The sequence below is a fragment of the Xenopus tropicalis genome, chromosome 1, assembly GCF_000004195.4.
Source record: "Xenopus tropicalis strain Nigerian chromosome 1, UCB_Xtro_10.0, whole genome shotgun sequence".
NCBI classification, from domain to species: domain Eukaryota; kingdom Metazoa; phylum Chordata; class Amphibia; order Anura; family Pipidae; genus Xenopus; species Xenopus tropicalis.
Window position 1 is genome coordinate 201,983,438 of NC_030677.2, and position 72,089 is coordinate 202,055,526.

Below are 72,089 nucleotides of genomic sequence, written 5' to 3' on the forward strand. Positions count from 1 at the left end.
ATCACAATGGCTCTGAGTCAGGAAGTGCCAAGTGTCAATAGCAACAGTAGCCATTGCTACGGCTATGAAAAGCACCACATAAAATAAGGATCATGTCTTTGATATTTATTCTTTTATTTATTTAATATGATTTGTGCCTCCCCCGGTGCATCCTGCTACTCTGACCCCAGACCCCTTAGGGCTGATTCACTAAAGGTCGTTAAAACGAGCGCTAAAATGTTATTATTAAAAATGTTATCGCGTCTAATTTTTCGTGTCTTAACGCACGATTCACTAAAAGCATACTTGCGTTAATTTCGACGCGATGCTGTTTGCGTTATTTTAGTCGTGAAGACTATTTTCGTGCGGTATTTGATGGAACGAGCGCTAATCAACGCACCGCGTACAAATATTTGCCGCGTGCGAAAACACGCACGCCATGTTAGTCATAGATGCCATTACTTTCGGAAAATTACTGTACTGAAAATGCCCATTTCCCTGCAAACTGGCGGCTGCATCACTCTGGGGCCAACACAGACTGAATAAATCCCACTGCAAAGTCCGTATTGTGTTGCCAAAAGCTCAGGAACTGTACTTTTCTATAATTACCGACTGCCCCAAGTAGGGGTTAATTTTTGCAAAGACTAATGCGATATTTAGCGCGTCTAAGTGTTTGTGAATCATGCATTAGTATTATTTTGGCGCGTACATTAACGCATGCGGTAATACTGTAGCGAATCGCGCATTAATTTTTGCGTCTATTTTAACACAAAAAAGCGTGCAATAAAACTTATCGACCTTTAGTGAATCAGCCCTCTTGTATTAGTGGTAAATATAAAGTTAGTTCATAAAGGGGATCTTGGGCCAGGGCAGTCAGGGGCGGTGGGATTGTAAACCCCAGGAGGGCAGAATGGGGACCATAGCTCAAAAGGGAGCAGACATCATGGGTCCTTACCCTAAATATATGCACGTATGCATACAGTGGGAGCTGCCATATTGCTCAAGTGCATTCTTCAACAAAACTAAAGCAATATATTTTTTGACCACAAGGAGTGCTGTTGTATTTACAATGAATGGTGAATGCATCTGCAGATGAAACAAACTTCCCACTTTACAGAGAGGGACAGCACTGTGTAGCAGGAGATTTAAGCTGACAATTAGCTACTATCTCCATTGTTTTTCATGGGGGGATAGAATGACTAAACTCTGTAAATAAATAAGGCACATTTTCCCTTTACACTGAATAGCAGGGCATTGGCTGTCCCTGTATCTAATCATGTGACTCCTGCATCCAACCAGTTGCCTTATATACGTGTGCTGCCCTGCAGGCAGGTGAGATTTACCCTTTAATTTGTTTGCCTGAAGTTCCTATTTGTCTCTCTTGTTCTTTATTTGCCTGAGCAGTTCTGTAACCTGAGCAGGTTCCTATAGCAGAGACAGGAGGGAGGGCTGATGGTGGCCCCTGGCTGAGGAGGTGATGGAGAGGGGAGGGTCTTACAGGACCCCAGCACTCACCTACAGGCCTTGCCCTTACCTGAGGTCACATGACCCCACACCCTGGCCCTCCCTGACTGCAGCCAGTTCATGCCTCATTTCCTCCCAGGGCTCAGAAGGGAGAACACACAGTGTGAGTGTTAATGTGTCTCAGCTCTGGGAGAACAACAGGCTGCCTGAAAGTTGACAAACTTGTTTGTTAGGTGTGACAACCCAGCGAGGGAGGAAGCCATTGGTGTGCATGGATTAGGTGTACAGAAACAGCTCTGCCATTGTCTCCTATGGAAGAAAATCAGGGGCCCCACTAGCTGGGTCCCAGAAAAGAAGGAGGAAGAAGAGGTAGTGGGGGAGGTACGACCGGCTCCTATCCCCTCTCAGGTAAGAACAGTTGTTTGTCTGTGGTTTTCCCCCAGTCTCAGAGCTGGAATGTAGGCAGCTCCCCTGGGCTCAGTGCTACTCATACTACCAACAGCCCCACTGTGCTTTGTGAAACCTACCCCTATCCCTAGGCTTACCCCTAGCCTAATTCCTATTCTTACCCCTATCCCTATCTCTACCCCTACCCCTAGCCTAATTCCTATTCTTACCCCTACCCCTAGCCCTATTCTTACCCCTAGCCTAATTCCTATTCTTACCCCTGTCCCTATCCCTACCCTAATTCCTATTCTTACCCTATTCTTAACTAGAAGTTAGGCAGGTTATATATAGGCATTAAGGTTGAACGTGATGGACGTATGTCTTTTTTCAACCCAACTTACTATGTTACCCCTATCCCTAGGCTTACCCCTAGCCTAATTCCTATTCTTACCCCTACACCTTTCACTATCCTTACCCCTACCCTTACCCCTGGCCTTACCCCTACCCCTATCCATATCCCTATCCCTGGCCCTATCCCTGGCCTTACCCCTACCCCTATCCCTAGTCTTACCCCTATCCCTAGTCTTACCCCTATCCCTAGTCTTACCCCTATCCCTAGTCTTACCCCTATCCCTAGTCTTACCCCTATCCCTAGTCTTACCCCTATCCCTAGTCTTACCCCTATCCCTAGTCTTACCCCTATCCCTAGTCTTACCCCTATCCCTAGTCTTACCCCTATCCCTAGTCTTACCCTATCCCTATCCCTAGTCTTACCCCTATCCCTATCCCTAGTCTTACCCCTATCCCTATCCCTAGTCTTACCCCTATCCCTATCCCTAGTCTTACCCCTATCCCTATCCCTAGTCTTACCCCTATCCCTATCCCTAGTCTTACCCCTATCCCTATCCCTAGTCTTACCCCTATCCCTATCCCTAGTCTTACCCCTATCCTATCCCTAGTCTTACCCCTATCCCTATCCCTAGTCTTACCCCTATCCCTATCCCTAGTCTTACCCCTATCCCTATCCCTAGTCTTACCCCTATCCCTATCCCTAGTCTTACCCCTATCCCTATCCCTAGTCTTACCCCTATCCCTATCCCTAGTCTTACCCCTATCCCTATCCCTAGTCTTACCCCTATCCCTATCCCTAGTCTTACCCCTATCCCTAACCTTACCCTTAGCCCTATCCCTAACCTTACCCTTAGCCCTACTCTTACCTCGATCCCTAGCCTTATTCCTATTCCTGTCCCTACCCTTATCTTTACCCCTATCATACACCTATCCCATCCTTACCATTCTCCCATCCCATCCTTACTTCCTCTCCTTATCCTTACCCCTATTCCTATACAAACCCATGCCCTTATCCTTACTCCTATACTTATCCTTACCTTTACCCCTATCCTTACCCCAATTCCTATACCAAACCCTACACCTATCCTTATCCCTCACACCTGCCTCTATTGCCTGCATAAGGGGACCTGCAAAAGCAATGCACTTCCCAGGTTGTACTAACAAGGCACTTTTAACCCTTTGTTTCCACCCAGTTTAAAAATCCACTGTACAGAACTACCCTTTTGTTCTATTCATTTACATGTGTGTTGGGGGGGGGTGAAATAATTCTAATTGTGGTAATTAATATTAACATGTACTGCTGACAAGGGCTCAGTTGATGGCATTCCAGACTACTAGCAGCTAGGATGTGGGAGTTGTAGTTTAACCCAAGACCTGTGGGGAAGCAGTTTGAAATAAACTCAAGGTTCAAATTTCGGGTTCAGTCAAAACAAAGTTTTGTTGTCAGTGACCAAAAAGTTCATTTTAGAAACCAAAAAGTTGACTTCAATCAATTGCCCTCATGTTTATGACTTTGCCCAAACCAGAACAAGAAAACGCAGAAATGTTCTGCTCCGTGTGAGAGAGACATGAAATTAAACAACATCATTGGGGCCAAATCCAAATATTCTTCCCCTGTTTGTGGCATTTTCAACATTCCCCATTGTGTCTGCTTAGGATTTTTACCCATTAATAGTTAATTATGTTAGATAATTAAGACTGGTTACCTATCCAAGCGCAGAGTGTAGGTACAATGGCATTTGTTTTGCTGGGCGAGCTAATAACATGGTGGTTAAAACTTTATTTTTATCATTATGAGGTATAAATTTTGTGGTCAATTTAAGGTGAGAATGTATCACAAATTTGACTGTTGTCATTCAGCTGTTGTTGAATTATAACCCCCAGTAAGCACCGCAGAAGGCTGTATATTACTGTAAATAGTATAACAACAACAATACAAGTATCACAGATTTGACAATGCAGAAGTTAAATGTTACATATATATTGTTATAGTATATACTATTCACAGAGGCTATTATCCCACTGCTACTATAGGCACCATCTCTCCCTACTATACCTGCTATCCCACAGCCCCAGTCCCTTCCCAGAGGCTATTATCCCACTGCTACTATAGGCACCATCTCTCCCTACTATACCTGCTATCCCACAGCCACAGTCCCTTCCCAGAGGCTATTATCCCACTGCTACTATAGGCACCATCTCTCCCTACTATACCTGCTATCCCACAGCCCCAGTCCCTTCCCAGAGGCTATTATCCACCCACTGCTACTATAGGCACCATCTCTCCCTACTATACCTGCTATCCCACAGCCCCAGTCCCTTCCCAGAGGCTATTATCCCCCCACTGCTACTATAGGCACCATCTCTCCCTACTATACCTGCTATCCCACAGCCCCAGTCCCTTCCCAGAGGCTATTATCCCCCCACTGCTACTATAGGCACTATCTCTCCCTACTATACCTGCTATCCCACAGCCCCAGTCCCCTCCCAGAGGCTATTATCCCCCCACTGCTACTATAGGCACCATCTCTCCCTACTATACCTGCTATCCCACAGCCCCAGTCCCTTCCCAGAGGCTATTATCCCCCCACTGCTACTATAGGTACCATCTCTCCCTACTATACCTGCTATCCCACAGCCCCAGTCCCTTCCCAGAGGCTATTATCCCACTGCTACTATAGGCACCATCTCTCCCTACTATACCTGCTATCCCACAGCCCCAGTCCCTTCCCAGAGGCTATTATCCCACTGCTACTATAGGCACCATCTCTCCCTACTATACCTGCTATCCCACAGCCACAGTCCCTTCCCAGAGACTGAATGCTAATCTTGCTTCATTGATAAGAATAATCAAAGAAGAAAATGGTAAGGGACAGACAGACAGACAGACACTGACACATAGCAGTTACATTAATCAAAAACTGTTTTAATCAGTGTATCCTGGAATGTTTATTTAAATTAATTAATAAGTTATTTAGCTATGCCAAAAACACACAAACCTTTGGGTGGGTGTCCCATGTAACCAAACTCAGAAGCCACTGTGCAAAACTGAATGTAGGCTCACACCACACCCTCCCATGTTTTAAAAGGATAAATCTGTTTGTAACACAAATAATGTGATGCAATGTCTGAAAACTTTTATATAGTGTGTGGCCCAACAGACCCAGTGTCTCGACTTGTTTACCATTTTTTGGCATAATGCCGTACACTTGATTTTCAGGCTCTGCTAGGACTTACTTTATTGGCCATATAGTGGAGATGGAGAAGCTACATTGTTTTAGTAGTCAGAACCAGCAGTGCAGAGAACAGAATGTGAAGGTGTGAATGAGAACACATTATAAATATGCCTTCCCTGCTGGGAAACAGAACATGCTCTCATTAATGATCCCGCCGCCCCTGTGGAAAGGAGAAATGAATGAATATCTTAATGACTTCTGTGCCATTGGGCAGCTGGCCCTGCGAGAGTACAGATTAAAACTGTAATGTAAAAGTGAATTTTGCTAATTGAAGGCTTGGTTGTGTCTGAAATCTATATATTTCCATGAGCCACACATACAGTAATGCCTGTATATAATGCCAGGTCAGTCGGTGGATTGGAGAACATGATTGGCTCATTTCTGAGTTATGCCATGCAGACATGGGGGGGATCACGCCTGTGCTGTGTGGGAGGTGCAGTTCAAGGTGTCAGGGCTGGGCTTCCTGATTGGCTGCTTGTGACTTGTAACATGTATGTAATAAAAGGCACTAAGTTTGCCCAGGAGCAGTAACCCATAAGATATTTGCTTTAAACTGGTGACCAGTAGATGCTACCTGCTCGTTGGTTGGTATGGGATACTGCTTTAATTTAGAGATGCACCGAATCCACTATTTTAGGATTCGGCCAAACCCTGAATCCTTTGTGAAAGATTTGGCTAAATATTGAACTGAATCTGAATCCTAACTTGCTTATGCCAATTGGGGTAAGGGAGGGATAAAGAGAAAATGTTTCAACTTCCATGTGACAAAAAGTCAATTTGGTTTGGCCAGGCATGTGGATTTGAGCAAATCTGAATCCTGCTGAAAAAGGCTGAATCTTGGCCGAATCCAAACTGTTCATCCCTTCTTTTTATTACATACACTAACCCCATAAATATCACAGGAAATACTGTGTTTTCTTTTCTTATACCCAAAATGTAGTGCTTTCCCAGGATTCCAGCATCATTGCGGGCAGGTAGCGAATAAAGCAACTTACACATGATGTACAAATGGAATTGTTGAGTAAAGCTTTTTGCTTCGGCAAATCGAGCACATTTTGCTTCACAAGTTTTAGATTGCGTAGCCTACTAGCCGCAGGGCACAAAGAGCTGATGCGGTCTACGATCTAACTAAATTTTTTAACCTACCCAATCGATATCTGCCCGATTTCAGGCCAGATATCGGTTGGGCAGGCCCGTCATTGCTGCCCCTACACGGGCCGATAAGCTGCCGAATCAGTCTAAGGGACCAATATCAGCAGCTACAATTGGCCCGTGTATGGGGCTTTTGGATAACGACTGCAGTTCTGTGGCTCCTCGCGGCACATCCCATTGATCTGACTCCCCTTTGAAACTGGGATATGTGAAATCCCAATCCTAACTGGCTATTCATTGAGATGTTACACTGTTTTTTAATAAATGTGAAAAATGTGTTGATTGAATATTAATAGGCTAATAGTTAACACCTGGTTAACTATATATTCAGCTTCTTATGTAACATGGGGAGCAATGTCACTGTATTTAACCCTTTCCCTGCTGATGGTCCGCTCTGCTCTGTACAGGCATGGGGGTGTTGAGGAGCAAACAGAGGCTTAAGCTGCTACTGGCTGGTATTTGGGACGAGGTGAGAGAGGCCGTTATACATAACTAGCAACATAACTACATAATACGCTCTGCTCTGTACATCGGGAAGTGCTAAAATCTGTTTGCAGGGAGGCATGGGCTGTGTTTATACTGATAACATTATCCAAATTCGACTCGACCAATCCTGCTGCACGCATTTGTCACCCAGTTCTACTGTGTAATGTGTAATATGTCCCAGTGCGACCTGTTTGTGTTGGATTAGTGACCCCAGCGGCACCAGTAGTCGGTTCATATGTGTATACAGTATATACAATGTGTATATATAGTGTATACATTTCATGCATTCAGTGCTCATTTTCTATATGTGGTGTATAGCTGGAAAACTCTGCGGTGAGTTGTTGGACATATTTCATAATCTGGAAAACTAAAGGAACAGTAACATTTAAAACTGAAAGTGATTAAATAGACGCCTGTTGATTTAACCCTTTAGGCGCTGTCCATAGCGAGTTTGCCCTGCCCTGTAGAGCTTACAATCTAAGTGGATGGGTAACATACAGGCATAAATAGGAGGGCAAAGTGCACAAAGGTTTGGCAGCCAAGACTGGACCAAATAATGTTCTAGGTGGGATCTAAGTTTGTTTTTGAAGAGGTGGAGAGAGTGTTCCCTACAGAGGAATTTAGTGATATTCAGAGTGAAAGAGAGAGAGGGCTCTGACAGGAGCGGATGTGTCCTGGAATGTACCGGGAAACAAGTGAAGAAATGTATTGAGCAACCCACTCACCCACCCGACTGCCCACTCGCGTCCCCCACTCCCTGTTTGTTCTCAGTTTTTTTGGTGTTATTGGTGCTTTTTAGTACCTGGAAATTGCAACCATTCATAGTGACTCTAAATTTTGATTGGCCTGGTATGAAAATCCTATAGGCCAATGATACATTAAAATAGGCAGTGGCTGTTAAAATTCCAGCCAAGTTGGTATTCTAGGTGTGTGGATAAACTGGCGACTGGATCCTGGCCATCAGCTGTAGAGTTTGTATTTACTGGGTAGGACCCATGAGATTTCCCCAGCTAATGGCTGTCAGGGGATGCTGCGAGAACAGCTAAAGGGCAGCAAGGTGTGAATCTTACAGTGTATGGCCACCATTTGTGGCCCATGTTGAGGTGGCCATACACATTCAATCATTTGGCAAGGTCCCCACCTTGGGTGCGCGATATCGTGCTAATGCAATCATTTGGTCCTAGAGCCAAAGGATCGCATTACAATGCAGGAGATATGAAAAGTCATAGCGAGGACTGCATCAATAAGCCTCAACAGAAAAATCAAGCCTGCCCAATTGACATCTGCCTGATTTTTGGCCAGATATCGGTCAGTGAAGCCTGTTGGAGGGCTCCGTACACAGGCAGATAAGCTGCTAAAACAGTCTAAAGGACCAAAATTGGCTGTTGAAATCTGCCAGTGTATGGCCACCTTAACTGAGATGAAGCATAGCTCTTTATAGTAAGCAAAATAAAATGCGAAGCCAAATAATAAACGTAGCTGATGTAGTTGTATCAAGAACGCTATAACCAGGAAAGGCGGCACAATGGCAGATAAAGGCGTGGCAAGGGCGGTCGGAATGCTTTGTTGATACTCCCTTCTATTTACTTGCTAATTGGGTCTTTTGTCACTGAATAGGCTGTGACACTGCTTGGTCATGTTGTAAATTGTACTTCCTTGGAAATCAATACAAACAGGAGTTGCTATCTACATAAAGATACCATAAAATACATCATTTTAGATCAGTGATCCCCAACCAGTGTTTCGTGAGCAACATGTTTCTGGCTTGGAAGCAAGTTTTGGTTGCATAAAACCCAGTGTAAAGCCAAACTATAGGCTACCAGTAGAGATGTAGCGAACTAATTCGCGCGAACATCAAGTGTTCGCGTTCGCGCAAATTCGCGGACTTTTGCCGATGTTCGCCACTTTGGGTTTGCCGCGTTTTTTTTTGGCGCCGCGTTTTTTCGCCTTGGTTTTTCCGCCGCGTTTTTTCGCTTCGTTTTATCACCTATGCATATACATAGGAATAGCTTGCGGTTTTTTTGGCGTTATTTTTTGGCGTTTTTTTTTTGGCGTTTTTTTTACAAAGTATTTTTCAGAGAAGTTTTTGCCCTTGATCCCCCTCCTGCATGTCACTGTCCAGGTCGTGGCACCCTTTAAACAACTTTAAAATCAGTTTTCTGGCCAGAAATGGCTTTTCTAGGTTTTAAAGTTCGCCTTCCCATTGAAGTCTATGGGGTTCGCAAAGTTCGCGAATATTCGCGAGTTTTGGTGAAAGTCAACATTTTCGGTGATGTTCGCTACATCACTAGCTACCAGTCCACATAGGGGCTACCAAATAGCCAATTATAGCTCTTATTTGCACCCCCAGGAACTTTTTCCATGCTTGTGTTGCTCTCCAACGCTTTTTCCATTTGAATGTGGCTCACGAGTTTAAGAGGTTGGGGATCCCTGATATAGATCATTCCATAGGATACATGTCTATGCACAACAAAGTCACACAAGGCCTGAGATGATCCCATTGCAAGTTCTCTTACTGGCACAACCACACTGTCCCTCTAAGAAGCTGTTCAGAATTGTCTGTGGTCTGGTAGATAATCTTGTTAGAATGATGTGAATTTTGGCTTACGTGCCAAAAAGGAGTTTTTCTTGTAGTAAAAATGGTAATGGAAAGGGTCTGTTATTCTCTGTAGCTCTGCACAAACATGGCAAAGTGTTGTGCCACTCAGATGCTCCGCATAGCTAGGGAATGGCATGATGGGACACGTATGTGCAGGTTAGCCGGTTGAAAAGGAACATGTGCCGACAGTCCCAGCGGAAGTCAAGGAAAGGCTATGCTTTATGTATATTTTAGGTGCAGTAGTAACAGATGGGTCACATTCTTTTGTTCTGGCATTCTTTACATTCTGCTTCTTTCTCTTCCTGCCTATTTGGCTCTAGGCAGAGTGTTCTTAGTGACCCCTCCCCGCAGCCATAGGAGTGTCTGTTCTGACTTGTGACAAAAAGAGCTCCCCTTGACTCCAACATAGAGTGATACTGATGTGCTCAAGTTGTGCTGCAGTAGGAATGCGGCCATCATGCCAGGCTGGAGGGCAGTACAAGCATGTGATTGGTCGGAGTACTGATGTACCTCCAGTCCACTGGATCTTTACATCCTCATCCTCCCCAGCCTAACATGAAGGCTCAATACTCAGTGTAGTGACTAAAGTAGAAGGATATTGTCCGGTAACTGTAGGGGGGTGGGGTAGGGGAAGTGGAAGGGCTAAAATTAACATAATATGGGTATGTTAGACATAAAGTGTTGTACCACTTAAACAAAAATGCACCCAGCCAATATTTCACCAGTCTCGCCAGTAAAATACCAGCCAGGGCCGGGGCCCCGTTAGTTTGTGAAAACTTGTCCTCCGCCTTCAATCCACCCCCAGCCTGGCTCCTATCCCCTCTCCAAGCTCCATTTCTACCATGCCCTACTCACTATTTCTGCTTGAATGTTGTCTTCCAACATTATGACAATCGCCATTTACATCATAGACCTGCCCCCCCACCTTGATTTGTGAATCAGGGCATCTTTTAGAAGATAATTGCAACTGCATCCTGTAGCCATGGCGACAGCATATAGATTGCCCTCTGTGACATCATTTCAAAGTTGGATTCTATTCTTTTCCCTGTGTGTTGGTGTGTAGTATAGCGACCAACTGTGAGGAGGTGGGGCTTTAGCCAAATGAGATTGTTTGCTGATTAGTTAATTGCTTGGTGACTGTGATTCAGAAGTCTGGAGAAATGGAGAAAGTGTTGGGAAGCTTTTCTTTGCTTATTCAGCATTTCCATTGGGGAATGGAAGCAGATATTTTTACACATTTTTCCATGTAGCCTTACACTTTGGGGAAAGGAGGCACTTTGCATTGCAATCAACTTCCTTCCCCCCCACAGTCCATGTGATTATTGTAGAAACTGCACTAAAGCACTTTAGTATATTGTAGAATAACTCCTCTTCTTACCATCTTGCTAAAAGTTCAGTTAATGTGACCTACCCCTTTAAACAGTAGCAGGTAGGTTGAGTGTTAGACATACAATTAGCAGGTTAATGTATCTCTACATTGTGACGTCACTGTGTTTGCTTTTCAAAACACTTGTTTGAAAATGAAGGCCGGATTGAGCTCAGCAGGTGTCAGGTGATTCTCCGGTGCCTGATTGTTTGGCCGTGTCATTGTTTGTCCATAACAGGGTTTCCATATTAATAATGGATTTGAGAAAAGTAGAAGCAAAGCACAGGAACATATAGAGGAAAAAAATTAAATCTGCTGCCAAACAAAGTTGAAAGGGAGGGTTGAGTCAAAATGACTTTAAATGACTTGTGTACCCTATGGATATAATAACTGTACCCCCTGATGACTGCTTAGTAGTTACCCCTCATAAGTACAGTGTAACTAGTGTGCTCTCTTTAAGTCTATTATGTTTTCCTTGCCACGTTATTGTCATACTCCCTCCAATCCCAGCCCAATATGCTTCTTCACACCCACTAAAAACTCATATACAATTTTGCGGTCTCCTTTTTTGGGGGCTATCCTGCTTAAAAGAAGAAAATAAGGAGGTACAATAGACGTGCACGTGGCCCGTCCTATTGTTTTTATGCGAGTTCTCTGTGGTGTTTTGGCCTCTTGAACCAACAGAAGCCCTAGACTTAACTCTTTGGTTGGTGGAAGCAGGGAATTAAAAACATAATATTTGGAGATTGGATATTGGGTGGATGGTAAAACTGTACTGACCTGGGAGAGTAGGAGCAGACCATTTGGTGTGATCACTTGGCAGAAGTGGCCAGCAACCAGTGGGCTATTAAACATTGGGTGTATCTAAGTGGGTTTTTTCTAATAGGGTGCATTAAAAGAGAATTGCCTGAGAGCTTTTTATTCGTTGCAGGCATTAGCCTTGAGCTGAAGTAATATTGTGAGAGCATGGGATGCCAGTGACGTGGCCTTGTGGCACACCCTTTCCCTGGGAGGTGTAAGATGCCCAGGTTGGAACAATCAGAACCAAGAATTTTACAGCTAATCCCAAATAAATATAAATGAAAACTGAAAAGTGTGCTTTTAAAACAAATAACTTTGCCATATGTTTAAAAACATTGCTTTGCCTATAGTAACAGAAATGACAAAACAATTGTCTGTGTATAGCATTGTGTAGGACAGTGCTGTCCAACTTCTGTGGTACCGAGGGCCGGAATTTTTCCAACCTACGTGGTGGAGGGCCGATAATGGAAGCCAGTTTTGACCACTCCCCTTTTTTAAACCGCACCCACTTGAAACCACACCCATGTTATCACATGACCATACCCATATTAATAGTTGTAGTAAAGCAAAAACCTGCCATACTCTGCCTGCCCTACCCTGCCTGTGTGTGCAATACTCTGCCTTCCCTACCCTGCCTGTGTGTGCCATACTCTGCCTTCCCTACCCTGCCTGTGTGTGCCATACTTTGCCTTCCCTACCCTGCCTGTGTGCCATACTCTGCCTTCCCTACCCTGCCTGCATGTGCCATACTTTCACTGTGTTTGCCATTCTTGGCTGGTTTGTGCCATACTTGGCCTGTGTGTGCCATACTCTGCCTGCCCTATGCTGCCTGTGTGCCATACTCTGCTTGCCCTACCCTGCCTGTGTGTGTATGGCACACACAGGCAGCCTACAGTGACACAATGCTGGCACTGCTCCTACAGTCTGCACAATAACTATATATTAAAAAACTTTTTAATTGTAGTACCACCTCAGTATATGTTCTTTTTGTAGAGTGCAGGGATTATTTGTGGGTTTCTACTGCTCCTGAGGTGTGAACAGGGGAACAATATGGGTGATTACAGCCTGAGCCTGAGGTGTGAACACTGCAGGGGGTGAACAATGCAGAGATTAAAAGGTGTGAACAACACAGGGGATTACATATTTAAACAATACAGCCTGATTACAGCCTGAATCTGAGGTGAGAACCATGCAGGGGGGGCAGTTAATCACAGTACGGATACCATTTAAAGCTTACACAAGAGTAAGCCATCAAAGCAGCCAGACAGGTGGGGGGCCACACAGAGGGTGGTCGCGGGCCGCCAGTTGGACAGCACTGGTGTAGGATATGGGTGCCAGATTTAGCAGCCAATCCCCTGTTATGTTTGTACATTACGTGTCACTGGTACGAGTTTATTTGCTCTTGGATGGAATCGGCTTTCTCCAACTCCTTTCATCTCGTCCTATGATGTCACTGGCTTTGTTCTGTCTTACGCGGCACCCAATGAGTGTTCTTACGCGGCACCCAATGAGTGTTCTTACGCGGCACCCAATGAGTGTTCTTACGCGGCACCCAATGAGTGTTCTTATGCGGCACCCAATGAAGGTTCTTATGCGGCACCCAATGAAGGTTCTTATGCGGCACCCAATGAAGGTTCTTATGCGGCACCCAATGAAGGTTCTTATGCGGCACCCAATGAGTGTTCTCTTGCAGGCACTTCAGGGACAATTTGGTTAAGTCATTATAAACCATTTAAAGGTCTGAGAGACAGGGTTCATGTCCTGTTTGCAGAATGACGTAACCCCCACAGGTGACATTTAAAAATTGGCTTTAAAATAACTCAGAGAAGCTTTTGAGTTTCTTCACTTAGGATTTATGCTCATTCCTTATTACCCAACTCGATGTCCTTATTTTTAGCTTTATCAACAAACTCCTGACCAAGTCTGATTATATATCAGTTGGAGAATAGTTATTTTGAACCCAAACATGGACCAATAAGCTGCAGACTTGGTTAGAAGTCAATTCAAAATTAGCTCTGGGGCCCTTCCTCTTGACCAGGCTCCACCATTGGTCTCAGGAAAGATTGTTCATACCCTCCACTCTACCCCTATCTGACGTACCCTACTATCTGACAATATCTGATGTACTCTCCACTCTACCCCTATCTGACGTACCCTACTATATGACAATATCTGATGTACTCTCCACTCTCGTCTATCTGACGATTCAGCCCTAAATGCTGAATGGTCGTTTTTGCTCAGGTGCTTAAACGGAGCCCAATCAAAATCCAAGGCTTTTGCGATATCGGTTGTCTTGTCGATCCACCATACACGCACCGAATATCGTACGAAACCTTGTTTAGTACAATAATATCAGTGCGTGTATGGCCAGCTTAAGCATATAGCTGTGAACTCTTCATCTCTGCAGGCTTGCAGTACTAAAGCCTGTAAATGTATATAGTTATAAATGCTGTAATAAATATAGTAAGGTTACTACACCAGCCCATAGGTCCAGCAGCCCTATAACAGTAATGCTCCAGTCCTTCAAAGTTGTTCACAACAGCTCCCCATTTTGGATCTTTTCAGGCCATTTGTGTGTCAGTGACACTGCACATGCTCAGTGAGCTCTGGGCTGCTGTTAAGAAGTTAAGCTTAGGGGGTCATCAGTGTTCATTCTGCAGCAGAATGCACTGGTCTCTACCCTGCCATGTAATACTTCATCAGTATTAAATTGTGTATATATACAGTATATAGTGAGTGTGTCCCTAAGCTCAGGTTATACTGTGACATTTATATTGTATATATACAGTATATAGTGAGTGGGCCCCTAAGCTCAGGTTATACTGTGACATTTATATTGTATATACACAGTATATAGTGAGTGTGTCCCTAAGCTCAGGTTATACTGTGACATTTATATTGTATATATACAGTATATAGTGAGTGGGTCCCTAAGCTCAGGTGATACTGTGACATTTATATTGTATATATACAGTATATAGTGAGTGGGTCCCTAAGCTCAGGTTATACTGTGACATTTATATTGTATATATACAGTATATAGTGAGTGGGCCCCTAAGCTCAGGTTATACTTTGACATTTATATTGTATATATACAGTATATAGTGAGTGGGCCCCTAAGCTCAGGTTATACTGTGACATTTATATTGTATATATACAGTATATAGTGAGTGGGCCCCTAAGCTCAGGTTATACTGTGACATTTATATTGTATATATACAGTATATAGTGAGTGGGCCCCTAAGCTCAGGTTATACTGTGACATTTATAGTGTATATATACAGTATATAGTGAGTGGGGCCCTAAGCTCAGGTTATACTGTGACATTTATAGTGTATATATATAGTGAGTGGGCCCCTAAGCTCAGGTTATACTGTGACATTTATAGTGTACATATACAGTATATAGTGAGTGGGCCCCTAAGCTCAGGTTATACTGTGACATTTATATTGTATATATACAGTATATAGTGAGTGGGCCCCTAAGCTCAGGTTATACTGTGACATTTATATTGTATATATACAGTATATAGTGAGTGGGCCCCTAAGCTCAGGTTATACTGTGACATTTATAGTGTATATATACAGTATATAGTGAGTGGGCCCCTAAGCTCAGGTTATACTGTGACATTTATAGTGTACATATACAGTATATAGTGAATGGGCCCCTAAGCTCAGGTAAGTGACAGCAGCACAAAGCAGGGAATCAGTAAAAAAGATGATGTGGGGGGGGGGGTACTGGGGGCATCTTCGGAGCTTCAGATCGTCCCTGCCCAAAACAGAAGCCCAGATACAAGTTGTAGTCATTTTCTATCTTGTTTGTGGAGCTTTAATTGTCACTGTCTGATTTTGCTGTGACATAAAATTAAGTGAAACACAAGTAGAGTAATAAGGAGGAGCTGCACACAGGTATATACTGCAATATGCTCTTGGCTCCTTATGTGTGCGGTGCTTGTCAATTTACCATTTCAGGTCCCACAGCATTCCAAAAGCTCTGTCTGTTCCATGCCCTTGTGACGTTTTGGGCTTAAACACATTCAACCCCAAGTGTATGCCTTATTTCTACACCTTATAGGCCACAAAGGTTATGAATAATGTGTATATTGCTCACCATTGCTTATTTCCCGATCGCTTCCTTCTGTCCAGAGATTCCCAGATTACATCAAATGCATGAACTTAAACCCATAGCTGTGGTGTTTTCTGCGACTCTTTAGGGATGTAAAAGCTAAACAATGAGGAAAAAGACATAACATATATTAATGCCTTTGCCTTTACACTTGGGAGAATACTGTGAGTGGAAGAAAAATGTATAAGTCCTTGACCAGAGAAACCTGACCTTGAAGCACCACTGATGGTATTTCTATTTAGATATTTAGTATTACGAGAGGACCCCAGTTCATTGTAAGAGATGATAATGATCAGAAAAGCTAAATGTAAATAAAGTGGAAGCCAAACAGCAACACGGGATGGATTCCATTACTGAGAAATCTAAAAAGAAGACAGGGGATTCAGTAGAGCACTACCTGTATGGTCACCAGCGATCATGGGAGAAAGTTTCACTGGATTTAAATGGGCTATAAGTGATCCATTCTAACTATCATGTAACCCATGATTAAAGGTATACGGTCATGGGAAAATATATTTAATTTTGAAATGTCACATGGGGCTAGCCATATTCTTAATTTCCCAGGGTGCCACAGCCATGTGACCTGTGCTCTGATAAACTTTAGTCACACTTTACTGCAAGCACTGCCGATCAGCAGAACTATGGGAAGGGGCACAATGCACTGAGATGGCGCCTACACACCAATATTACAACTAAAAAAAATACATTTGTTGGTTCAAGAATAAAATGTTAAATGGCAGAGGGAATTATTTGCTATGTAACAGTGTCATTTAGAGATAAAAAGTACCCCATAAAAATGCCAGAATCGCTGTAACATACATACTAAAAGATGTGGCAATTTAGGCCCTAAGGGTTTTATGGTAGGATAATCTAACCTTATTATCATGATAAAAGTCTTGAAGGGCCAGTTCTCAAACTTACATGTGGAGGCAGGATGCTTAAAAGTTAAACATAGGGTCAGATTACGACAGTAGCGGCCAATTGGGACATAGGTGTTTTTAAGGCAATAAGGGGGTGCCTTGCAGAATATTTCTTTGATGTTTCCAAGAATTCCTATTTCTGTACTCTTAAACCACTGCCTGTAATTAAAGAATGGTGTCCATTTTGTCAGCTTTTGAATAGAAATAGGTTCTGCTGCAATCTTTCAGCTGGAAGCGGTTCTGTTGCAATTCGTGTTTTGTATCTGCCAGATTGTGTCTGTTTTGATAGCCCTCTGAAATACCTGGCTGCATGCATGCCATCTGATATTATGGAGGAACCACCCTGTAATTCACATCATACCTTGCAAAGTGACAGAGCTCTTAATTGGGTCTCATTACTAAGATGGAGCTCATAAAGTGTTACAGACTATATACTGTATATATATATATATATATATATATATATAGTGCATAATGTGCTTCTATATATGTCTTGGAGCTCTGATGTGACTTCTAGTTCTACAAGAGGGAGTATATTATTCTTTATAATACAGGTATAGGATCCCTTATCCGGAAACCCGTTATCCAGAAAGTTCCTTATTATGGAAAGGCCATCTCCCATAGACTCCATTTTAATTGTAGGCAAAACAATCCTATTGTGTTTAAATTATGTTTAAAAGATTTTTTAGTAGACTTAATGTATGAAGATCCAAATTACGGAAAGATCCCTTATCCGGAAAGCACCAGGTCCCGAGCATTCTGGATAACAGGTCCTTTACCTGTACTCAAATTTTGGTGACATAAATTACATCATTAAGCACCGATTATAACTGATGACATCACTAAGTTCTATTTGTAAGAATATTAATATTAATAAGGATATTAATGGCTCTTGCATATTATATAATGTTTGTATCTGATTTATAGATCCAAAAATATTTAACCTAAATACCGAGGCAGTTATGGTATTTGCGATTTCCTGTTATGGGAATCCCCTGTAGGAGTTTGTGCAAGTGCTTTGCTTGTGACATAGACTGTTGCATTTTCAAGGAAAAATCAGTTGCGAAATACATGCACTGGTGCTTTCAGGCAATTACTTTAGTCAGTGAAGGCGATTTGGTGCCCTATGTTTGGACTTGTACTTGTTGTCATGAGCTGGAAATAGGGTTGCCACCTTTTCTGGAAAAAAAATACCGCCCTTCCTATATTTTTACCTTTTTAATCTTATTAATAAAATCTGTTAACATGCAGTTGCCTAATGAAAATAAAAATTCTCATTGGCTGCTAAGAGTTGGTACTTTGGTATGAATGTTCCTAGATGTAAGAGATACCCTCCAGCAGTTCTTGGAACACAGCAATCCTAAAAGCCCCCAACTGTTGTTGAGAACTCTCAGCTCCCACCCCGACTGCTGCAGTTTAACAGCTGGAAGAACCCCCTGATGTATTGACATTTGCACCCCTAATGTAATTACACTTTCCAGCCATTCTGGTCCCAAAGCCAACTCTACTTAGCAGTACAAAGACCATGGGGCCACAAGTAAAGTTTGAAATGTTTGTAGAGGATATAAGGAGAGGATACTGTGTGAATCAGCTGCCAGTGCTTTACAATGAGCATTATGCACCTTGGGTACCTGGCTAATAGCTGACTTCCTGCAGAACCTGTTTTATATCTGCTTGCCGTGGCTTTCAACCACGCTCCCATTTATTTTAATTGAATTTCTAGGTTTGGCTCTGCCTACTTCATCTGGCTGGTCACGGTTCTAGAAATTAGAACTCTCAGGGCAGCAGCAGCACACAGGGAGATTCCCTGCATTTTGCCACCTGAGCAAATTTGCAGAATTGCCCCTCCATTGGCTTTAACACTAATTACCTGCTGGTGTACTAATCTGTCAGGGCAATTAAATGCCCTTACCACTTGATCCTCAGCTCTGGAAGCAGGATAAACCGCTCAAATCCCTCCATTAACTCCTTAATTACCTACAATTTCTGGTCTAATGACTTGTCAGGTGACTTTACCTGGGAAGCGCCTAAGCCTGGGTAATTACGTGGGAACAGCGTCCCTTTCCGATGCTTGCTTGTGTCTGTCATTAGTAACCCAGTCTATGAAAGGAGTATCGTGGTGAGTGCTAGGGAACAGCAACAGGCTAAAGATTTCCTGCAATAATTTAAAAAAAAAAAAACAATTGTTAAAAACAAATCTTTGCATGGGTTGATAAGGCAGGGTAATACACTGTGTTATATATCATGCTTCCTATTCAGGCACATGTAACCACCCATATTGCCACTTACCAGTGAAACTTTGCATGCACGTGAGAGTAAAATATTTAATGTGTTTGTCACCGTATGTGTGAATGTTTCATTAGATGTGTGTAGGAACATGCTAGCGCCTGTGCCTCCCGGAACTCATCAGTTATACATAGAGGAGCTGTTGGCTCTCTGCGTTTTTTATGCTCAGACTGTTGAGATATTATATTGGATGGAGCCAATACAAATATTTGCAGAATGTATTTCTGGGTAATTTGACATAGTGGCCTGCTGCAGATATTGAGAGAGGGCCACATTCATAGGCCCTATATATTCTTGCCTGGCCAGCCTTCCTGACCAATCTCCCCTCGGGAGGGCCATCATTTTGGTACCTTAAATGGGCAAATAAAAAGCTGGACGCCAAATTGGTCCATCTATGGCCATTAACTTTCCAGCACAAAAAATACAGTTGTCTTTAGGTGGCCATACACGCACCGATATTATCGTACGAAACCTCGTTTCGTACAATAATCGGTGCGTGTATGGCATGTCAGCGAGCCGACCGATATCGCAGGAAGCTGCTGAAATCGGTCGGCTCGCCGATCGGCCAAGTTAGAAAATTTTGATCGGGCGTCATAGAAGGCGCCTGACCAAAATTCTCCCTTCAGAGCTGAATCGGCAGAAGGAGGTAGAAATCCTATTGTTTCTACCTCCTTACCTGCCGATTCAGCCCTGAATGGTGTGTGGCGGATCTGACGATGTTTCGTGCGACCGATGGTCGTACGAAACATCGTCGGATCGCCACGTGTATGGCCAGCTTTTTGGCTTGCTTATCACTCTGATGTTATCTACAGTAAATTGTTTTTCCATTAAGTACAAATATTTTCAGAATTCACATCCAAAGAGAAATAGCCAGGAGTTTGGAAAGGCCTCGGTACAGCTGCCAGAAGTTAGTGCTTAATCTGCTTAATTATTTACATAAGGTTCTGGCCTTTTCATCGTGTGAATAGCCTTCCTTACAATGACTCCGGTGCATATGAGCAGCCATTGTTCAGCTTAAGTCAAGGGTTTCTTTTCTGTTTTGTTTTCTGGAAGGTTTGACATTTGCTTTTATTTTACTGTATATTCTGCAGTTATTTTTGTGTTCCAGCTCTCATTTGGTTTTCCTGGACAAGCGCAAACAATAACATAGCTTCTTTCTTTGTGTCCAATATGATAGATATGGATTTAGCTATAATAATCTCTTCAGCTGCTGCATATGAACATAGTTGTTGCAGATCAAAAAAGACACATGTTGATCAGGTTCAAACCCTTTTGTGATATAATTCCTCTGCAGCCACTATTTGAACCAAAGGAGGGGTGGAAAGAAACCTTAAGGTGTCTCCAATTAAACTCAGAGGGGAAAGGTCCTCCCTTCCAGCCCCTTGATTTGTGCTACAGTATATGTATTTTCACTTAAGAACACAATGGCTGGATAAGGAATACATATCTCTTACATCTAGCCCACAACTTACAACAGGGCAAATGAGACTTTTCAGTTGACTTGATGTGGTCCCTAATTAAGGAGATGTCATGCTGGGGTTGCAAGAAGTCACCACAATGTGACCGTTTTTTAGGGTGGGAAAAAAACAATTGGTGATTCCTTGGGCCTTATTTTAGGCTCCATTTCTTCATATACTACCCTCTAACATTTAAAATATTATAGTAGCATATGCATTAGAGATCATGGCAATGGTGGAATGCCATGGTGTGGGGAACAAGATTTGACTGGAAATCATAGTAACATAGTAAGTTAGGTTGAAAAAAGTCACGTCCGTCAAGTTCAACCTTAATTCCTGTATTTAACCTGCGTAACTGCTAGTTGATCGAGAGGAAGGCAAAAACCCCATCTGAAGCCTCTCTAATTTGCCGCAGAGGGGGGAAAATTCCTTCCCGACACCATGATGGCAATGGGACTACTGTATATGAAGAAGAATATGCCAATGCAGTTTTGATTTTTGGTTCATAAAATGGAATATTATTGAGTTAGAGAGGGTCCAAAGAAAAGCAGCTAAGCTGGTAAAGGGTATGGGAAATCTGTTATTAAGAAAGACTGGCCAAGTTGGGATTGTTTTTTTTACAGTGACAGCTGTGAAGTTATGGAATTCTCTCCTTGAATCAGTCGTACTGGCAGATACATTAGATAGCTTCAAGAAGGGGTTGGATGGCTTTTCAACAAGTAAGAAAATCCAAGGTTAGCAAAATTAACAAAACTAATCCAGGGACTGGTCCAATTGCCCATTTGGACCCAGAAAGCATTTTACCACCCTCTGGGGTAAACTAGAGAGTTTCCTCACCATTAACTCGAATTCACCTGGACAAATGGTTGAACTTGATGGACATATATTTTTCAGTGTGTGCAGAATAAATGAAAAAAAGACTTATCAATCAGAGCACTAATTCTCTCCCTTTACAGCATGGATACAGATTATGAGTCGACCTATGAGGACGATTCCCAAGTGCCAAATGATGATGTGGTTCCGTACAGCGATGATGAAACAGATGATGAACTGGACAGCCCCCAGACTGATGAGCCTGAGCAGAACAGGAGAAATGTACAGGCAGAGCAGAGCCGGGAACCTGTAATTAAAGGTAAAGGTACAATTGTTACCTTTTTTTAAGGTCAGCAGTTGTGATATTACTCCTAGCTATAACTATGGGTGTTGTGCTTCAGACTTGCTCAGGCCAGTTTGCTGCAGCCTGGCCCTATACTGAGCCCAACTTTAAAGGAAAACTATACCCCCGAACAATGTAAGTCTCTGTAAAAATATATTGCATATATTGCATAATAACCATGTTTATAATAGGGATGCACCGAATCCCGGAATTGGTTCGGGATGAGGGCCGAATCCAGCCTGAAAATCGATTGCCGGGAATACGCTCCATACGCTTAATGATCCCTCTACCTGTGCCTGCACCTGAATGAACTGAATATATATATATATATATATATATATATATATATTCTAGTTTGGAAAAATTCTTCAATAGGCCACTTAATATGATATATATTATGTGTTGTTTAAGTATTCATTCTGGGGGTATAGTTTTCCATTAAGGGCCCATGGCACACCGGGCACTTCAAGTTTCAAGTTTATTGTCATATACAAATAACAATGAAGCATCATTACTGTAATGACATTTTTTTGCACTAATTCTGGCCCGTGCATGCCTATTTTAAAAATGTGAACACACGTTTGCTAATTGTTACTGTGCCTACTGTACCTTTGATATTATACATAAATAATATAATAATGAATTTGTATCATCAGCTCCACCTACTGTTTACTTTTTCTCACTAATTTTATATAAACGGTGTTGGACTTGGGAGACCAGAGGCCCACTCTCCAAACTACTTCTCCTCCACTCCTCACTCAACCTAGTTCCTAGTTTTTCATCTTAACATACTATAATCTATTCTTATATCTGTTTAGTCTCTTTGAAATAAGGAATGACCATGAACTAAGCCAAATGGTTAAGCTGGCCATACACGTGGCGATCTAACGGTCGCACGAAACATCGTCAGATCCGCCACACACAGTCAGGGCTGAAACAGCAGATAAGGAGGTAGAAACAATAGGATTTCTACCTCCTTCTGCCGATTCAGCCCCGACGGCAGATTTTGGTCAGGCGCCTGATCAAAATTTTCTAACCTGGCCGATCGGCGAGTCGGCCGATATCAGCAGCTTCCTGCGACTCGCCGACATGCCATACACGCACTGAATATCGTACAAAACGAGGTTTCGTACGATAGTATCGGTGCGTGTATGGCCAGCTTTAGTTAGAGTTTTCCTGGTATCCTGGTGGGCCAGTCCAACACTGAATTTAAGGTCTTGTGATGTTTCTTTGCTTAGAACTGACCAGTAAAACATCAGATAGCGCTTCTCTGCTCAGTGACTTCATTTTCTGTGTTGGGCAACATCACAAGACTTCTCACTAACTTAATTTTAAAAATTAAACAGCAGGTTGACACCTCTGGCTCAAATACATTATATCAATAGTTAAAGAACTGCTAATATCTTAAAAACTAGAAGAAAAAAATGTAAATTTCTCTATGATGTAGATTCATAGTGAAGAGTAAACTTGATTCGGTGCCGCCCTGCAGAATGAATCAAAACTTCTAACCAGCACATCATCCTGTTGATTAAATGTCCAGTTTTATTTTAGTTTAAGGTGCTAACACTTTCCTCCAATGGCATAACTTTGGGGCCCCACAAAAACAAAATTTAGTTAAATGAGTTTATCTCTCATTCTTTTAAAGTAGGTGCCATTACACCCCCAAGGTGTAGACTAATCAGTATTCAGGGCAGACACATTCTGCAGAGCTGCTTACAAACCAGTTCTGCCGGCAGCAAGCATCTAGACTGAATACCAATTAGCCACGCAAGATGTGGATTTAACTATTTGGCAAACAAGTGTCAGACAGCAGTAAATCTGAGCATATATACTAGTTTAAATGCATTTTAAACAAAAACATAAATATTTATGCTTTTATGAGTGTCTGTGTTTCAAGGAAATGTAAACCCTTAAAACAAAGGAGACATATATAGGATAAATGAAAAAAAAACTCTAATCTTGTAGGCAATTATGAGTAATATACTCTCGGGTCCCTGTTTCAAATGAGGGGTGGGCGTGTCCTAATGGTCCCTGCCATAAGCCCAGTAGGAGGTGGATAGCCAATCACAGCCTGGCAGTTACACAAGCAAAGACCAGCTTCAGTTCCCTATCAGGTCAGCCCAGCTGCTGATTGGTTCCTATCCTACAGTGCAGTGTGCTGAGTGCCGCCGGCTCCCTTGCACAGCCTGGGAAAGGAGGTAGCAGGAAGTGGAACAGATGGGCGGGACTAGTAGGGTTTTGGAGAAATTTTCAATAAATCAGTCCGAAACGCTACTTTTTAAAGACCATTCTTTCTACATTTAGATGAGTACAATTTGTTGACATAATATTGTTTTTCACACAATATGTGCCCTTTAAGGTAAAATTGCTCTGACAGCCCTACTGAGCACTTTTGAAGCCCACGGTCAGCTGAAATTTAGGGGCATATTTATTATGCTGTGTAAAAAACGGCATAAAATCGGCGTAATTTTTTAATGCGGTTTTTCTTCCACCGGAACTTATGTATAATAATGGAGTAAAATCTGGCGTTCGGACAGCGATCTATACACAGCTTTTTACGCCATTTTTTCAGGCAATTCGTTTTACACCGCTTAACAAATTTGCCCCTATATGTTGTTTCTTTTAGAACTGACCAGTGAAAAGTCAGCTGACTCTTCTCTGCTCGCTAACTTCATTTTCTAAGCAGAGTAACATCACAAGGCTTTTCTTTGCTCACTAAATTATTAGATGACTGTAGCCAGTTGACCAAACTTAACTGGCACTGTTCCATCAAATTCATTATATTAGCACTGTAAAAGCTGGTAATATGTTTAATTTGTTTTGAGGCTTTACATCTCCTTTAACTACAGCACCACCTTTCAAAAACTGTACAGATTTGAAGCACAACTTTTTTTTTTTTTTTATACCAAGACATAAATACTGTAATCACTTAGAGTGAGGTTATAAAAAAATATTCCAACCCTTCCAAACAATGCCCACCCCTTTAAGCTTTACAGAGATTGTTTGTCCATATATTGTAATATACTTCAAGCTGGCCAACTAGATCAGTCATCCCTGGGAGGCGAGGGCATATCTTGGTAGCTTAATGCACAGAATGTCTTAATGCCCTATATGTATGTATGTATGTATGTATGTATGTATGTATGTATGTGTAATTCGGACTGATATATTGATAATGGGTGAGTGCAGAGGGGCTCTTGTTGATGTTTATATGAATTTAGTGGTCACAGCCTCATTGCACACCCACCTAATGGTTTAAAATTTAGTGGTGAGCACAACTTTCCCTTAATTGCTATAGCTTTAGCTATTCTGACACACTCTTGGCTTATCGCCTCTAGATCACTAAAGGTCCCTATAGACGGGCCGATTGTAGCTGCCGATATCAGTCCCTTAGACCGATTCGGCAGCTTATCGGCCCGTGTAGGGGCAGAAACGAGGGGCCTGCGCGACCGATATCTAGCCTGAAATTGACCAGATATCGATCGGCCAGGTTAGAAAATTCTGACCTGATGCGGTCCCCGAACCGACTGCCCCATTATAATTTGATCGTTTGGTCCCAGGGCCAAACTATTGAATTAGCCTACATGTTCCCCGATATCGCCCACCCATAAGTGGGGATATTGGGTGAAGATCCGCTCGCTTTGTGATCTCGCCAAGCGAGCGAATGTTAACGTGTATGGGGACCTTAACTTGTTCCTCCCTTGATCATTTACTCTATATGGCATTTTCTGATAGGAAGGCATTCAACCCAGTTTTTACTAAATCATACAGTACATTACCCTGTTTCTTGGAAGGGAATTCAATAACCTGGGTGTAGTAATGAACCCCTTCCTATTCCAATGGCGAAACCTCCTCTTCAGGAACCTGAAAGGTTGACCTCTTTGTGCCCAATCATTCTTTATAGAGAGCTATAGTAATACTGTGTGAACACCTAAATGTACTGTAGGTGCACATTAGAGTGTGTGGGTGGGGGACAGGGACACCAGCTATTATTTGTACCCTTCACAGAAGAAATGATATATGACATGCAATACTAGTAAAAGTTTTGTACAATTAAACATGGTCCTACAGCATTTCTCTTTTTTTATCTACAAAATAATGGTATAATGGCCCATTAAATGATCTAAACACCTTTTCAGCTGATCTCTAGCTTAGCAAAGGTCAACAGAGCATCAAGTTGGGGGTGGCAGCCATTGGGCATAGGAATAATGGGGTCATGACCCGTTAAAGGCTTCTATTTCTGGATAAAAGAATTGGGCACCTAATTCAAATGATTTAATTACAGGTGATGTTCTTTCCCATTAGTAGAGTAAAATATTGATTGATTTAGTCATGTGATACACGGCCTTCCTTGTGCCAACTTTACCTCTGAATGAGACGCTGACAGCGTTACATGGCTAACTGGCATTCAATGAATTATTCAGGCAAATACCCGCTAGACTGGCAGAGGCAGGGCTGCCTTCATTGTGTGCAAACCATTCACACTTGGTTATATCTATAACTCTCAAAATGTCATTTGTGAATATTTATCTTGTACTTTTTTTCCTTATTATAGCCACATGCTAAATAGTAACGGTCATGTCGGATTTTGTGTTGAGGTCTAATCCTATTTGTTTGATAGTACCTGGGTAGCACCAATATCTTTTTGAAAACTATCTTACAACTCCTACTACTCATTCTTTGCTTTCCATGTAGTTCCCTCCTCCTCCTCCTCCTCCTCATGCCTTCGTATCTCTGTGCTCTTACCCCAACCCTATGTGCTTCCCCCATTAACCCTGGTCACAGCTCCTTTACCAGCATTCTTCTGGTCTCGCTTTTATATAATCTTTTTTTTTTTTCCTTCCTACTGAGAGCTCCTTCAGTCTCTGTGCTCTCATATCTCCTACATATCTCATAACTCCCAAATCTTTATACCTCTATGCCCTCACAGCTCCTTCTTTCTCTTCTATTTCATTGCACTACCCTGTACCACCATTTCTCTCCCATTTTCTCTACAGCTCTTTGCCCATACTTCATACTTTTCCCCTCCTGTATCCTTTTCTCTTAACAACATCCCTATCTCCATACCCACCCCACACAGCCTCTTCCCCAATGACCCTATCCCCACTAGTCTCAGTGAAGAGCTCAGTTGCATTTTACTACATGTATGGTATCTAAAAACTAATAAAAAAAAAAAAACCCCTAAAACAAATAAAAAACTAATAAACAAAAATAAAAAAGCTCTGTTTTATAGGAAGGCCATTTGCCATAGAGTCCATTTTATAAAATTAAATATTTTTAATGACTTTCTTTCTCTCTCTAATAAGACAGTAGCTTGTAATGGATACTAACGAAGTGGTCTAAATCCATATTTAGTGGCAAAGCAACCCTATTGGGTTTATTTAATGTTTACATTTTTTTTTGTAGACTTAAGGTTGCCATACACATAGCAATTTCGATCTTTTGGTTGCACGAAATATCATTCCCACCCTCCGCTGACATTCATGGCTGAATCGTCCGATATGGAGGTAGAAACAATACAAATTCTACCTCCTTCTGCCTATTCAGCCCTGAACGTAGATTTTGCTCGAATGCCTTCAATGGTGCCCAATCAAAATCTTTTAACCTGGTGATTGTCAGCTTTTCACAATATCTGTCATCTTGTCGAGCCGCCATACACGCACTGAATATCGTACCAAACAAGGTTTCGTACAATATTATCGGTGCGTGTATAGCCGGCTTTAAGGTATGGTTATCTAAATTAGAGAGAACCCCAGGGCCCATGTTTTCAGGATATTAGTTCCAATACCTGCAGTCTTTTTAATATGACCTCTTCCTAGTAATATCTCTGCTTATATATTTTCTCAAAATAAGACCTATGGTAATTGTTCTTTTTCCTCATATTTCAGAATGTACCTGGCAAGTAAAAGCAAATGATCGGAATTTCTATGATCAGCCAGAATTCAAGAAGAAAGTGTTCCTGTGCCTTAAGAAAAGCAAATATGCAGTACGTATAATGTATTTATATCTCATTTGTGGCCGTGCCTATCCCTGTTTGGATGCATATTTGTGTATCATTGCCTCTGGCATTCTTTTGTAAGAAAAAGATGAATCACATTGAGTAGGCAGGTTTGCTGTACAAGGAGATCTTTGCATGATACCGTCTCTCTGTATAAAGAAGAAAGGGGGGTGGGTTTGTTTATGTGTATGGGAAACTGCAATAAAAATAACCAATTACATTGGGTAATAACCAATTTGTGGCCAAGCCATGCTCAATAATGGCTTCTTCAGGGATGGCATTACCAAACTGCAGGAGAGCTGCTGGAGAAGATATGAAGTTATCAGTGAGACAGTGGAAAATACCGCAAAGCTGAAACTGCCGACAGAGACAGTAACACTTTCACAGGAGTTGGGAAAACAAAACAAAGGAGAAATAATTTTACATTCACCACTTAATATTTCCATCTGCCATATACAAACGACCAATTAAAAATTAGAGATAGTTTAGACAGCAAATCACGTTCTTCTTTTGAAGGTCTTTTCACAAATGCATTTTACATGGTATTTCTTTCCCAACAGGGAAATGCAATCAAGACCTACAAATACAACCCGATCACCTTCCTGCCAGTTAATTTATATGAACAATTCAAAAGAGCTGCCAATGCCTATTTCTTGGTGTTACTCATCCTTCAGGTAATACGACTAGAATTCCTTTTCAAGTCTCCTAATCATTCTGCCGTAATGAAGAAGAGCCATGGGTGCATAATACTGGCTGCCGCATAGGCTCCTAAAAGTGGGTCTTTTCATAGTAAGTGTATGAATAGTTACTTTGGTAGCTGAGGCTGAAAGAAGATGCATTTATTCAGTTTAGTTGTTCAGTGCCTAACTTCAGGTGAAAAAGGTCCTTCCTAGAGTGCACAATTGGAAGTCGCCATTTCCACACTTCAGCATCCCATTGGTGCATCATTATCCGTATATATATATATATATCTATATATCTATATATATATATATATATATATATATATATATATATATATATATATATATATATATATATATATATATATATATATATATATATATATATATATATATATATATATATATATATATAGTTTATACCATAATATGCAAATCTTTACAAGGCTTTTTTATATTTTATTTCAGACCATTCCCCAAATATCCACTGTCACATGGTCAACCACCTTGATTCCTCTGCTGCTGGTGCTGGGAATAACTGCTATCAAAGATCTCGTGGATGACATTGTAAGTGTTTTGACGGGCATTGTTTAAGTTCAAGGCAGAAAATAAGAGGTTCTGTTGCCGTGAGAAGAAGCCCAAAGTGGGGATAGGACTTGTGAACCCACAGCAGCCTTTAGAGCAGGGGTCCCTAACCTTTCATACTCGTTCGCCACAGTCAAATGTAAAAAGACTTGGAGAGCAACACAAGCACCATAAAAGTTCATGGAGGAGGCAAATAAGGGCTGTGATTGGCTATTAGGCAGCCTTTATGCACACTATCAGCTTACAGGGGCTTTATTTGGTAGGAAATCTTGTTTTTATTCAACCAAAACTTGCCCCCAAGTCAGGAATTCAAAAATAACTACCTGGTTTGGGGCACTGAGAGCAACATCCAAGGGGTTGGGGAGCAACATGTTGTCCCTGAGCCACTGGTTGGGGATCACTGCTTTAGAGGATGGTGTCGGTGTATATGGTTTATGTAACTGAAGTTCAAACTAAAGTACAACTCTTAGCAACCCTCAACAGCTGCAGGCAGGGCTTTACTCCATCCCACCCTCAACAAATCATGCTAAAGCTGGCCATACATGGATATAATCATACAAAACCTAGTTTCGTATGATTTTCGGACTATGTGTGGGCTCCAAATCATTGTCCTGGTAAGTTTCCTGCCATGGGTGAAAACACACGGAAGCTACTAGTAGCAGCTACTTGTCGTGGCTACTAAAATAAACAATGCTGATCATTTACTGATAATTGTCTCTATGTGTGTTGTAGCAGAGGCAATTCTCAGTATTGGCTATGGCAGTGTATTCTCTAGCGTTTAGTAGCCATCAAAAAGTAGCTACTACTAAGTAGCACAATGTGTCTTCACCCTTAGTCGATTATGAAATTTTGGTTGGATAAGGATAAAATCTGTGCATGTATTGAGTATCTGACGATATCCTTGGGGGCCTACAATGTATTTCTGGGATGTCACTTTCATATAATTGTTTTCTGAAAATTATTTTATGTTCAGAACATCCTCCGATTGGTTGTTAGTACTTTATCCTACAAATTCAATCTGAATGTTAGTTTTAGATCATTGCATTTAAACCTACAATCGTTACCAGACTTTTGTCAGAGGAAGACTAAAATCTGAAGATGTGTGGCCGGCTAAATCTGTGTCAAGGGATGCTGGGACTTGTAGTTTATGAACAGCTGGAGTGGTGAAGTCGGGGAGAGTATTTTTACCCCAGATCCTTTTAGGACCACATGTTGCTTTTTCTCTACCAGAGAAAACTAAATGCGTGGCATAGACCTTGTGTGGCTAATAGTGTTCTTCTCTTTTGTCTTATGTTATCATCATTTGTACTGAAACTGTACCTTGTCTCCCTTTTTCCTTTAAAGGCCCGGCATAAAATGGACAACGAAATAAACAACCGCCCTTCTGAAGTTATTACAGATGGAAGGTGACAAAACGTTTACTTTCTCTCATAAATATATATTAAAGGAGAAGGAAAGGAAAAATCACTAAGGGGTCCCAAAATGTTAGGCGCCCCCCAGTGATTGTAATCTATGTGTGTTGTAGCAGAGGCAATTCTCAGTATTGGCTATGGCAGTGTATTCTCTAATAAACTATACTTTGCTACAGGCTGTAACTTTGCTTCAAAGCAATTGTATGGCTTCTTATTTCACATGATCTTTGGTATTTTAAAGAGCCTTTTTACAAGGGATCTTGCTTCTAGTAGATGATTTCTTCAAATGTTATTGCACATGAATGGCTGAGTTTTTATAGTTGCAGTGCTGCGTCTCACCAGTTATAACTCACCAAAATAACTAATTTTCCCTCTATATATCTATATCTATATAATATATACAGAAAAGAACAGAGCACACCCTAATAATAATCAAATGCCCCGGGTGCTTGCAATAACCATGTGTATAGCAAGACAATGAGCCGCACACACAGGGACTTTGTTAGAAGACAAAAAAATATTTAATGAAAAAGATCCAACGTTTCGAGCACCAACTGTGCTCTTCCTCAGGGACAAACCAAAAACCCTGAGGAAGAACACAGTTGGTGCTCGAAACATTGGATCTTTTTCATTAAATATTTTTTTGTCTTCTAACAAAGTCCCTGTGTGTGCGGCTCATTGTCTTGCTATATATATATATATATATATATAATTATATATATATAATTATATATATATATATATATTATTATATATATATATATATATATATATATATATATATATATATATATATATATATATATATATATATATATATATATATATATATATATATATATATATATATATATATATATATATATATATATATATATATATATTATATATATATATATATATATTATATATATATATATATATTATATATATATATATATATATATATATATATATATATATATATATATTATATATATATATATATATATATATATATATATATATTATATATATATATATATATTATATACTATACACATTACCCCAGCACTCCATTATAAAGCTTCAAGAGAAAATTAAAAACCAATTTTGCACACACTGAAGGAAAAATATCTGCATTTTAGTAAAAAGAGACACGTTTGGTTACACGGTTTGTACAAAGTATGCATAAGCTGACGCGCCCCATCAAGGCAGTGTCCTTGCGTCAGTCCTAACCTAGCGAAAAAAGAGAATATATTTTCTTTGGGGGAGAAAGACCATACCTGCTTTTCTCTCTATATGGCATGACCTATTCCAAAGAAACCATTCAGTGATTAAGCGAATAAATACCTTCTTAGCTGCAAGGCTATCCTTAAAGGGGCAGGGTATATATATATATTGTACTATTATATACATTACAGTAAAACAAATTCTTCCTCATTTAGGTTTAAAAAGACAAAGTGGAAGCATATTCATGTTGGAGACATCATACGTATTAACAAAAATGAATTTGTTCCTGTGAGTATGGAGTATCTATTTCATCCTAATTACTTCTTTACTTCTCTAGGCTGTTAGCAGTCAGTAACCAATCAGAGATGTGACGAGGGGGGGGCTATATGGCACATAACTGTCAGTTAGTTTGCATTTGAATCTGACCTGTGTGCTCACAAACTGAGCAGTTATGTCCCATGTGCCCCCCCCCCCCCCCCCCCCCCCAAAGTCACTGACTAAGAGCTGAAAGCAGGAAGTAGTGTTCTGGCTATTTTGTTAGATATCTGCCCACTCCAGCCTTTATAGATTACATTTTTTCCTAACGAACTATATTACAAATATTTTCTATTTTGCACAGTCTGTCTATTTTACCCAATTTAATTTTTACACCAAACTGTTCCTTTAAGGAACTAGTGGGAAGCCACTAGGACAAGTGGAACGCTTGCCATATTATTCATAAATAAATCTGGCCACGATAAACACCCGAGATAACCTCATACCCACAACCTTGTTTAGATTAGGTTTCTAATCTCTCACGGAGATTCTTTGTAACTGATATGCTTTTTGTATATTCTCTGACAGGCAGATGTACTGTTGCTGTCGAGCTCAGATCCCAACAGCTTGTGCTATGTAGAGACTGCAGAGCTGGACGGGTAGGTTTTCTTTCTTATGAAATCTTTGCTTAACCATTTAACCCCCTAAACTGTGCCCAAATGCAACATGGCCATTCTGTTACTTACTTTTACCAATATGTCATACACATGAGTAAATATTGCCCCTTTACATCTATTACTTTGAGCTGCCATTTTGTGATGTTCTGTGCGCCACTCACTGATCACCTGACAGGAAGAAATGCAGGGCCCTGACTGTAACAGGAAGAAGGGTGTGAAAGTCACAGCTCTGTCCATTCATTGGCTGATGTATCCTGGCATGTAGGAGCATACAACTGCTATTGTAGTAAGAAGAAACGTATTTAGACATGTCTAATGGATGGCTTGGAACACAGCAAAGCAAAGGACTTAGAGCTGGACTTTATAAATCATATATTAAGGGCAGTGACACACGGGGAGATTAGTTGCCGGGCGACTAATCTCCCCGCAATGCCATCCCACAGGCTAGAATGTAAATCACTCGTGGGATGGCATACGCAGTGCCGTGATTTGCCGAAGTTGCCTTGAGAGGAAACTTTGAGCGACTTAGGAAAATTTCGGCACCGCCTATGCCATGCCACCGGCGATTTACATTCTAGGCGGTGGGATGGCATTGTACCCCTGCCCTAAAGCATATTATCCACTAATATGTGCTGTGCCAACACTGCCTTCCTTTTATAACTGTGTGCTTCTCTGTGACACAATGTAACATCATGGCACCCATCACAAGAGAGCCCACCCACACCTCCACAACAGTTTCCCAGGAATCTTTCCTAGGACAAGTTAAGGGACCACAAAGCTAGCTAAAGCTATATACACATCAAATTATATATAGAATCGCCAATGGATCCACCCTCTCTTTGTTTTTAAGATAGCCTAAGTGGGCTAATTAGCAGGGGTGTTTTCATATTCATGCGTCTCTAAAAGCAGCACCCAGTAAATATTTAAGGTGAGGTGAATGACAAGATATACAATCTTCACAAAGAAATGAATACGGTATAAGCCTTCTTCCAACAGAGGCTGTTCCCAAGCCTGCTATACACACACCCGCTATACACACGGCATTGCACTACAAAACCAGAAACGTGAGAATACGCCTTTCTTTACCAACTGAAAGCAGAGACATGCAAATCACTCCTTATGTTTCTCTTGGGCTCACTATGCACCCAGAAATACTGGTTCAGTAGCACAGATACAGCCAGGATTTCAGAGCCATATAAATCACCCTGCAAACTCACTGTTTCAGCCTGGTTAGATCTCATTGTTACACAATAGCGGGTAATTTACTTAAAGGAAAACTATACCCCCAGAATGAATACTTAACCAACAGATAGTTATATTATGTTAAGTGGCCTATTAAAGAATCTTGCCAAACTGGAATATATATATCAGTAAATATTGCCCTTTTACATCCTTTCCCTTGAGCCGCCATTTAGTGATGGGCTGTGTGCTCCCTCAGAGATCAGCTGACAGGAAGTGATGCAGCTCTAACTGTAACAGGAAGTAGTGTTGGAGTAAAAGGCAGAACTCTGCCCATTCATTGGCTGATGGGGCCTAGCATGTATGTGTGCCTTGGCTTGTTTGTGTGCACTGTGAATCCTATGATCCCAGTGAGACCTACATTGTTTGGCACAGAGATCTGTAGCTTCCTCGATGAATACAGTGCTTTGACTTTGACTCTTTGAGCGGTGCTGTAATCATGAAGTGTGGTAGGGGGGTGGCACATAGGCATTTCCTATATGCATAGCTCCCAACTGTCCCGATTTTTGCAGGACAGCCCCTCTTTTGACAGTTCAACTTGCAATCCCGGATTCTTACTCATTCTTCCCTCATTTCCCTTTGATCTCCTGCACTGAAGCTAAAAAAGATACAAATTTAATTAAAAGTAGCTTTTGGCAGAAAGCCCAGAAAGTTAACAAGCTTCAGCTGCACTTAAATACATTTTTTCTCAAATTTAATTAAAAAGTAGCTTTTGGCAGAGAGCCCAGTAATCTTAACGAGCATCACTTGCACTTAGAAACATTGTTTCTCACATTTAATTAAATAAGTAGCTTTTGGTAGAGAGCCTACAAATAGCCCACCTGTACTGAGATACAGTTGTAACTAATAAGCTAAACAGGTCTCTTGGGGGAACTGAGACTCAACTGTAATAACACATAAAACAGGACCCCAAACCCCCCAGAAATGTGTTAAAACTTTAAATAACCTGCCAAATTTAGTCAAATGAAAGTGGTATTTAGGGGGTGTCGTCTCAAAAATAGGCATGGTCAAAAATTTGCCACACTGCACGCGCCATTTATTTTTGTCTCTCTTTCCGTTTTCAAAATGTTGGGAGGTATGCTTTATGTGACATAAATGTGTAGCACCCAAGGTCAGTATTTCCAATATACCAGAACACACAAAGATAAATATTGACAGGGTGGAAACCAGGGAAAGTGACACAATTCTACAGCACAAAACTAATAATTACGCTTATGTTTGTTGTTTCAGGGAGACAAACTTGAAATTTAAAATGTCACTGGAAATAACAGACAAACTTCTCCAAAAAGAAGAACAATTGGCAGGGTTTGATGGTAATGATTTATTTTGTTGCACGTCTTTATTGTACTTTTTTTTTTTTTCTCAACCTGTGGTAATCTTTGAAGGTTTTACCAAAAAGGAGTATAATTTGCACCAGCCTAGTTACCCATAGCAACCAATCAGAAACCTGCTGCAAACATTGTAGCTTTTATTTTTTAAAATAAAATAGATTGGTCAGGATGGGTTTATGTATGTGAGTGCATAGATAGGTCAGTGTGGGTCTGTATGTGAGTGGATAGATAGGTCAGTGTGGGTCTGTATGTGAGTGGATAGATAGGTCAGTGTGGGTCTGTATGTGAGTGGATAGATAGGTCAGTGTGGGTCTGTATGTGAGTGGATAGATAGGTCAGTGTGGGTCTGTATGTGAGTGGATAGATAGGTCAGTGTGGGTCTGTATGTGAGTGGATAGATAGGTCAGTGTGGGTCTGTATGTGAGTGGATAGATAGGTCAGAGTGGGTCTGTATGTGAGTGGATAGATAGGTCAGTGTGGGTCTGTATGTGAGTGGATAGATAGGTCAGTGTGGGTCTGTATGTGAGTGGATAGATAGGTCAGTGTGGGTCTGTATGTGAGTGGATAGATAGGTCAGTGTGGGTCTGTATGTGAGTGGATAGGTCAGTATGGGTCTGTATGTGAGTGGATAGATGGGTCAGTGTGGGTCTGTATGTGAGTGGATAGATGGGTCAGTGTGGGTCTGTATGTGAGTGGATAGATGGGTCAGTGTGGGTCTGTATGTGAGTGGATAGATGGGTCAGTGTGGGTCTGTATGTGAGTGGATAGATGGGTCAGTATGGGTCTGTATGTGAGTGGATAGATGGGTCAGTATGGGTCTGTATGTGAGTGGATAGATGGGTCAGTATGGGTCTGTATGTGAGTGGATAGATGGGTCAGTGTGGGTCTGTATGTGAGTGGATAGATAGGTCTTTGCTGAGAACTGAACAAGGATCTGAACATTTGTAGTTTCCCACTATAAGAAAAAAATATAAATGTAGAACAAAACTGATCCTGTTATAACACTAGAAATGACTGGACAATGCCTGTTCTGAAATAGGTTTGGTAGAATGCGAGGAACCGAATAATCGATTGGATAAATTTGTTGGGACCTTGTTCTGGAGAGGCAATAGCTTTGGGCTTGATGCTGATAAAATTCTGCTTCGAGGGTGCACTGTCAGAAATACAGAGTACTGCCATGGACTGGTCTTATTTGCAGGTAAGTTTAATATTTAAGCTTATTTTCTATGGGACCACCTTTAGAAAGCTGTAACACCAAAAATAACCTGTTTGTGATTTATTGAATAAACCGTGGATACATTTTTCTCATAGGCGCTGATACCAAGATTATGAGAAACAGTGGGAAAACCAGATTGAAGAGAACAAAAATTGACTATCTCATGAATTACATGGTTTACACGGTAATTAGGCAGCTCTTTGTAAAGGAAGAATTCTTTGCACTCTCGCTTCCTACTGTATGTCTATATTTCATGAGAATCAGTGTTCATATTGTTAATTTCCTATGGAAATTGATCCAGTACTCTAGAACTTTGTTTGGAACATCTAGAGTTGTCCAACTTTTCCATATAGTAAACAGAAGTGGTCACTGGGCAGAATATTAAGTATAATAATGTTATAACAAAGTCAACTGAGTGCTCAATAAGGCTAAAGGGGCACCCATAATACTGACTTTAAGGCCACATCTAACTTATTTTAATCTTTTTTTCTCCGCTAGATATTTGTTCTTCTAATCTTGGCTGCTGCTGGACTTGCCATAGGACAAACATTTTGGGAAGCAAAGCTAGGTGCCGCTAATGTTTCCTGGTATCTCTATGATGGGAACAACTATAGTCCCTCATATCGAGGATTTCTTGCCTTTTGGGGTTACATCATTGTACTGAACACCATGGTGCCCATTTCTCTTTATGTAAGGTAAGAGACCGCCCTATAGCAACCCTGACTCAATATCAGCACTGGTTGATACTCAACATAATGCAAAATGATGCAAGAAGAACTAATTGTTTTGATCAATATCTAGTGTTGAAGTGATTCGTTTGGGTCAGAGTTACTTTATCAACTGGGACCTGCAGATGTACTTCTCTCCTAAGGACACGCCAGCCAAAGCCAGGACGACAACCCTGAATGAGCAGCTTGGTCAGATCCAATATATCTTCTCCGATAAGACTGGGACATTGACACAGAACATTATGACATTTAAAAAATGCACAATTAATGGAACCACTTATGGTAGGTTGTTCTATAGAAATGTTATCTGGTCACAGTCAAAAGCAAGAGGGGGGCTTACATCTTTTATCTATGTGCTGGTAAACCGAATTTGCCACTGGCGGACGCTATAGGGAAGACTATGTTAAAGTGATTTTCTGCCTTAGTCAGCTACAGGTTCAGTTGGGTACCTACTGTACAGTGATAGAACTACTTTTAGCACTGCACAAAGGAAATTAATTGCACAATTATAAACGCTGAATAATAAAGGCTGAAAACTTAAGTTTCCCTGGAAATCTAAAATATGGTATTTTTAAGAAATAATTGTACACGTACTGTGAATTGTAAGGATAATAGTCATATTAAAATTCCAAAGTTTAAAATACTCCCCTTATGGCTTTTATATGGTTACTTAAACTCCTTACTCCTTTTACTAGTGATACTAACTTGTATAACTCAGCCTTGTGCATTTATTTGGTCACAGAATCCCTCAGTGACTTCTAATATCCTTATCATTTACAGTAGGGGGTACGTTATCCCTTATAATACATAAGTGATACTCAGAGTTCCCTGTATAACTCAGCCTGCAGCCTTGTGCCTTTATATGGGCACAGAACCCTTCAGTGACTGCTAATATCCTTATCATTTACAGTAGGGGGTACATTATCCCTTATAATACATGAGTGATGCTCAGAGTTCCCTGTATAACTCAGCCTGCAGCCTTGTGCCTTTATATGGTCACAGAACCCCTAACATTCTTATAGTTTACAGTAGGGGGTACATTATGTCAGTGATTAGTCTAGAACACTAATAAGCACTGTTTCGGAACCCCTGTCTCACATTTCAGTAAGAAAAGAAAGTTTTCATGTACCTGTGTGCTGTAGTTCCATTAACGTTCTGTCCTTTTTAACCTTGCAGGAGACGATGACGATGAACTCAAGTCTGGCCAAACTAAAGTAAGTTTCCTGCGTACTGTATGTACTATTTTAAGAGAAAAGTTGATCTAGACTGCAGAGAAGGGATCACCATATAATTAGTGACCAGAGCTGGTTGAGCTATAGATGTTTCTCTGCTCAATATAATACCATCTTTATATTGGTCACTGTCTATCCTTAAAGCAGGTGGACTTCAGTTGGAATCCTTTGGCTGATCCAAGCTTCACATTCCATGACAACTATCTGATTGAGCAAATACGGGCAGGAAAAGACAAAGACGTTTATGAGTTCTTCAAGTTACTTGCTCTGTGCCACACTGTGATGGCTGAGAAGACAGATGGTGAGTTGCATGTGAAATATCCTGCATAGCCAACAGCCTTTACTAGTCTGAATTTCAACATTTATTTCCTTGCTTTGCTCGCTACAGGGGAACTGATCTACCAGGCCGCATCTCCAGATGAGGGTGCTTTGGTTACAGCAGCCAGGAACTTTGGTTTTGTATTCCTGTCTAGAACCCAGAGTACAATCACTATTAGTGAACTGGGGCAAGAGAAGACTTACGAGGTTCTGGCCATCCTGGATTTTAATAGTGACCGAAAACGAATGTCTATAATAGGTGAGTTTTAGGTGTTCATTATGTCTTAGAGGGCAACTAAAGATGCTAGACAAACCCCCATATGTAATAAAACGCAAAGTTTGTCCAATAGCAGTAACCCAGAGCAAAACTGGTAAAATTTGCCCCATTGTAGTAACCCATGGCAACCACTGTGAAATCCGCTTTGATCAGTCTAATATAGGTGGAATAACAAAAGTAAATTTCTGATTTCTCGTTTTTAAAGGTTACTGCACCTACCCAGAGTTAAAAAACAAACATTTGTTTTCTGTGGATGGGGTCTCCATGTGAATGCTCTTTCTCTGTCCACTGGTGCTGTTTGTTTTTCTTTTTTTGTCTCAAATAATTTTGTTTTGTTTTCTTGTTGCTTCAAAGTGCGTCAGCCAGATGGCAGAATCCGCCTTTACTGCAAAGGGGCAGATACTGTGATATATGAACGTCTACATCCAGATAATCCTATCAAAGATCAGACACAGAAGGCACTTGACGTAAGTGTCCATTGTTCTAGGGCTGCAGTATGAATTCTATGTATATTCTGCACAAACAAGTGACACTTGTGATGGCTCAGCAAATAACACTTCCCTGACCGCCATGCTATAGGCAGTTTGCACCAATGGTCATAGCTCATAGGCTTTTAAATACTTATCCCATTACAGTGCACGAGAAGCTCTCTGCATACCACAGTCAACATGGAACAAGTTTCATAATAAAATTCTCATACTTTTCGTAGTAGCCCATAAGCAAAAAAACACTACAAAGTGTATGAATGTTCTATTACGATACTTCCTCCATTTACACTGTGGTATGTCATAGACAGTGTCGGACTAGGATGCCTGGGGCTCGTCAGAAAACCTTAGCCCATGGGCCCACTCTCCAAACTATTCTTCATCCACTTCTTACTCAGTCTCTACTTTTTCCTAGTTTATTATCTTTACATACTATAATCTATTCTTCTATATATTTAGTTGCTTTGTTCCCATAGAAAAATAAGTAATGACCATGAATTAGGCCAAATGGGTAGAAGCAGGAGGGCCCACTGATGCCTAGGCCCACCAGGAATTTTCCTGGTTTCCCTGTGGGCCAGTCCAACACTGGCCATAGAGCAGTGATCCCCAACCAGTGGCTTGGGGGCAACAAGTTGCTCACCACCCCCTGTTGCTCCCAGTGGCCTCAAAGTAGGTGCCCATTTTTATTTTACTTTTTATTTTTACATCTGACTGTTGCTCACAAGTAAAAAGGGTTGGGGATCCCTGCCATAGACAGAGTGCTACCCATAATAATGGACAAGGCACTTAAAGTCATTGCTTAAGGGCTTTAAACATTTTGTTTACTGAAAGACCGTGATTAAAATTAGTGTGCCAACTGCCACTTAAGGGGCAATGACAAAAAAAATGCCTGGAAAGGAGAGCTTATGGAACATGCACTTACTGTTTGTGAACTTCTTGATCTTCTGTCTCTGAGCCTTGTCAACAGTAGGGCAAACAGTTTGGTTAATAGTGATCACAGTACAATCATATTAAATCCCTATTGCAGATTTTTGCTAATGCCAGCCTGAGGACCCTCTGCCTTTGCTACAAAGACATTAACAAAGGGGACTTTGAGAACTGGAGCAAGAAATACAAACAAGCCAGTGTAGCTACAAGCAATCGTGATGAAGCGCTGGATAGAGTATATGAAGCGATTGAAACAGACTTAAAGGTAAGGGAATAATGTACAGCAGGAGCAGGTCTGAACTGGGGTTCAAAATAGGCCCTGGCATTCCAAGTACACAGAGGCCCAAACAGCCCCCTATAGGCCCAATAAATAGTCTATGGTATCTTACAGCAGCCCCTCTGGCATTTGCCAGAATCCAGGGGCCTGAGCAGGAGTGATATAAACAAGTACACAGCACTATTAATGTATTTATTGTATACTGATCTCAATCCTAAATTTTAACCTAAGAAATTTTTTTTTTTCCTTTTTTCTTTTTTTTTTACCTAATAAAATAAAATATCATTCTGAGGCAACTTTCTGATACACATTCATTTCACATTTTTAATTGTTCTAAAGCTTTTTTGTCAATGTATTTGGCTTGCAGTGATTGTGGATTCTAAAATAAGAAAATAATTTATTTAGTGTAAACATATTTTATTTTGCTTGACAAGCAAAACAAATCTGTTTGCGCTTTTGAAAAATAAATTTCAATGAAAGTAGCTCTAATAACCAATGTCTATGACACTCTTATTCTAGCGACTGGAGATCCCTTAATATCATGGTGTCCCAGCAAATGTAATTTGCCCAAGGAAAGCTCAGCTGAGGGAGTGAATATTACATAAATGTTCTTCCCCTAAATAAAAACAGTTTATTACAAGACTCAATTTGTTCTTTGCCTTCTGGGTTTTCTTAAGAGTTACTATTGCAATTGTAACTAAATGGCTGTCCGTTCCCCTATGTAACAGCTATTGGGAGCTACGGCTATTGAGGACAAGTTGCAGGATGATGTGAGCGGCACAATCTTTAACCTGGCCCGCGCTGATATAAAGATCTGGGTTCTGACTGGGGATAAAAAAGGTAAGAGTTTTCTCTATCCTTATACTGTTTCTTTCTCTCTCACAGTGACCCTACTGTGTTAAGGAGGATGAGTTTTCGATTTTAGGGATAAAAAAAAATTGTAAATTCAGAGAACGAAAATACAAATAGGTCCCTTGTAAAAACAACCACACAAAAAAACCCAATAATAGGTACACAGAGTTGGACTGGGCCACTGGGGTACCGGGTAAAAACCCACTGGGCCCCAGTGGCCCATATCTGATCCCCCCCCCCCCAGGGCGCTCCTGCAATCCGCCGGTCTTCCACCCCCAACGCGCCGCAGGTAAGTTTCATTTAGGAGCGCTCAGGGAGGGGGTCAGAGGGTGTTGGGGGGCCTGGGGTGTGTATGAAGGTGGCAGGGGCCATTGGGGGTGCAGGAGCCCCTGAGGCAGAAGCGCCAGGGGACCCTGCACCCCCCAGTCTGACCCAGTGGGTACAAAGTTATATATTAGTAGTATATGATATGAATGATGCACCAGTAAATTGAAGATAATCCATAGTAACGTAATCACCCATTTGTTTAGAAACTGCGGAGAACATTGGATATTCTTGCAAACTCTTAGATGATGACACTGAAATCCTCTATGGAGAAGATATCAAGTAAGAAATGTTCTTGAAATATATAATTATAATGAAAGTAAATGGAAACCCTTAATTAATGTAAAATTCCAATGCTGCTCAGCTTAGAAAATTAAATTAATGAGCAATGAAGAGTATTTTTAGTCAGTTCTAAGCGCAGAACAGGACATTGCCTTACAAAATTTATTTTCAGCCGTTTGCAGCCAGTCCGGCAAAATGACCAGCAGATGGCGACGTTTCAAATTCATTATATTTGCAGTTTTAAAACAGATCTTGTTTTGATGGTTTACATTTGCTTTAAAGATATTTGGGGATATTTGTGTATGTCATTTCAAAAATCTCTGTTGGGGCCATCCTTAGTATTTGCAGGGCCAGGATAAAAACAAAACTTTGTGGTCTCCCATATTAGTATATATACTATTATAAATATTGTTATTACATGTATTTATAAAGCGCCAACTCATTCCGCAGTGCTGTACAATAAATGGGTTTGTACATAGGACATAGTATATATGATATACTAAGCAACCAGGGCCGCTCCTGCTATAAGGCAAGGTAAGAACTTTGCCTCAGGTGGTAGAGATGGGCCAGTTACCAGGCGCGGCAAAAAGCTGCCTCTGGTCATTTTAAGAGCTGAAAATGTAGCTCTGCTACTGCAAAGAGTACACACCGTAGTTATGCTAAACTAAATGAGGGGAAGCTTCTCTCAATTAATGTGTTGTTAGAGAGATCTTTTGATGGGCAGACAGTGGGAGCGAATGCCAGAGAAGTGGGGAAGCCTTTGTAAAGTCATGAATGTGACTTTGGTTAATGTCAGTGTGGGATTCCGGGAGCTGTATTAGCTAGATACATCAGCAGACTCAGTTGATAGATGCCTTGAAATATAGGGGGCCTGCAGGGAGTACCTAACTAATTATAATTGCAAAGTAAAAGTCCTGTAATCCAAATGTTTCCCCAGGTTTGGGGGGGGCAGGGGGTATTTTAAAGCTCTACATCAACTTACTTCACTTAATGAATTTTGGAGAAAAAGTAATCTTTATTGTGTTATACAAGAAACTGAACTGGTCTGTTTTGCATTTCTAGTGTTCACTTACAAACCCGAATGGAAAATCAGAGAAACCAAATGAGTGGGAATCAAGGAGCTCAAAGTAACCAATCGGGGGCCTTTTTACCTACTGACAAGAAACATGCACTAATTATAACAGGTTCCTGGCTGGTACGTACCACGTAACCTACTTTCAGAACTTAGCTAAGGGCCGGCAGGGGCTCATCTACATGGGTGCAGGTACTAATTGTAACCCATCAGCATTTATATTTGAACCATCTCCTGTTGCACCATAGAAAATGAAAGGAACAATTATTTTAGGTTTTCCATAGGGAAACTTAAAAAAGAAGGTACTTGGTGGACTATACCTTCATATACATTCAGCAGCTTTGGGTTGTTTTTGCACCAAATTCCTATATTGTATTTTGTGATTGTGAAGTGAGTGCCCTCCATTTATTTATATTTGTCTTTGGTGTGACAGAATGAAATTCTTCTTGAAAAAAAGAAAAGGAAAAAGAAACGTCTAAAGCTAAAATTTCCCAGGACCAAAGAGGAGAAAGAGCAGCAGCTGCATGAGAAGCTGAAGGCCTATGCACTAAAAGAGCAGAGACAGAGGAGCTTTGTTGACCTGGCCTGTGAGTGCAGCGCCGTTATCTGCTGTCGAGTGACGCCCAAGCAAAAGGCCATGGTAGTCGATCTGGTGAAAAGATACAAGAAAGCGGTTACGTTGGCTATTGGAGATGGTGCAAATGATGTTAACATGATTAAGAGTAAGTATCCAGCTGTGCCATACAGGAAATATATTGACACGTTCTACATTAGTAGAAAGCCCAAGATGATCGCCCCAAGTTCAACCCAAGGTGATCACCTCTTGGCAGAAATGTCCCTATTTGTATGCCTTTTTCTGTTTCTTATGTGCCATTGCATGTTGCAGCTGCCCATATTGGCGTTGGTATAAGCGGACAGGAAGGAATGCAAGCCGTTATGTCCAGCGACTACTCGTTCGCCCAATTCAGATACCTCCAAAGACTTCTACTGGTTCATGGCCGCTGGTCGTATATCCGCATGTGCAAATTCCTACGCTATTTCTTCTACAAGAATTTCTCGTTTACATTGGTTCACTTCTGGTACTCTTTCTTCAATGGATTTTCAGCCCAGGTAAGCAAGTCTTCAGGGGAGGGGGTAGCGAGCTTGGAGAATGCCTTTTATATATCTGTGTATGTGTTTATATGCACTGAGACCCATTTTGAGGGGCTGAACCTGATTTTTGTATTGTTTCAGCCAAAATTAAATATATAAGTCCAGATGAAGTAATTAGCCAGTTTTCTTTCCATAAAACTTGTTTTTGGGGGATATCTATGGTTCAGTGCTGATTTCCAGTGCAACCAGTTAGGGATGACAACCACCTCAGTAAAACCTCGCTACGTACAAGGGCATTCTTATGATGGCATATTATAATATCTCTCTGTAGCAGGCCCAGCAACTCTCCAAGCCATTTACATGGCTGTCATTATGACTACAGCCTTTGGAGACTTATTTTTATGACAATATTTTTAATACATTTTGTCCCTCAAACACGTCTTCAATCAGGTTATAAATAGCAAAGATTTTCAGTGGAATAAAAACAACAACATTTATTGGCTCAAATTAACAACAACATAAATTATATGAAAAGCATACTATACCAAACAATGACCAGGTGCATCCTAATCTCCTAACGCGTTTCGCACCATGTGGCGCTTCATCAGAGGAGGTGTGGTTTACTTGTGTCACTTCCCTTATATACCCTCAATTTATTAAATATACAGTGTGCAGGGCTACCTAAACACCCCATACTAAGCTAATAGCATATCAAATTTATAAGACATACATAGCCATGGGCTTTCAGGTCGCCCTGTATATAGCACATATTATATCATTATATTAGAAACACACCAATAAATTCGAAACACAAAAAAACCTCAAAACATAAACAAAATTGTAATCACATAATTAATTAAATAAATAAATCAATAAATCTACAGCTCAAAGAGCTTGTAAAGACAAATATCATAATTGATCCCACATATTAAAGTGCATAATTGTGCATAGTTGTGCATAGGACTCTATTCCAATAATACTTAAAAAACACTTAATGTTGTTGCATCCTGGAGATTCCCTAAATGCCAAAGGCTAGTATTATAGCCATATGGCCATAACAGTAATTAATCAATTTAACCTCATATCATGTACCTTTATTATAGATGTTAATATTAAACATAAAAACCCTTGAGACCTCCAAGATGCATCAACATCCTAAGTGTACACTAGTACTCAACACAGATAATAAAACCAATAAATATATGCAATATAAAACTACATATTACAGACTCTTAATATGAATTTTTTCTAATTATGATTTTTTCATAACCATGATTTTTTCATAACCATGATTTTTTCATAACTTTTTCATGACCGTGATGACCCAGACCAGTTAACTTAATACTATTTTTTCAGTTTAACATAATAACAATTCATACAATGTATACAATTTCTTTACACAGTTTTTTCAGTTTTATTCGGTTCAACATTTTTTTATCTTAATTCCAAGGTGATATAAGGAAAGGTTTTAGCTCAAATTTTGTATTCATTCCTTTTGGTATCACAGTATCCAGCGTAAATATCCATTTAGATTCCAATCGTAAAAGTTTGGTTACCAAATTCCCTTCACTTTTTTCATCTATTTTATCTATGCCAAACATATTAAATTTCATTTGTTTTCCTTTATGCACATAATCAAAGTGTTTATATAACGGATTATCACTATCTTTATTCTTTAAACCTCTCAGATGTTCTCCTAATCTTGTTCTCAGCTGTCTTATAGTACGTCCTATATAGAGGGAACCACATTCACATTGTAGACAATAAATTACGTATTGTGTTTGACATGAGATATAAGCATCAATTTTATATTCTTTATCAGTACTTTTACTTGAAAAAGTCTTTTTATTACTGCTATATTTACATGACTTGCAATGCTTACAGGGGAAGAAACCTTTTGGATCACCTAACCATGTTGTTCCTTTGGTCAATTTTCCTTTTGACCTTAATTTATTAGGGGCTACAATACCTGCTAGGGATTTAGCTTTTCTACTAACTACCCCCGGTTGACACAACATAGAAAAAGTTGGACAGCACTATAAGGCTGTTGCCACTGAGCAACTGAGAAATCATCTATGGTCCCCCTTAGACTTGCCTTGCTTCCCAAGACATCCGACTCGTTCTAGTTGCAAGGACACATTGGTTACTCTTACAATTTGAATTAACTTTTAGTATGTGACAATTTGCAAGTGGTCTTCTGAAAAGTTGCTTAGAAGCACTTTCTTTCATTATGGGTTATAGCCCTCAAAATACAATACTATGCAGTAGGCCATCAGGTCAGATGCTGTATTGATGTATAATGCCAGAAATAATTCTTTAAATTGTGTTCTGCCTATCTCCAGACAGTTTATGAGGATTGGTTCATAACACTCTACAACGTTCTGTACTCCAGTCTTCCTGTGCTCCTGGTTGGTCTGTTGGATCAGGTACGGTACCTTACTACATTTGTACTATATATATATTGTTATATATATATATAATATATTTTATAATCATGGGGTGATGATGCACTGCTCTCCCAGGCTCTGCCTTTTGATACTTACAGTACTTACAGCCCCTCTAGGTGGTATCTGCATGCATTTTCACTCTCCTGCTTGTTCCATGTTTATACCAAGTGTCCCAATTCATCTGGAGCACTGGGGTCTCTATTGATATGCACAGCAGTTTAAAAGCTGCTATAATTACACTGAGGCAGTAACTCACAGCAACCAACAATCAACAGGTGTCTAACCTTGTCTACTGAACAAAAAGGTGTATGTAATAATTTTCACAACCTTTACAGAAGTAGCAACCAATCAAATGTTTGTTTTCAAAAAGGCCAGGGATGGTAGGGAGCTTCTTTTTTATATAGGCACCCAAGGGCCTCCTCCCAAAAGCTGCTGCCCTAGGTACAGGCCTTCGGTTGCTCCTGGTTGCTATGGGTTAATAATAGAGATGCCACCCCAAGTTAGTAAGTTATATGTATTCTGTGCAGCCATGCAGCAAGCAGTTATTGACTGATAATTGGCTATGCAAAATGTGAATTCAATATGAGGTTGTTATTAAATGTGCGGACAGGTCTGGACTGGGATCCAAAATAGGCCCTGGCATTACAAGTACACAGAGGCCCAAACAGCCCCCTATAGGCCCAATTGATAGTGCCTGTCTGGGGTATCTTACAGCAGCCCCTCTGGTATTTGCCAGAACCCACAGATTGCCAGTCTGGGGCAGACAGCAATTGATACTGGACCTGGCGCAAACTTTGCACCAATTATTTTCTAACCCTGCAGCTATTTCTATACACACCTTTTACAGAACCAAACCTATTTTCTCCTTCTCAACAGGATGTCAGTGACAAGCTCAGCCTTGCGTTTCCCCGTCTGTACGTCCCCGGACAAAAAGATTTGCTATTCAATTACAAGAAGTTTTTTTTGAGTCTGTTTCATGGGATTGTCACATCGCTCATTATATTCTTCATTCCGTATGGAGCCTTCCTGTTAACCATGGGACAAGATGGAGAAGCACCTTCTGATTACCAATCGTTTGCAGTCACGACTGCCACGGCTCTCGTCATAACTGTCAATTTCCAGGCACGTTCACCCTGTACACTTGTCTACATGTTATTGTGCACAAAACCATAACAAAAGAACAGCTTATTATGCACAATAGCAGGGTCGGATTGGGCCGGTGGGACCCCGGGAAAAAAACCCGGTGGGCCCCGCCGGCCCATACCTGATCCCAGCTGCCCTCCCCTGATTGTGTATACTTATGCGTGCTGGGGGGATGGATGGGATGTGTGGAGCCCCTGGGGTCGATATGTAAACGTTTTTTTCTTTTTTTAATTCCAAGATATTAAAGAGTAAATAAACTGTTAATATGAATGAATTTTGTTATAACAATGCCACCTGCTGGTCAGTTTCCAACCATGCAGTAGTTGAGGAAGTTGCCAGGAGAAGGAAAAGGTTGATCTGATATTTTTCTGGTTAGGAAAAACATTAGAAACCTCAGATAACTCTTCTCACATCTTTCACATCCTTAATCCCTTAAAAAAATGCTTTAAAAAGCTTTCTCATGAGTTTTACCTTTTACTTATTTCAAGCTCTGTATTCCAATTTTTCATACTGAACTTTATTTTTTGATGGACAGATTGGGTTAGACACGTCGTACTGGACATTTGTCAATGCGTTTTCAATCTTTGGAAGTATAGCCATTTACTTTGGCATAATGTTCGATCTCCACAGTGCCGGAATCCATGTTCTCTTTCCATCGATGTTCATCTTTACAGGTAATATATAGAGAATCTCTGGTGTGGACTGCAATTCAAAATAGACTCTGGGATTTTAAGTGGAGGTGCAAACATCCCCCCACTAGCCCAATAAATAGTTTGCCAGATTGCCAGTCCAAGCCTGGAGGTGCTTGTTTGTAGTTATTAGCACCTTCTACTCTGATATTTATGATGTGTATTTGGGATGATCTGCCCCTTACAACCTAAGTGTGGTGGTTAAGGGCGCAGATTATTATCATGGAAGTAGTAATGTTGACTACTTGGACGTCCTTCATGGAAAAATGCCATTGTTAACATTGCCTTTTTATAAAGGTTCAAGTTACCATAAAAGTGAAGTACTTGTCAGTTTGACATGGAGATTATGATTTTAAGTAGTAAAATGACAAGATTATTGCTGGCTGGTAAAACGTCTATGATTTTGTCCAAAACAAATTTTTCAATTTTCCATTTTAATTGAATTTAGCTAGCTCTAAGGTGTTTACAAACCTTTTTTTTTTTTTAATATCAATAAAGACATCAAATTGGTTAATGGTTAAAAGTTTTATGAAAATCATTCATATTTCCAATCCTGGGTGCCTTTTAAATAGGCTTCAAAGACTCTTGAACAACAACTCCAGGTTGTTTAGTTGGGAAATGATCAGGACTAAGAGAGGCTAACTGGCCAACAAAAGTGTTGGCCTTAAGCAAAAGATAGTTCCTTAAATCGGATATGATAAAGACACATAATCCATTGGCTGCTGTTCATTGTTGGTTTAAAGGTTGGATATAAACTGGGCACTGATGTCATTTCAGGTGCTGCTCCAAATGCTTTGAGGCAACCGTATCTTTGGCTCACTATAATCCTTACAGTCGCCTTCTGCCTACTGCCAATAGTGGCATTACGGTTCTTGGCAAAGACAATTTGGCCTTCAGAAAGTGATAAGGTAAGTACGGGGGGGGAAGCTTCCAAACTATCCTATTTTACACTTTTCTATTTTACTAGAGCAGATATTGTCTTGGCTCTCTAACTGCACAGGAATCACATAAGTTACGGATGAAGAGAAAATATAATCTATATTTAGGCCTTTACTCGTTTTCTTACTACTTCTACCCTCAAAAGGCACACACTGTATAGCACATTACCTTGAAATACAGATAATGAGCCATACACGGTTGAACATTTCCACCATTTTTTAACTAATGACATCTGGAGAATGAAATTAATGAATCAGCCACAGAGACTGTAGTTCAATGACCAAATAAACAGATCCAGCCCTGTATGAGCACCCATTAGTCTATGGCAGTAGCATAAATAGCCTTTTTAGTACTAACTGTATCTGTATAGTATAATAAAAGTATAATAGTATAATAAACGTATAATCAGAATAATATAAGTATAATTTAAGTGCCGTTTCAACAGCCTTTTGCTCAGCAGGGGAAACAAATTTCTGATGAAGACAAAACCTATGTAAATAAAGGAATGAAGGCTGCAGTGATAGAGGCTATAAGGGTTGCTTTTTTTTTTTTTTTTTTTACATTTATACTGGCCTTTGGGTCGGGGGGGCATCACATGGGGAGGGGTACTGGGTGGAGTGAGCTGGGAAATGGGGGGTGGTATAGGTGGGTGGGGTTTTATTTTTTTTTAAAAATTTTTTATTATCATTAAGGGTGGGATTCGTAGGGTATTACATACTTACTGGCTATTAGATTGCAATTACCCTGTAGTTCCCGTTAGGCCGGTCCAATACCAGCCGGATGGTAACCCTAGAGGCTGTGTTTACCCACCTTCTGATTGGGGATGGCATGGTTCATATTTCAAACATACACAAGGCATATAATGGGTCAATTCTGGCTCTGTGTTTAATGGATCACAGATAACCACTATTGCAGACACATCACTGTCCAAAAGTAGGCCATAAATAAATCAATACCACTAGGCCAACTGATTACTTTTTCTAAATCTCAACACAGGACCTAGTGGTCACGCTTTTGCTCTTATTGGTTATAGAGACTGATTTATCTCAGAGTTAAGTCGGCCTTACACAACCAATTTGTTTGGTACATGCATGTTTGTTCCCAGCCAATATGTAGGTACCACCAATATCCGTCCATCAGCAGAACTATACAGTGATCTGTGCCCATAGGAGGCATCCTCTCAGGTTACAAGAGTATAATACATAGACTCTAATCTTTCCTGTTTTACATCATTTCTTTTCTTTCCTTCCACAAGATTCAAAAGAAAGGCAAAAAATTCAAAGCTGAAGTCGAACAGAGGGCAAAACCCAAACCCTTTGCACGTGGTGTGTCTACTCGCCGCTCAGCTTACGCCTTCTCCCACCAGCGAGGATACGCCGACCTCATTTCCTCAGGACGCAGCATTCGGAAAAAGCGAGCATCCTTGGACGCCGTGTTTGACAACTATCCTGCCCAAATCACTCACTTCACTCCGCAAACTTGATTTACACTTTTACCCAAACTGGGTTTTATTTTTATACCCGTATAATTGCACATGTGAAATGGTATGTTATTTTTTTTTTTAAGGAAAAAGCCTTTCCCTCAGGATTTTTTAAAGCAAGGTTACATTTAATAGAATGACATTTTTCTACATCTACAGACAAATATTCATTTTTCTCAAGGGCTTGATAGGACGGCAGACTTGAAGTGCACGTGGAATATAATCTAGCACTAATATGAGGATCTCGTGGGCATAAGAAGATATGGGTGACTATATTATGTACTGTTGAACCACTAAAGAGAGTCCAGAGACCACTTGGACAGGGTTTGTACTAAATGTGGCCTTCCTTGCCGTGGACACTTTGTGTGGACTTCAAAAACCTGTGAAATTTTCGTTTACTCTTCCGCCGTTGCTTATTTAATGTTGTTAATAAATTGTAGTTAAGGTATGTCGGTTTTTTTCTACTGAAGAAATGGTTCTTTTGTGCCAGAAAACATTTTATCTAAATTCTAAATGGTCTGAGAAGCCTTTTTTTAAAAAAAATGTTATCTTCGTTGGAAATTCTTTTTATTTTTAGCTCCCTATTGCAGACGGACACATGGCGTATTTATTCCTATAATGCAATGGATATACCGAAACACACGAGCCACTGAAAACTTACACTGAACTGTGAGAAACTGGTTAAAACATGTAGTAAAATAAAAATTGCTGGGATGCTTGGTAGTTTTGTATGAAAAGTGCTCTCCCTTCCCCTGCCAACAGTAAGTGGCATTAGTTCCAGAGAGACTGAAATCTGTAACACCGCAACACTGCCCTTAATGCAAGATTTACAGGATGGCTTCATTATTTTTAAAGTTTTATCTTAATGTACAAAAATCTATTTTATTTAAAAATAAAAGCGAAATAAAGAGACGTGTCAAGGTTGATTTTGGTGCCGAAATCTGCTCTGTGTGCCTGCGCCCAGGCCAACGCAATGGCTCCGGGTGCAGGCACAGAAAAAAAGGCTGATTCTTGGTCTGTGTTTATCTGCAGCCTGAGAATCAGCCCCCTCTGAAATTTTTTATATTACAAGACCTGTGTTTCTGAAGCTATTTCTCTCATGGTAACCTACTGCGCAGTACATTAGAGCTTTATAAATAAAGAATCAGCAATAGAGTAATCATGGAGTACTCTCATAAAGAATAACAAATCCAGTTTGTAATGTTTTCTATATTCCGTGCTCTTCTACCAAAAAAAAATCCATCCTTACATTCATAATACTTTGGCCAAATTTCGAAGAAATAATTCCTTTGCTGGTTTGTTTGCTGCCATCGTGTGGTGCAGTATGAACACTACATCTATGGGTTCTTAGCATTGCCGTCAACCACTGACGAGCCAAAAGTTTATTTTAAAAAATCGATAGAACCATACAAATACCTTGGGAAATCAAATTCAGACCATTTTCTCCTACAGGATTGTTAAATGGACTTGGGTTAGTTAACTCCTGCACCTAATTTACTAAATCTTCCACTTTAGTACTGGTAGTTCCACTGTTAGTGTGAAAAGTGACCATTATGTTGGCCACCCCCATTGAAGCAAATCTTTGGTCCAGGCCAGTGTGTCTTCCATAATGACTGAGCTGCCCTTCTAAGGGCGCTGTACCACCATGTTCAATCTATTTCCTAATATCTCCTGGGCAAGTGCAAAGTTATGCCCTTTGGTAGAAATAATATAAATGCAAGTTATACACTAAATGGTAGTTTGTTGGGGGGGATCCTTAATGGAGAAGGGGTTTTTGTAGACAACAAGTTGTCTAAAGGTGGCCATACACGAGGCGATTTCGCTCGTTGTGCGATGAACGATTATATCGACAAACGATCGTATGGCGATCGAGTTCCCATACGATATGCCATCCACGGGCAACGATAATTCGGGAAAGATTTTGTCGCATCATTATCGTAAAATACCTACGATCGTACATCTACGTACGATCGATGTCGTTGCTGGCAATCGTGACATGCGCAGAGAACAATCGTTGAAAGACAAATGTCTGACACTCACACCAACTGGCAGATTTTATCGTTAAACGACCAAAATTTTTAAACCTGGCCGATCGATTTTGGGGACGATAATGTCGGCTCGTTTAGTGGGCCGACGATCGTTCGTACACCACCAACTATACGATAACTTAACGATGGCATCGGATCGTTCGGGAATCGGTCGTTTGTAAGTAAAAAATCGGTCCGTGTATGGCCACCTTTATTCCAGACAGTGTCATTCTGTGGCTACTAAAGCAAATAAAGTGCTGTCTTGTATAAAAAAGGGCATTGACTCAAGGGATGAAAACATAATTTTGCCTCTTTATAGGTCCCTGGTAAGGCCTCACCTTGAGTATAGGGGGCAGTTTTGGGCTCCAGTCCTTAAGAAGGATATTAATGAGCTGGAGAGAGTGCAGAGACTGCAACTAAACTGGTAAAGGGGATGGAAAGGTTAAACTATGAGGTTAGACTGTCAGGGTTGGGGTTGTTTTCTCTGGAAAAGAGGCGCTTGGGAGGGGACATGATTACTCTGTACAAGTACATTAGAGGGGATTATAGGCAGATGGGGGGGGGGTCCCATAAAAATGATCAACGCACCAGAGGCCCCCCCTTTAGATTAGAGGAATGGAGCTTCCATTTGAAGCAGCGTACGGGGATTCCTATATATAGTTTATGTACAGTTTATGTATGTGAGTGTATAGATTGGTAAGTATAGGTTGTATGTGCTGGGTTTACTTGGAAGGGTTGAACTTGATGGATATTTTTTTAACTCTATATAACTATTTATGTAACTATGTAAGAGCATGTACAATATATCAATTTTCAGATTGTTACTATAAAGCCCCAGTACCTGCCCAAGGTGCCAATGATCAAACAAGGTGGCATGATGCCCTACAAAAAAGTGTCCTGGGCTGGTGAGATTTTTATAGAAGATGGATACTGGACTTGTCCACAATGTTAGCTTTAGGCTTTTAGTTTAGTTTTTCCCGACCCACACAACACTGCAGTACTTTATTTTTTCTTGTCAAAAGGGTAGTTCACCTTTAAATAAACTAGACATTCCTATTCTGAGACAATTTGCAATATACCCCAGCAACCAGGAAGTGCTTTGAATTAGAGATTACAGTATGAATAGGAGAGGGCCTGCATAGGAAGATAATAAATAAGTAATAAAAATAAAATTCTAATAGTACCAATACTAAAGCTATTAGCAGATCTCTAGAGCAACTCATCAACTGGATCGGAGCACACGGAGCGTGTGATTAGGTTTTTCCAGCTAGCTGCAGGTAGAACAATGAAAGCAAACTTCTGATTGGGTACCATGGGTTACTGCCCAGGTGTAAATTTGCCCAGTGTTTAGAAATGAGAAGGGCAATGGCATACATGGAGTTTTCTCCATCACTGTTGTAAACGCAACTCCACTCCTTTCCAACCCATGGTCACTAGCAATGACAGGAATGTTATCCTACTGTCAGTCCACACACAGAATGGAATTTGGCCAAACAACCCAGCTTGGGTTGCCACTGGGCTGGTGTTTTATCATTCTTGCTGGTAAAAAAGATAGAAAGAAATCACAGCGCTCGGTCTAACCCACGCTGTAGCGTTGACCAGCTGCTAGAAACACACTATTGTGCCAGCGCTCGGTCTAACCCACAATCTGGAGTTGACCAGCTGCTATAAATGATAAAAAGCCATTAATTATACACAAAGAGAAAGAAAGTTTGCCAGCGCTTAGTTTACCTTTACAAATAATTTTTACTAACACCTCATTTTTTGTAAAAATTATATTTAAAGGTAAACTAAGCGCTGAACTTTCTTTCACTTTGATAAAAAAGATGTTTGATGCCAATGCAGAGCTGCCACCCCTCCCTGTTTTCAGAAGCTACCCACTTTTAACTTTTTCCCCTGGTCTCCCGTCGCCCAATAGCATCCTCCCGATTTTTCTGCAATCCCCCAAACTTCAACATCAAATTCCTTGTGAGCTTTGTTGATTTTCTTGGCTTCAGCAGGGCATTTCCACATGCGCGTGACCAGTACCGCCGCTCCCTATACGCAGAGTATGCAGTCTGCGTAGGGCACCAACAGACCAAGTCATCGTCGGCGGCTGAGGCTCCCTCTCTCTTATGCGGCAGCGTCAGGCCCTTTTATAAGGTTGCGCCCGTGCGTATGATGTCCATTTGGCCAGCAGCGGCCCTGCGCGTGACGTTACTTCTGGAAGCGAATGCTGGAGTGTGAGATCACTCCCGGGTACCAGCGCAAATTTTTGCCCCGTATTGTGGCTTCCCCAGTGGTTCAATTCAAGAAAGTGGTCAGCCCTGCCAATGTTATTAATACATACCTCCCAACTGTCCCGATTATCGCAGGACAGTCCCTCTTTTGACAGCTCAGCCGCAGTCCCGGATTCTTACTGAAAAGTCCCTCATTTCCCTTTGATCTCCTGCACTGAAGCTAAAAAAGATACAAATTTAATTAAAAAGTAGCATTTGGCAGAGAGCCCAGAAATCTTAACGAGCGTCACCTACACTTAGATACATTGTTTCTCACATTTAATTAAATAAGTAGCTTTTGGCAGAGCCCAGGAAGATAAAGGCTGATGCCACACGTGGCGTTTTTACGCTGCGTATTTTCTAATTCTCTCGGCGGCTGAAAAACGCACAATATCATCATCCATAGAAATAACTTGAAAAGACTGGAAGCAAACCACACAATGCGGAAATACGCTAGAAAACGCCTTAGCGCGGATTTTTCAAGTGTTTGCCGAAATACGCCAGTATTTGCACAGCAAGCTATTCCTATGTATACACAAAGGCAGCTGCCAGACCTAGCGGAAATATGCGGCGTTTTTTACTATTTCGCACTATTAGCACCATGGAAACGGGATTTGCTACGTCACCAGTACTAGGCTGAAAAACGCCATAGTCAGGGGCTGTGTGGCTTGTGCAGTGATTCCTTCTCTGTATATCTGTGTTAAATGTCTAGAGACATTCTCCTCACACCACAGCTCCTTGCCAGTAACCCCTGCCCATAAGGAACTGGCTGCATACTAATAATATCCTGTGAGTTATTAAAAGCCTATGAAAGTGTTTCTACTAGTAAATATCCACGAACCTACAGCCGCTGCCAGTATTTCTGCAATATGGGAAACTCAGAACTACGTTTCAACATTACGCTTCCTTTATACGTCCCACCAACAAAATGGCTGCGAAAGCACCTCACGGCGACAGTTCGGAATAAGCGACGCTGCCCCTTACCGCATTGCCGTGACGTTTCCTGTCAGGAAAGAATGGTGACGTTGTGGGCGTGGTGCAGCCGCGCCTGCGTACTAGGGTAGAGGAAGAAGGAATCTGATGCAACCGGCAGTCAGTGTGTGAAAGCGAGCGAGAGACATGGAAGAAATCAATGATAGCGCCGCCAGGCTCAAACTCGGTAAGGACTGAACCATTGTGCCCATATATAGGGGGGTCATGCGGTTAGGAAGCCTCATCCCTGAGCAAGGAAGCCTTGGTTCTACTGCTACTGCAAGGGGTGGGGATTCCTGTATAGTGTCAGCACCATGTGCACTGGGCTGTACATTGCTATTACATTGTGACAGCAGGACTCTGCCTACTTATGGCAATGGAGAGTTCCTTCTGTATCCTTAGCTCCCATGCTTTATGGCTGTATCCAGGGGATTGTATATAACTGGGCCACTGATAAAGTTTTATTAGCCCAGTGCCCCTGCTAAATCTCTGCAAGGTTTTCACTTTTCTGTCATATATACCAGGCTTATAGCTGGGTGTCAGCCCCTTAAACCTGCCCTGTATTGTATTGGACAGTGATCATGGATTTGACAGGCACCCTGAAATAAAACACATTGCTGTCAATAGTAGAAGCTACACAAGCAGCTGGTACATCGGCTATTACCAATCGCAATATGCACTGGCATTTCCCAGCATCTCACATTCAAGATGAAGGGAAAGTAAGCCTTACTTACTACTGTAGCAGTTTTGGGGGGGAATCAAGTGTTACCCTAATTTGGTGTTACTGGTCCTTTAAGAGCTGTGGCATTGCATTGCAGAGGGCTACTAAGTTGCAGTAGTCAGGGCAGTCAGTTAATATGTGGGATTCTCTTTCATCATAGAGACAGGGGAGGCAAATGTGGCCAAAGAGCCCTGCTCTTTGATTTGGATATGTCAGATTGTCTGTGCCATTAGAAATCTATATGCTGTGCTGCATTGCAGGAGAAATCTTTGTACAGAGACAGACTGGTCTGTAGGGGGGGGGCACAAATACCCACAAATAAGCTGCACACAGTCCCTGGGGCATCACTTGGGGGCATCACTGCATTAATCTTTTTATAGTTTTATAGTTCACGTAGTCAAATCTGTCTTTTTTGATGGAAAGTTTTACCATATGTTGGGCAGGTAAAAGGTGTAACTGAGCAGATGTGACTGGGGCCATTAAAGAGGTAGCATTGAAATTCACTTTTTTGTTATGTAGACATCTGTGCCTTTAGTCCTAATATTTTATTTTGCATTTTTTTTTTAAATGTTTACATTTTTTGGTTCTCCCAGACTCCCCACTATCTGGTTGCTAGGGTGTCATTGCTGTAGCAGCCAGACAGCAGTTTGGAAGTCAGAAGATCCAATAGGAGGAGAGCAATTAATAGAATAGAATAGAAAACCAATAAAAATGAAGCCAAGCAAATTGGTTGCCATGCATCACTACTGGCTGCAGGTTTAACTTTAATATTGATTGTTTTACACAGGATTTAGAATCTATTGAGCGGATGAGCCCCAGCGTAGGTGCATTGCTCTATCTCTGACCATCAGGGACTCCCCATGACACAGGCTGATTACACCCTACACAACTGCAGAGGCCCTTATGCTACACGCCACTGAGTGTCCCAGTCATTTAGCCAATTGGCATCTTATTTATTGATGGGGTTTTAGCAAGCCTCTTTATTTCATTTTTGGCATTTGGCTTTATGGCAGCTCCTGCAATCTGTTCTTTAGCAAAAGCTACATGTCAGTGGTGTAACTATAGAGCAGTGGTTCCCAACCTTCCTAATGCCGCGACCCTTTAATACAGTTCCTCATGTTGTGGTGACCCCCAACCATAAAATTATTCCCAAGACCATCGGAAATACAGTGGTGTGAAAAACTATTTGCCCCCTTCCTGATTTCTTATTCTTTTGCATGTTTGTCACACTTAAATGTTTCTGCTCATCAAAAACCGTTAACTATTAGTCAAAGATAACATAATTGAACACAAAATGCAGTTTTTAAATGAAGGTTTACGTTATTAAGGGAGAAAAAAAACTCCAAATCTACATGGCCCTGTGTGAAAAAGTGATTGCCCCCCTTGTTAAAAAATAACTTAACTGTGGTTTATCAATTTCAATTTTCAATTTCAATATCAATTTCTGTAGTCACCCCCAGGCCTGATTACTGCCACACCTATTTCAATCAAGAAATCACTTAAATAGGAGCTACCTGACACAGAGAGGACCAAAAGCACCTCAAAAGCTAGACATCATGCCAAGATCCAAAGAAATTCAGGAACAAATGAGAACAAAAGTAATTGAGATCTATCAGTCTGGTAAAGGTTATAAAGCCATTTCTAAAGCTTTGGGACTCCAGCGAACCACAGTGAGAGCCATTATCCACAAATGGCAAAAACATGGAACAGTGGTGAACCTTCCCAGGAGTGGCCGGCCGACCAAAATTACCCCAAAAGCGCAGAGACAACTCATCCGAGAGGCCCCAAAAGACCCCAGGACAACATCTAAAGAACTGCAGGCCTCACTTGCCTCAATTAAGGTCAGAGTTCACGACTCCACCATAAGAAAGAGACTGGGCAAAAACGGCCTGCATGGCAGATTTCCAAGGCGCAAACCACTTTTAAGCAAAAAGAACATTAAGGCTCGTCTCAATTTTGCTAAAAAACATCTCAATGATTGCCAAGACTTTTGGGAAAATATCTTGTGGACCGACGAGACAAAAGTTGAACTTTTTGGAAGGTGCATGTCCCGTTACATCTGGCGTAAAAGTAACACAGCATTTCAGAAAAAGAACATTATACCAACAGTAAAATATGGTGGCGGTAGTGTGATGGTCTGGGGTTGTTTTGCTGCTTCAGGACCTGGAAGGCTTGCTGTGATAGATGGAACCATGAATTCTACTGTCTACCAAAAAATCCTGAAGGAGAATGTCCGGCCATCTGTTCGTCAACTCAAGCTGAAGCGATCTTGGGTGCTGCAGCAGGACAATGACCCAAAACACACCAGCAAATCCACCTCTGAATGGCTGAAGAAAAACAAAATGAAGACTTTGGAGTGGCCTAGTCAAAGTCCTGACCTGAATCCTATTGAGATGTTGTGGCATGACCTTAAAAAGGCGGTTCATGCTAGAAAACCCTCAAATAAAGCTGAATTACAACAATTCTGCAAAGATGAGTGAGCCAAAATTCCTCCAGAGCGCTGTAAAAGACTCGTTGCAAGTTATCGCAAACGCTTGATTGCAGTTATTGCTGCTAAGGGTGGCCCAACCAGTTATTAGGTTCAGGGGGCAATTACTTTTTCACACAGGGCCATGTAGGTTTGGATTTTTTTTCTCCCTAAATAATAAAAACCCTCATTTAAAAACTGCATTTTGTGTTTACTTGTGTTATCTTTGACTAATAGTTAAATGTGTTTGATGATCAGAAACATTTTGTGTGACAAACATGCAAAAGAATAAGAAATCAGGAAGGGGGCAAATAGTTTTTCACACCACTGTATGTGTTTTCTGATGGTCTTAGGCGACCCCTGTGAAAGGGTTGTTCGACCCCCAAAGGGGATCCCGACCCACAGGTTGAGAACCCCCTGCTCTATTCAGTCCCTCTCCTATTCATATATCAGTCTCTCATAAAGCCACTCCCTGGTTGGACTCCCTGGTAATTTAGACCCTAGCAACCAGTATAACTCCAAACTGAAGAGTTGCTGAACTCATTGAAAACTACTATAATAATAAAATACTATACTATAATTAATAAAAAATGAAGACCAGATTTTTGGTTTTGAGTGATTTATCAATATTCCTGGCAAGTAGAAATTGATTTGAACAGAATTTTTTTTGTAATTTTTTTTTTTATATATGTTTTGATTGGAAAGTATAATTGTGCCTATTGGGGCAATAATAAATGAAGAATTCCAGCCCTCGGTACCACAGAAGTTGGACAGCACTGGGTTAGATTAACTCAGATCGATAACAACATTGTTTTGGGGAAATGGATCAATATACAGATGTTGCCGCTTCATGTTTTCCAGATTGTCCAGTCAGAACCCATTATTTTCCCAAATGCATTTTCTATATACAGGTATAGGACCCATTATCCAGAATGCTCGGGATCAAGGGTATTCCAGATAAGGGGTCTTTCCGTTATTATGATCTCCATACCTTAAGTCTACTAAAAAATGAATTAAACCCAATAGGATTGTTCTGCCACCAATAAGGATTAATTATATCTTAGTTGGGATCAATTAAAAGGTAACTGTTTTATTATTACAGAGAAAAAGGAATCATTTAAACATGAAATAATCCCAATAGGACTGTTCTGCCCCCAATAAGGGGTAATTATATCTTAGTTGGGATCAAGTACAGGTACTGTTTTATTATTACAGAGAAAAGGGAATCATTTAACCATTAAATAAACCCAATAGGGCTGTTCTGCCCCCAATAAGGGGTAATTATATCTTAGTTGGGATCAAGTACAGGTATTGTTTTATTATTACAGAGAAAAGGGAATCATTTAACCATGAAATAAACCCAATAGGACTGTTCTACCCCCAATAAGGGGTAATTATATCTTAGTTGGGATCAAGTACAGGTACTGTTTTATTATTACAGAGAAAAGGAAATCAGTTTTAAAATTCTGAATTATTTGATTAAAATGGGGTCTGTGGGAGATAGGCTTTCCGTATTTGGGAGCTTTCTGGATAACGGGTTTCCGGATAAGGGATTCCATACTTGTAGCAGCTTTTTTTTGTTGAAAGTAAGGTTGGCCATACACAGGTCAATTGGGGTGATATCTGGCCTGTTAGATTACAGGTTAAACACAAAGATATGGTTCAGTTAAGCTATCTACATGAGAAGCTTTGCACTGGCTTCTTAGGGCAGCTTAGCATGGCAAGGGTTGGGTGTCTCTAACAGGGCAGCCAGTGGTCTGTTGCGTTACCTCTAGTCCCCTAAAGAACCAGTGGCATAAATAGATATTACTGGGTCAGTTTTGGGGAGCGTTTACATTAGGAATAAGGCCTTTTTTTCTCAAGTATATATTGAAACTGCTTATCAGTCTGTGCCCTTTGGCCCATTATAACTCTGGGCCTCCTCTGTAGTTACTCCCTTGCAGGGAACTTTGCATGACAGCAGCTGAAGCGTTTCGAAGCCTATATCGCCTGCTTGTACCATTGCTTAGCATTGTATCACATGTATCATTTACACTGTCTGTGTTCTGATTGCAGAGGAAATGTACGTTTCTGACCGCGAGGGAAATGATTCCACTGGTGATGGAACCAAAGAAAAACCATTTAAGACTATTCTTAAGGTATGTGCTTGGAACAGTTTCCCGTGCCAATGTCTGTCCTGTTACTGTACATAAAGTGAGAGGAAGGATTGCAGCATTGTGTTTGGCCTTCACCACTACTGCTCATCATCTTCTTTCCTATTGGTTTATGCCTAATGTCAGTCACACCAGTCTATCGCAGGAATGCTGGTATACTTGCTCTGGCACTCGCCAATAATATATTTTGCATCTGGGTACAACTATACATATTTCAGTCTATGAAATTGTTCACACTGGGGACTGAGTTGTTCAGTTACAGCACATAGCAGCCTCTAGAGCATTTTTTTAATAGTACAGGTATGGGATCCCTTATCCAGAAACTCGTTATCCAGAAAGCTCCGAATTATGGAAAGCCCGTCTCCCATAGACTCCATTTTAATCAAATAATTCAGAATTTTTTTTCTCTGTAATAAAACAGTCCCTGTACTTGATCCCAACTAAGATATAATTACCCCTTATTGGGGGCAGAACAGCCCTATTGGGTTTATTTAATGGTTAAATGATTCCCTTTTCTCTGTAATAATAAAACAGTACCTGTACTTGATCCCAACTAAGATATAATTACCCCTTATTGGGGGCAGAACAGTCCTATTGGGTTTATTTAATGGTTAAATGATTCCCTTTTCTCTGTAATAATAAAACAGTACCTGTAATTGATCCCAACTAAGATATAAATAATCCTTATTGGATGCAAAACAATCCTGTTGGTTTTAATTAATGTTTTATTGATTTTTTTAGTAGACTTGGAGATCCAAATTACGGAAAGACCCCTTATCCGGAATACCCTTGGTCCCGAGCATTCTGGATAACTGGTCCTATACCTGTAATAGAACAGGCATGTCTATTGGCAGTGCAGCAGTGTATAGGCACAAACATTCATCTTTGCTTTTCTTTTTTCTTTAAGGCCATGTTAGCGGCTGGGAAAGAGCCATTCCCCACCTTCTATGTGGATTCTCAGAAAGAGAATGAGGTTGGTAAAAGTTGATTTAATATGTTTATGTTAATTGATTCATTGACTTGTCCTGTTTTAAGGAGAAGGAAAGTCATGTTGGCATTTTACTGCCAATAGATTCGCCACGTTAGTGCCACCTAGAACGCTATATTTATTCTGCAGAAACCCTTACCATACCTGAGTAAAGAGCCCTAGAAGCTTTCTCTGATTGCATCTGCCAGATCACACATTCCTAAAGGGGGCAGAGTGAGTTTTATGAGTTCTTATGGGAGGGAGGAGCAGGAGAGGGGAGAGAACTGCGCAGACTCTGGCCCCAGGAATGAAGGATATTTCTGAGATTGGAAGTCAGATACCCTAAGAACATGTTTACAAGAAATCCTGTGTTTCTTTTGATAGAGGACTCTTGTGCTTATGGCTGTATTTACATAGACCTTTCTGATAAAGCTTACTTAGTTTTTACCTTTCCTTCTCATTTAAAGGGGATCTAAACCCCAAAGTGAACTGATGTAAAGTTACTTAGAGTAATACTCTGAGCACTTTTGCAATACACATTCATTTTAAATTTTTAGTGGTTTTTGACTGCTAATACAAGGCTTTTAACATGGCTTCTCTCTGTGAAAATACAGTGTCAGAGATCCTGTCTATGCACCTCCTCCATAATCAGGTGACCCTAGGGTTGCCGAGCTGTGGAGCCGAATGCCTGAGATTGGCAGTCTAAAGGTGGGCATACACGATAATACACCTTGGGTGGGCAATAATGTGCTAATATGATCGTTTGGAAGGGGATAGGAAAAGTTGGAGTGAGGTCCGCATCATAGAGCTGATGGGTTCCCCAATCCGACGAAAAATCAAGCCTGTCCGATCGACATCTGCCCAATTTTTGGCCACAAATCCTTTGGGTAGGCCTATTGGAGGGCCCCATACATGGGCAGATAAGCTGCTGAGTCGGCCCTAAGGACCCGAATTGGCAGCTGAAATCTGCCCGTGCACCTTTAAACTGCTAATAAAAAATAGAAAATAAATTGCAAGTGCTCAGAGAAGCACAATAAGTGAGTTTGCATCAATTCACTATTTGGGGGTTAGATCCTCTTTAAATTTCATATTGGATTTTTAGGTCACCAGAGAGTATAACTTTTAGATCTTTTTTTATACAAAAACTGATTTAAATGTTACTTAAACAGTGCTTTAAGGGGTTCTGTCCATTAATGCAGTTGGCAGGGTCACACTGGGCTGGAAACCCATGAAGTGCAGCGCTTTTAAGTTGAATGAATTCACAGATGGGTTAAGGAAAATGGCTGCCTTGCCAGTAGCCTCCAAGTTACCCACATTTGCCCCTACTGATGCAGTAGTTCTCCCTACAGGGAGTCATTAGATGTGATAATATTAAAACCTACATAGGGGTAACATTGTACAGGTTCTACAGTGTCACAGCACTGGGTTACAATTTTATTGTCATTGCTATTTTTTATTATTTTGCTAAGGTAATTTAGACCCTAGCAACCAAATAGCTGCTGAAATTCCAAACTGGAGAGCTGCTAAATATAAAGCCAAACAACTCAAAAACCACAAATAATAGAAAATGAAAAACCATTACAAATTCTCACATTGCAAATTCTCACATTCTCTACATTATGCTAAAAGTTAATATAAAGGTGAACAAACCCCTTTAAAAAGTTCCATTAGTTTTAAAGCTATTTGTATATGTAATTGTTACTCAAAGCAGAGCCTTTCCGACCCCTGAAACACTGAAGCAGAAGCCAGCTGATTAACAGACCTGGAGGAGAACTAGCTTCTGCTACTTTGTTTCAGGAGTCAGAATTGGAGAACAAAAAGTGATAAATACTGCCTCCATTTGTAATTGTATTATAAAACCATGTCTATATAGGAAAGCTGTTTGGAATTACATTTTCTTTTCATGTATGTCTAGGTGTTCTTTCTGTTGCATTATTACAGGGCAGCCATTGATACAACAGTCCTTAGTCTAGGGCCTAAATATGATAGAAAGAATATCCTTCTTTCTCTCTGCTTTTCTTTATAAACACTGGAAATCTCAGACAGGGTTTTATGGAACTTTGTATAAGTGCTGTTTGTGTCTATTGCAGAGATGGGATGTTATTTCCAAGTCTCAGATGAAGAACAACCGCAAGCTCTGGGTGCGAGAGCAAATGAAAAACGAGGCCAAAGAAAAGAAAGAGGTTTGTTATTCCCTTTGCTCGTCTGGCTACTGCAATCCGTGTGCGAGGCCCGACCCGTACTGACTGTTCCTTCATTGTTCAAACAGGCAGAAGATAACTTAAGGCGCGAAAAAAACTTGGAGGAAGCAAAGAAAATCGTTATCACTAACGACCCGAGTCTTCCTGCCCCAGTGACAGTAAGTTGTGTTTTTTTTCCTATGATTATGTGATCTTTTTTGCATATACAAATTAGGAATCTGATTCAGTTAAGTATTCAGCCGAAGGATTTGGCTGCAGATTAGGATAATCAAAGGTTAAAGAGAACCGCGTGCGCAATGCACAGTGAATAATTTTCAGCTTCGGGTTTAGGTGACAAAAAGTGACATAATTTTACGGATTTGGTTCAGCCAGAGGTATGGATTCAGATGAATTCTAATGAAAAAGGCAGAATCTTTGCCAAATCCCGAACCGAATCCTGGATTTGGTGCATCGTTAGATTAAGGTCAACTTACCATAGCGGAGATTATAGGGGTCATTTATAGATTGCACAGGGTTAGAGCCACACCCCTTGGTGCTTGCTTAAAGGGGTGGTTCACCTTTAAGTCAACTCTTTGTGTGTTATTGAATGTCCTATTCCTAGCAACTTTGCAATTGGTCTTCATTTTTTTTTTATAGCTTTTGTATTTGCTTTCCTCTTCTGCCTCTTTCCATCTTTCAAATGCGGTCACAGACACTGTATTCATATTCTAGTCTCTCTTCAAACCTCTGCGTGGTTGCTAAGGTAAGCAAGACCCTAGCAACCAGGTAGCTGCTGAAATCCAAAATGTACAGTTGTTTAACAAAATGCTAAGTAACTGAAAAACCACAAAAAAAAAAAATAAATTAAACCAATTGCAGCTGCTTTAGCAAGCACTTTCACCCCAGAGAATGCTGCACTCAGCAAGGAGCTCTGGTTTAAAAAACCCAGTGCTTGGTGCAGAGGGCAACGTCAGGGGGCTCAGGCCAGACCTGTTCTTACTGCTTGCCATAGGGCCGCTGGTAAGGGCCCAGCTGTGGCCTGTACTCTCTGATGCTCCTAAACTAAAAGGGGCAGTGGGGGAAAGCCTACACACCACCCTCATTTCACCCCTCACCAAATACAGACATATATATAATAAATATAAAATCTGTTAATTGCAATGTTCTGTGTTCCATTACACTGGCTTCTAAGCAGCCCTAGTGCCCTAAAGCCCTAGCTTTGCTGTTGTGCAATTTTCCTATGTGACTGAGGAGTAATAAAATAAGATGCCAAAATACACTTAAACATACTGAGACATCTTGAAACTTTCTCTACACTTCACACTTTTTTTTTCTGCCTGCAGCTAAAGATTCGACAATTAGAGGCTTATCGGGGACAGCGAGTGAAGGTGTTCGGCTGGGTTCATAGGTTGCGCAGACAAGGTAAGTGGCCAGCCTTTAAAAAGGGGATGTCCTCCTTTGGAAAAGTGTCCAAATATGAACAGCCCCTGTACTTGATCCCAACTAAGATATAATTACAGACGTTAGGTAGGATATCTGAATTACGGAAAGACCCCTTATCCGTAAAACCCTAGGTCCCAAGCATTCTGGATAATGTCCAATACCTGTGCTGTTTTATTATTATTATAGAGAAAAGGGAATCATTCAAACATGAAATAAACCCAATAGGGCTGTTCTGCCCCAATAAGGGGTAATTATGTCTTAGTTGGGATCAAGTACAGGTACTGTTTTATTATTACAGAGAAAAGGGAATCATTTAACCATTAAATAAACCCAATAGGGCTGCTCTGCCCCAATAAGGGGTAATTATATCTTAGTTGGGATCAAGTACAGGAACTGTTTTATTATTACAGAGAAAAGGGAATCATTTAACCATGAAATAAACCCAATAGGGCTGTTCTGCCCCCAATAAGGGGTAATTATATCTTAGTTGGGATCAAGTACAGGTACTGTTTTATTATTACAGAGAAAAGGGGAATCATTTAACCATTAAATAAACCCAATAGGGCTGTTCTGCCCCCAATAAGGGGTAATTATATCTTAGTTGGGATCAAGTACAGGTACTGTTTTATTAGTACAGAGAAAAAGGAAATCAGTTTTAAAAATGTGAATTATTTGCTTATAATTGAGTCTATGGGAGATGGCCTCATAATTCCAAACTTTCTGGATACTGGGTATTCCAATAACGGATCCCATAACTGTACTATGTTGTATTTTGTGCCCGCTCTTCCTTTTATGTTTTCTGTACTCTGACACAGGCAGTGAGAAGGTGAACATTCCCTTTAATGGGTTGATCCACAGACACTGAAAGACAGGCAGACAGACAGGGTCCATTCACTCACATACAGTATGAAGGAACAGTAATATGTACAGACAGGATGCAGGACAGTCACTATTACTCCATCTGTTGTACTTGTTATTGTTTGTTTTCAACCCTCTCAGCACAAAGCAAAGCTCCACATTAATTCAGCCCCCAGACTTGGCCAAATGATTGTATTCATATGTTTGTGCCTGTGTTTTTGATGAGTTTCTGCTTTGTTTCAGGAAAAACCTTAATGTTCATCGTACTAAGAGATGGCACTGGGTATCTTCAGTGTGTCCTAAGCGACCAATTGGTAATTTAAATCAAATCTCAATTTTGCTACTTTATTTGTATTGTTGTAAGTTTTGTTTTAGAAGTTTAAAGTTTCTTTATTACATGTATATCAGGAATATACATCCAAATGCAAAAGAGTGTTCCCAACTGGACAAGTTAAATAATATTTAAATCGATTAGTATAAATGGCCCAGATGCACTAAACTCAAAAAACAGGAAAACTTCAAACAAAAAAATCTCAAAAAACAGGGCTGGCACTATAGACTGGACCAAAAAATATGTATATAGTTAAAACATTTTCGTTTTTTTTCCTGCCAGAAAGGGGCGCTTAATTGTAGGCCAATGATTAAGTGCCCCTTTCTGGCACAAAATGCACCAGGCTGTTTGTGTTTCAGATGTTTTTTCTTTCAATAAAATGAAAATGTTTTAACTGCACCGCTATATAGATATTTTTTGGTCCAGTCTTTAGTGCCAGCCCTGCTCTCATTTTTTGAGATTGTCAGGAATATACAGGTTGTATTTGATGGAACTGTGAGACATTGCAGGTAAATTGCAAGGCACAGATGAAAGGGAAAGGGATAATAATATGTGTCTAAAAGGAGGTCTAGAGCTCAACTAAACAAGTAGGCTAGAAATGTTGCTAATTATGTTTTAGGGTTCTGTACCAGCCCAAGGCCCCACAACACTTTAGCAGTGAGATCTGTGCCCCCAAAGATGCCCCAGTAGCCCCCCATCTTCTTTTCTGCTGATTCCCAGTATGGGCTGCTGTCACCTGAGCTATACTGTGTATATAGAATATAAATGTCATGATGTAAGGCTGATTAGTAATACATTCAGATTATTCATTTATGGCAACTGTGAAACCTATGCAATTTATATGGGAATTTAATAATCATCCCTGTATATGACAGACAGACTTCTAACAAAAATCCAAGATGGGGAGCTCCTGTGGCAGCTGTAAAAACCTGGATCCTTACTACTTTAGAGATGCTGAACATTTAGGCTTGTGCAGTAAAATCAGTATATAAAATCTGGCATTTCTAGCCATATTCATTTTTAGGGTTTAGTTATCCTTTAAGAACACACTACTTACAAGGGTCCCTTAGTGTGCTATACCTAGTGAATTGCGCACAAGCAATGTTTTTTTTTTTTTTATTATAAAGCACATATGTACCCCCTAATCTGCTCGGAGTGACCATTAATGCCTAACAGACCTTAAATAGATATGGATAGAAATTAACTGGGATGATTTAAAATGGGCAGGCAGTAACCTTATGCGTACTGCAGTGGATGGTGGCTTAGAATGGGCACCTTGTGTGCTGTGCAGTTATATTTTTATTATTATTATATTATTAGTCTGAGGGGAGAACACACAGCATCCTTATCTCTTCGTTTGTTTAACAGTGCCAGTGTTACAATGGACTGGTCCTATCCACAGAGAGCACCGTAGCTGTATATGGCACGCTGAACTTGGTACCAGATGGAAAACAGGTGCGTTTAGCTTTTCTTAACCTGTCTGCATCTCCTTCTATTCTCTCAACCAGCCAGACTCTCACACAGCACATTTCTCCCACTGTCCCTCTTGGTTTCTGTTTTCTATTCCCCTTTTTAATTTTGTGTTACTCTTGCTGTCTCTTTGCCACCTTTCTGGCCAAAGGCCCCAGGAGGCCATGAACTGGCTTGTGATTACTGGGAGATTGTTGGCTTAGCTCCTGCTGGTGGTGCTGATAACCTCCTCAATGAAGAGTCCGACGTGGACGTCCAGCTGAACAATCGCCACATGATGATCAGAGGAGAAAACATGTCTAAGATCTTCAAGGTTCGCTCCACGGTCATCCATTGCTTCAGGAACCATTTCTTTGACCGTGGCTATTATGAGGTCAGTTCACATTTCGCCCTCTGTTATATAAAGAAATCACTCTACAATAACAGATCATAAAGGGCACCTATCCTACAAAAATTATGAGGGGGGATTCTGGACAAAATACTATTGTTTCCCATAACCTGGGTGTGGTCTCTATAACCCCATTCCTCTGCTGGGCAAAACAATCTTTGTATATTAGGGGCCCTTTAATGGCGTTGTATTCTAAGACAATTTACAGTTAGGGGTATATTTATCAGGCTGTGTAAAAAGTGGAGTGAAGTATTATCGGTGATGTTGCCCAGGGCAACCAATCAGCAATTAATTCAACAGTTAGAAAATCAAAGCAAAGCATCTGATTGGCTGCTATAAACAACATCACCGGTGATGTTTTACTCCACTTTTTACACAGCATGATAAATATACCAATATGTCTTCATTTTATCTTGCTTCCTGGGCACAGTGTTGGACTGGGGTGTCCAGTGTTGACTGGGACTGCTGCCTGGGGGCCCCCACCCCAGTTGTGTGCTCCTTCTACGACACCTCACACTGCATACCATACTTCCAGCTTGCAGCTGTAATCGGGGTGGGGTGAGCACCGGCGCCCACAGTTCCTGGTGGGGGAGTAGGCCTGGGCCCATTCCAACCATTCCTGGGCAGTAGTATATGAGCCCTATAATGTGAACTCTAGGCATTCACAGAAAACACATTATGTCTCTTTCTAACAGAATACTTTTTTTTTTTCTCAGATAACGCCACCAACGTTGGTCCAGACTCAGGTGGAGGGGGGTTCCACACTGTTTAAGCTGGATTACTTCGGGGAGGAGGCCTATTTAACACAGTCCTCTCAGCTTTATCTTGAGACCTGCATACCAGCAATGGGGGACACGTTTTGTATTGCGCAGTCCTATCGAGCTGAACAGTCCAGGACGCGCCGACATTTGGCAGAGTAAGAAAAGCTGCACCCACATCCCCATTTTAAACCACAAACTGAGTAATCAATGCATTGGTAAACTAAACAAGTAGTGTGCACCTTACAGTTATGTACTGTATCTGTCCTTATAAATAACATGGAGTCTGTCAATATGCATATTGCATGACCCTCCAACAATGCTTGGATTGAACCAGTGCATGGGGCTGCTTTATGATTTTCACTTACAGTAACCCTACGCTATTAAAGGTATAGCCCACACTTCCATACATACAGTCCAGCTTCTGTTTAGCCTGTGCTACATCCAACCAACACAAAATACAGATAAATAGCGTGCCCAGGTTCCATGTATTTTGCTTTCTCAGGAAGGAGCATTAAGAAGCCCAATAAAAATGGAGGCAGTAGATTATGTTCTCAAAGGCTGCTGTGTGTACATCAGACCTAAGTAACAGGCATTTTATTATGCAATATTTTGGCCTTTAGTTTATATGGGATAATAACCATGTTTAAATGTTTGTGTTTTACCTGTGTTCCAGGTACACCCACATAGAAGCAGAATGCCCCTTTATGACATTTGAAGACTTGCTTAACCGACTGGAGGATTTGGTGTGTGACGTCGTAGACAGAGTGTTAAAGTCCCCTGTGGCCAGCCTGCTGTATGACCTGCACCCGGTATGTGTGCAGTCTTGGGAGTGTTGTAGCTGCGATTAATGGAAAAAGATTTTATCGTCCATGTGACATCCCTAAAGGGGTCATAACCCCTCGGCAGGGGAGACGTTTCTCAGGTGCAACTGGGAGAGGGAGCCAGTAAGCTGAGACTGGTATGGGAAAGGCCAGCCACGTGGACCGAGCAGCTGTGGTTTGCCACGCAGACTGTGCAGGGGGGGGGGGAGCACCTAGAAAATATGGCTTAATTGTCATGAAAACAGTATAAATTAAGTTTCTGCACTAATGGAAAGCTCCAGGAGAGTGAGAGGCATTCGTTTGTAACCTCTCCATATATGGGTTTCCATCAATAACTAAATAAACACGTTTGTAACAGCAACTTTCATTTGTTTCAGGAATTTAAGCCTCCCAAACGGCCTTTCAGAAGAATGAACTACACCGAGGCCATCACTTGGCTCAAAGAACACGATGTTAAAAAGGACGATGGCACTTACTATGAGTTTGGAGAGGTGGGTCCTGATTGACTGCATTCTCATTGTTTGTAATGTTAGGCCCGTGGAACACATAACCAGTCAAGGAACCCCTGATATGCCCCCTGTGCCTCCTTTTATTTGTTTAAATGGGTAATGCCTGTCTCCAAATGCTCAAATGCCCATTTTTGGTGGTCTCTATTTGAATGATGGTGGGGGGGGATTGGGGGTGATATGGTGCATTCTCTGCTGGCTGGATTTCACTGGTGGAGAAATGGTTTATGTGACTTAGGAAGTATGGTCGCCCAAATTTCAACCCAAAACCCCTGACCTGAGGGTTTCAGGTCGACCTGCACATTACTAATAGGGACCTATTCAGGTTGACAAGAACTTGCAATTTCCAGTATTTACCAATGGGTGGTAACAAAACATAGCCAGTTAGTCATAAATTGCTTATAAGTAGGTGGGTGCATAGAATAGTGGGGGTCATTTATAAACACTGGGCAAATTAGCACCTGGGCAGTTACCCATGGCAACCAATCTGATGTTTCATTTTATTGTTCTACTTGCAGCTAGCTCAAAAAAGCTAATCACTCTTTGGTTGCCATGGGTAACTGCACAGGTGCAGATTTGCCCAGTAGTTTATAAATGAGCCCCAGTGTGTTTTTATTACACATATATATTGGGAGTCTCTTCTTGCCAGAAATCAGTCTGTACTGGCCAGAATGTTACCCAGACTGCAGATGGCATTTCTTATCAATACCTACTCTATCCTTCATGCCCTTAAAGCTTGCTGCTTGTGATATTCAATTCGTTGTCACTGAGCAGATTTGCCTTGTCTCTCTCTGAGTCCCACAGTGCAATCTTTCCCCTGCTATAACCA

General features: G+C 40.9%; 2 protein-coding genes across 2 annotated transcripts in view; both read left to right on the forward strand.

The window, feature by feature from the left end:
- Positions 1-1,587: 1,587 nt before the first annotated feature.
- atp8b1 (ATPase phospholipid transporting 8B1) lies at positions 1,588-51,841 on the forward strand. Its single transcript, NM_001030391.1, is given in 28 exon segments — positions 1,588-1,851; positions 21,566-21,741; positions 27,654-27,751; positions 28,324-28,437; positions 28,915-29,013; positions 30,376-30,437; positions 31,871-31,943; positions 32,499-32,569; positions 35,057-35,139; positions 36,197-36,355; positions 36,469-36,557; positions 36,872-37,068; positions 37,175-37,383; positions 38,278-38,315; positions 38,478-38,634; positions 38,722-38,910; positions 39,283-39,395; positions 40,441-40,605; positions 41,346-41,457; positions 42,000-42,075; positions 43,138-43,270; positions 43,581-43,869; positions 44,034-44,257; positions 46,582-46,665; positions 47,563-47,808; positions 48,365-48,503; positions 49,296-49,426; positions 50,713-51,841. Coding segments are annotated over 27 exon segments (3,753 nt in total). The 5' UTR covers positions 1,588-1,851; position 21,566; the 3' UTR covers positions 50,941-51,841.
- A 4,427-nt stretch (positions 51,842-56,268) lies between these two features.
- nars1 (asparaginyl-tRNA synthetase 1) overlaps positions 56,269-72,089 on the forward strand; it is a 20,258-nt gene continuing 4,437 nt past the window's right edge. The window contains exons 1-12 of the mRNA XM_002934442.5: positions 56,269-56,381; positions 61,438-61,520; positions 62,443-62,508; positions 64,593-64,685; positions 64,772-64,861; positions 66,026-66,104; positions 67,227-67,297; positions 68,683-68,769; positions 68,936-69,157; positions 69,889-70,088; positions 70,607-70,742; positions 71,132-71,245. Coding sequence (XP_002934488.2) covers positions 56,342-56,381; positions 61,438-61,520; positions 62,443-62,508; positions 64,593-64,685; positions 64,772-64,861; positions 66,026-66,104; positions 67,227-67,297; positions 68,683-68,769; positions 68,936-69,157; positions 69,889-70,088; positions 70,607-70,742; positions 71,132-71,245 — 1,281 coding nt within the window. The 5' untranslated portion in view covers positions 56,269-56,341. The remainder of the gene's footprint in view (positions 56,382-61,437; positions 61,521-62,442; positions 62,509-64,592; positions 64,686-64,771; positions 64,862-66,025; positions 66,105-67,226; positions 67,298-68,682; positions 68,770-68,935; positions 69,158-69,888; positions 70,089-70,606; positions 70,743-71,131; positions 71,246-72,089) is intronic.